Genomic DNA, 72,089 nt, shown 5'->3' on the forward strand with positions numbered 1-72,089 from the left:
ACCTCTTCGAGCAGCAACATTAGCTTTCCCAGGAGGTCTCCCTTTCAGGTACTGGCCAGGCTCACACATGCTTAGTTTCAGTGGGTTGCCAATTATGAGTTGTAGGGTGATATAGCTGTTGGCTAAACAGACTCTCATCTGCAGTGTTTCTTATGTTCTCAGCAACACGGAATCTTCTATTGTCATGATTCAGAGAATAAGTAAGCTACGTGGCTCAATCACTTTTCTGTATCAATTAAGGTTCCTTTGCTGTTCGTTCAAGTTATAGACTAGACTAAAATTTTCCTTTTACTACAGATATTTTAGAGAATATTTGTGAATTTTGACTTCTTTTGAGTTCTTGAAATGGGTTACATATTGCACTTACAGTTGTACTACCAAGCTGCATCCATCAGCCTCAGTGAGTGTATGAACAATACTGTATATACAGTACAGTATGTGTATACATAATCTATGTTAAAATAAATCTTCAACTCTGGTTCTTAAGGGCTACAGTCTCTGAGATCATTGCCACTAGTTACTTAATTGGATATGTTTTTACTTTTTTCAGAGGTACAAACAGGTGAATATTTGCAGAGATACAAAATATTCCTGTATTTATTTAGAAGCTCAAAAATATTTATTTGAACACCACAAACATAACTATGACATTGACACTTGTTAAATGTATTGGTACATTAAACATTTATGGAGCATTTACTATATATAAAAAGAATGGTATTTTACTCAGTATATTTTATGATTGTCATGCACCACATAAAATCTTGGATTTGCCTGAGTGCATTCCACATGCATAACAAGATGATAAAAACTATGGTCTCTGTGTTGAAAATGCAGTCATAATTTCCTATAGGAAGCAATGGTAACCACAGTAGTTTCAATATACTGTGCCTTATGTTTTTTTTTAGTTTTTATGTTCACTATTGTCTGTGTTTTGGTCATCTTTAAAGTTTATATAAAATAAATCAGATCAGTTGACCTTATACCAGGAAAGACCCAATGTTCCTAGTTGTGTGTTATTTTGTAATTTCACTTCCGTTCCTACAACACTAATCTTCCCTATATTTAAATGGCATTCATCATCTCTACCCTCACAATGGACAATAAAAACTGATCTATTAAATCTTTTGTCGTATAGCTTTATTTTCTGTTAGTTTTCACAATCTCTTACTCACTTTTTTTTTAATCTGGAAAACAAATCTACATCCCAGCACCCACACCCAGAGGGCGCAACAACACTTCCATTTTTTTTTCTTTTTTACCAAAACCTGGAAGACAAAAAAAGGTCCAGTTATCAATATAACTGCAGTATATGGTAGCAGATGGGTAGCCCTTCAATAGGAATGCCTTAATGACTGTGAGAGATGAGCTTTATTTTCTTGGAGTGCAGAGTATTAAAATACAAAATTAGCAAACTTCCTAAATTCCTTTTTATTGTATTTGTATTTCATTACCATTTTGTACCTCCCCTTCTTTCCAAGTTTAACCCCATCCGGACTCACCCCTGGAGTCACCATGTAAGCTGTCTGCTCTTCAGATTTAAATGTCATGGGAATGGGATTTTCACAAATTAACTTTTGTCCTCCCCCTCCCCTCCCAGCTTCAGATAGGCTCTTGAATATCTTCCTCTAGGTTCATCCCAGAGTGTTATACAAGAGGGATCCATGTGAACTTTCCCTGCAGGAGGTAGGCAGCTGTGGACTGGCCAATACATGGTTACAAGTTCTTCCATCTCTAAAATATTAAAAATGACTAAAATAATTCACCTCCTGCAACAACAAGGCTTATTACTTTGTCAAAACTGGCATTCTGGCTCACTGTTTTCCCAGGCTGGGGCTTGGTGCTGTGAGCAGTACAGTTCCTTTGCCTGTTAAGGGGCTTATGCTGCTGGTGGCACCTGTCTCCTCTTCAACGCCAGCTAGGAGACTGACCCGCTATCCCTGATCCCCAAGCTAATTAGTTTCAAAGACGCAAGGATTTATATAGGTTCACAACAGGCGCCAGTGTAGCCTGTCTCACATAATTCTTTTTTTCTGAAGTGAAGAGTTTCTGGACTGCATCTAAACAGGCTTCATACATCCATCTCATTATAACTGTATCTTTGCTTTCTTTCATGGTTTTGTTTGTCACTCACACAGCTAAGGCTCTGCCCTTTGAAGTATTCATACTGTATGAGGGATTGTTTCACTCTCTGTGAATGCATAGGATCCTCTGCTTCAGTCATCTTTTCCAGTAACATAGTACTGGAAAATAATACACTGAAATCTTAATATATACAACAGAAATGTTCCTCCTATTATTGTAGAACATCAGTTTCAGCTAACTTTGCATACAGACTGAATTAACATTAGTTGTAAATGCAAAGGTACACTAGATGCTATGAGTAAACAACCTTCCATGGCCTCCCAGATATGTTATCATTGATTACATTGTACACAAAGGCAAAATCACTAATGTACATGTATTTATTTATTCTAAGTAAACTACAATACAATTCACAATGTTTCCTCTTTCATTTTTACAAAGTTACCATCACCCCACATTAATAAAAGTCAATAGTTATTATCTAATAAAGCATTGAAAGACTACGTCTAAACCACAGAGAATAGATCTTATAGTGGATCAGAATGTTCACATTACAATTATAATGGGCTTTTTCTCTGAATGTCTTCTAAACACTCTTGAATGAACCTGACCACATTGATGTTGTATAAATGATGCTGTACAATGAATGGGCCGTCGGAATGGTTGCAGCCAAGGTCCTCCTCTCTCCTCTCATCTGTCGCAACTCGTAATCACCTTTGACATAATTTCCTAAATTAAAAAAAATATATATAATTTCTATACATAAAACTTTGTTTCCACAACTTTCATGTTTTCCATCTCTTCACCCCATCTTCAACTTTGCAGCTGCTTCTTGGTCACTCCTCACTGCGCTTGGGGGTCCTAGTCTCCTCGTCCTATAGCTAGGAGGTTGGCCTTTAGCCAAGCAGGTTGAGCCAAGTCTTACTATCTTACTTTAACTAAGTACTCAATAAACACCTTTCAATACATTTATTTCTTAGGTGTTATTATTGTACATTCAGTTAAATGCTGAAAGACTATCTTCCTTCTAGAAATAAGCATTAACTCCTGAGTAATGGCACTGATGGTGATGCCACAGATATCTGAACAGGATCTAATTATTTAAGTTACTGCATCAGAGGACCTATGACTGGTCCTCTGCTCCTTGATCACATTACAGGTTAAGTCAGGAGGCAGAAAAAGATTTTTCCAAAAAAAAAATTGAATAGGATGTTAGGTCATTGATTTAGTATTATCCAGACAAAGGATCACTTACCATGCAGAATGGTTAAGCATTTAATCCATCTAATGAAGTCTGAAAAAGACTCAGAGGTTGATAAAGCAGTAGTTGTGTACTGCTGTCTCAATAAAGAAACTTTAGTAAATTGGAGGATGTGTAGTAAAGACTTTTGGAATGCATTACATCCATCATCATTTCAGAAATAAATTGACTTTTTTCAGTGTTGTGAATTTTTATTTACTTCATGTATGTGGTATTTTATCTGTATCATGGCACCAATGTATAAAATGAAAGACCATATATAACAGCTCCTAAATCCTTGTCATCCTGTACCTAAAGGCAATCCAGCCCAAAATTCTGCTGTAGGGTCTTGGTCAGTGTTCTCCTTGAAACATGTATTCTAATATATTGCAGTACATAGCGATGCTCAAGTGATAAAAAAGTGACAGCATTTATGAGTTTCACTTTTTTCAGATTATAATCACGACAAATAACATGTTGGTTAAATCTCTTAGGCCAATGTTGCATTTGATGGATTAATCATAACAGGCACTTAAAAATCAAACACATTGTGTTGTAATAAAATCATTGCTTGTTAAAATTACGCTCCATTGCAGCCAAATGGTGGAACACACTATCTTGGCCAGCTTACTTTATGCATGATTTTAGCCAAATTTAATTGTTATTATTATTCTAAAATAAGGAAAGCCAGGGATAATACTACTTGATTTATGAACCAACTGAGATACGAAATCCTAGGAGAACTGAAAACTCCAACTGAGCTGCAGCTTTTCCAAATATAATTGGAGCTATTAACAGTTCACTTGGAATACTGATACCCAGAGACCACCTGCAGACTGGAACGGGTTCTAGACAAGCTGTAAATTGCTTCATTCAAAGCATATGCAAGTTGTTTGTGAAACTAAATATAGACTCATTACACTATTAAAGCCATACACATTTCTGCAATACATTTTATTGGTACTGACAGTTATTTAAAAGTTGTAAAGTGATTTTTTGTGACCATCTTGGAATGGAAAAAAACCTATACTGATTTTATTAAAGTCATATCCTATGAAAAAATTATTTAATTAGTGTGCACTGTATCACATAATGTTTGAAAGAACATGCATTTTACAATATCTGATTTCTTTAATTATTCTGCTTCTTTTAAGGTTACAGTTGTTTTATTTTATTTCAAGTCTTGAATATCCGGTGATTAATATTCACTGTCAGTTCCATGCTATTTCTGAATTTATTTACGTATACAGTACAATGGTCTATATTGATTCAATTAGTCTGGTTCAAATTCAGTGTCTAACAATTCATTTCATTCCTTAAAATTCCTGGAAAAATAATCCTGTTTGTTTTTCCTAAGAAAACAGAGGCAGTGCAATGTTGAGCTCCCTTTCTTACTACCACTTAAAGTAGTCCATTTTAAAAAAATGTAGTTTCATAAATTAGCTACTATATAAAGTATTAAATCTGGATTTTTTTTTATTTGTAATGAAACCAAAAACTATAAAACTAGTCTGAACACTTATACTGTAAAATTGTACTTATACTTCTGTACCTAACTTTAGATATCAGAAATTATCTATAAAGACAAGGCTGACAAAATTGTTTTTTTTTCTAAACCAACATTCAGTGTTGAGACACATGCACCCCTAAAATGATGTCATTACATTATGGCAGGTTAGATAGTTCTGTAGGTCAGCATTTCAGGACCCTGCCTACTTTCTTACTACCACACCCACATGATATAATGGAGCCATTGTTGCACTTTCAGACTGGAGGAATGAGAAGAATTCTGTGCTTTCTTTGTTTAACCCTTTAACTGTCACTCATGAAAGCAGACATGTTTTGCAAAAATAAATATTGATTTCAGTTGCTCAGAAGCCAAGCAAGGTTGGGGTTGGTTAGTAATCGGACGGGAAATCTCTAAGAAAAAAATTGGTTGTTGTTGTAGCTAATATTAGTAACCTGGTAAACTACTAATACCTGATAACCTGGCATTCTTTTATCTCAATGACATGTATGGGATGTATGTTACAGTATGGTAATAGGGGACATTGTTCAGTAGGATAAGACATAAAACCAAGGTCCTGACTACTTGATTAATAAAGATTCTATGGAACTTTTCAATAAATCATAGTGCTATGAACTATGGTTTCCTTGCTAAATCTCACTTGGACTTGGACTTGTATAAGCTAATCTCCAAAAACTTTCCACTATTAGTTCAATTGGTAAAGTAAGTTTTCACCATTCTCTCTGTAGTGAAGCTGCCACTTCCTAGTGAATGTGGCAGATGTAGATGAAGTAGGCTCACCTCTTGTATGTAAAGCACTTTGAGATACTTTAGCTGAAAAGCACTATGCAAATGCAAGGAATTTATAATTATTGTTTTAATTGCTTAATACTGTATGGTTTGTCCTTAAACCCTATTTCTGACCTAAAATGGAGACAAAGCACAAGGCCAAATCTAGTAAAAAAATGTCTTTGAGTGGCCCAGTCAAAGTCTTCAACTGAATCCTATTGAGAATATGTGAAAAGATTTGAAAACTGACGTCTATAAGGGGTCTGCAAACAAGTTGAGAGAGCTTGAACAAATCTGTCAAGGTAATTGAGTTAAGATTGCAGTTAAAGTTCATAAAGACCTGTCCCAAAAGCAATGCAACTAATTGTTGTCAAAGGTGTTTCCTCCAAATAATGAGTTCACAAGCCTCAAACAAACATGTCTAAATGAAACCTAACCATGAGTGATGGCAGCTAAATTCAGTATTCATACAGTATATAACGACAAAATTAGTAGACATAAGGTTAAAAATAAACTATAATGGATAGTTATATATCTGTGTTGTATAAATGATTTCATTGTTTCTTTATAGTTTTGTATTTGTTTGTATGACATTGTTTTTATTGCTTTACTGATATATACAGTACATACCGTATATGTTGTAAAAATGTAACTTCACATTTTATATATCTATATACATTATAATCCTTATCCACATTTTTTAAATGGTGAAAAGCTTTAATCTTAATGCAAATATATTAAAAGGCTTTTAGTACATTTCTAACTGTATAATTGTCATAGTTTGCTTCTACTTATTATCACTGTCAAGGATACAATCAGACCACAAGTTTTTTAAATAGACTTTTCACGGGTTCTCTTGGAAATTAAAACATTGTGTTTGAACTTTCATTCAGCTTTCTTACTCCAGTAGACTCCCATTATAACCAGTAGTAATTTCTATAGGTTTGATAAATGTGTGTTGTTACAAAAGAATTTCAGTGAGAAAATGTTTCTCTCAACACATCATGACATGTTCAATCAGGCCAAGCAAATACTGTATTCATCCGTAAAAGAGATAGACACGAATCGCTCATTACAATAAATCTGTTTTTATTGATCAAGTACAGAAGGGAACAAGAAATTACAGTGTCAAATACATATACAGTACTTAACATTAACCAGAAAGGAAACAAAATACACCAGCATTCCAAAACATAGAAGTACACACACAGCAATTAAAATTCAGTTTGGTCTTTGGGAGCATATTGGGTTCAGTACATTAAGATATATACAACAAACAGTAAAGATTAAATTACATCAGTACAATTATTGGCTACTCCTAGCATTTCTATTTCATGGTTAGTCATTGTTTCAAGACGCAGATTGGATAGCACAGTTTTGGCCTTGGTACTGATGCCTAATTTTCAAAATTTTCATTTTGTGAGACATTAAGCACAGAGGTCAATTAAATGCTTCTACTAGCCCAGTCACTACTTTTCATTTTCTAAATTAAATATAATTATAAATTTATTTTACTTTTCCCCTTCATTTCCATAATTTAACAATTCCTTTATTCTCTTTTCTGTCAAAATATTTTTCATTCTTTGTTCTATCTAAATCAAGTTTTCTAAGCCTGATTGTACTTTGTTTTGATATTTATCTGACAATACAATTCAATTTACCATATGCGCAAGTGGACACAGGTAACAGAATTCAACCTGAAATACAGTATCACATCTCACTGTCTGGAAAGTGGGGTCAGTATGTTGAAAAACTAGGCATTAAAACCATTTTTCAAGGAAATACTTATACTTATAAGTTATACTTATACTTATAAATTTACTTATACTCATTAGTATTTACTTATTATTACTTCTTTTTTAATTGTGGTGATGTCATCTCCATTGACATGATGAAAGTTTCTAAAGGTTCACATTCAGAATTTAGTACATTGTAATTTGCACAAAAATATATGTTCTAGCCTCTTGACTTTGTGTACCAAACCCACTCCTGTAGGACTACTGGACCAAGCACTACTGGTAGAGTGTTTACTCATGCTGCCAACCAGCCAGTTGTTGTGAAGACATGATGCAGGGAGAGATCAGTTCTACCAGATTGCTGTTAAATAATAACTTGCCTCATTTAGCAGGATATTTAAAACCAGTGTTCATGTCACATCCCTGATCAGTCTTACAGTTCTGTCTCTAGTCTAGGTGTTTAGTTCCTCTCGTACTATGCCTGCTTCTCCCGGCTATATTCAATGCTTGAGCATTTGACTGTGTCTCTGGATCACCCCTGTGTTTTGCCAGTGTTCTCCAGAGTTTTGACTCAGCTTGTCTCGAGCTTTGGATTCTCCTCTGTACTTCTTCCTGGCTATGAACTTGGCTTGTTTACTTTGACTGCACTTGTGCATTTCCCGTTTGTGCTTTTGCCATAGTTTCGCTCTTGACTACAGCTTTGGACAGTGTCTCTGTCTGCAGGCTAGGCCTGCTCTCATCAGCCCAATCACCTGTCTTCACCCGGATTCACCCCACTGCCTTAGACCTCTGCTCTCAGTCAGATAAAAGCAGCGGCATTATACAGTGATTACATAGTGACAAACTAAATCTCTCTCTTGTGAGAAATTGTTCTGAAATTAGATTATAGTGGATAAAAATATTGTTTAATAGTATCCATTTAATAGCATTAATATGGATAATTAACCTTATGTGTTACATTCATATAGTATAACACATACAGGACATTATCATACATTAATACCATGACACAACAAGTATAGTATAAATAAAAGTTAAATACTTGTTGAAGTACCGTTTTTATTGCATTTTTGTGTCACATATTGTATATAAGTGTAATTCAACTGGTATTATTGTATTATCTGTAATGATTTCATTACTACAAAATTAAGGATATTGCATTGTCAAAAAATCTGTTTACATTCATGGTTAGCATTAATATCAAATTCAGAGTTTAATTCCTTATTTTTTGCATTGAGATTATGATAAAGTCAAGCTTTATTCAAGAGGAAATCATTCTTAATTGCCCAAACAATTGAATAAATACCTAAACAAAATTGTTGCCAGAGCTTATGGTATATTCAAAGGCTTTTCGAAATGACACACATTCATGCTGGACTTTAAAAATGTTTCAATCTAGATTAATAAGTCATAATTTCCACAATAATTAAGTGACGTAAAGCCAACCAACAGGTTAATTTTCTCTATTGATGACTCCAGGTGGTAGAAAATGTGTAAACAGTTTGGTCAAAGGAGTGTGTCTGTGTGCCTCCGTTAAATTTTGTAGCTGTTATTTCCCTGCATTAGCTTAGGCAAAGTTGATGTTTGGTGAGCATGAGGTGAGCAAGAGTGTGGAGTGGTTTTTCTTCAGGTATGTACTTCCAGTCGGGAATGCGTGACTGGCACATCTGCTCCACAAGCTTGCATTTCGGAATGCTAAGAAATGGTACTGCCAGGGAAATAGCCCATTACGTCTGATTTGTAAATATTTAGGATTAGCCACTCTAAGCTGATTTAGGTACTTTACTCTGCTGCTCTGCCATGAACACTTAAGGCTAAATCTCCTTTAATTTGTACTGTGCCACTCGGCGAGAGCCTAGCATTCTCGGGGACAATATAAATTCCTGATTTGGCACAGTTACATCATCATCGGGATTGCTATATATTTAATAAAGGATTTATGGGTCTTTTATTAGGTTCTTACTCTTCTACCAGTAATGGAATCAGTATACAGCGATTTCTCGACTTGGGACAGCTTTCCTCCTTATTTTTGTTTGGATGCAACACATAAAGAGTGCTTTGATCCCATTATGTGAAAAATTACTGTAATTATTAATTTTTAAGACTAATGGGACAAGGAAGTCAGCCAAGAGGCGAAAGTGGAACAAAGGGAGCATATTGTACCAATTCTGGTGAGGGAGCAGATACCGTATAGTAAAAAGTCAAGCTGAGCTTCTAAGGTCAGTTCAGGTCAGGCAGCTTCACAGGCAGAGTCTCAGGTTTAGTTATGCGGTTAATTATCTTCCTCTTAAAAATATATTTTTTTATCATTGTTTTCTTTTGAACAATCGATCTATTTTCACTCTCTATTATTAAGATCAATTTAGTTTGAAATGCCAAAACAAAAATGTGAAATTATATATCTTTTACCAAAAAAATCGATTTTATATGACTCAGTACATGAAAATATCCATCTACAGTATAAGGGAATGCAAACTTTAAAAAGTTTAGAATCTAACCTCAATCATCAGCTCATCACCAACCCTGAAACCTTGTTTCTAAAATGAACAAGAAAGACTCAGGATCTCTGGGTAATCTTTGATCTCAACTTCTATTTTCTATTTTACAATGACAGCAAGTTTATCTAAATCTCATGTATCTTAATCGAGCACATCCTGTGCAAATCTCATTCTAACCCTTTGGAGCAACAAAGCTGATATGGCAGGTGTAACAATTTCACATTCTTAGACATAATTATCTTATTTATGTTATTATTTTCTATGTTCAAGAAATCACATGTTCCTCTTTAGTTACCACTTACTTCTTAAGTCATTGATTATTTATTATCTTTATTTCATACATAAACTAAATTCCAAATTCTGTCAGTGCCCACATTTGAGTAAATACCAAATGATTTCTTTTTCATTTCATGTTTGCATTTTTAGCCACATACATAAAATAATAAAGGGGAAATATGGCAGGTCAGTGATCATATTTGTAATAGAGCCTGGGTGTTTTTTTAAAGATATGCACAAATGTAATCTGGAAAATACATGAAGAAAACAACTATATATGTTAAGGATGCATATTACACTGTAGTTTATGTGTACATGTATAGTCTATGTGCCTTCTGTGTTAGAAAAGGCTACTAAAAATATTCATATGATGTTGCCCATTGTAAACTTTTAACCTTTTTGATATTTTCAATTTTAATTTTTGTAATACATTTCACCGGTTATTAAGTTATTATTAATGTGCTGTAATTACTGTAATTACTATATAATTAGAATTACACTATCATATTCTGTTCCAGGACTACATTTCAAAACACAAAACTGCCAGAGGCAGTATCTCTACACATTACATAATTTTAAGGTTTGCTGTTTACTTCACCGACAAATATCAGGATGTAGCGTGGCCTGATTGTTTTAGATGGCTTTTTTCTGAAAATAGAGCATTAAGGTCTATAACTAATAGTATACTGTATCTCTGGGTTGGTACAGTATATTCTGTTGTATTTACACTCTGAATCTAAGAAAGATTAGATTTTGTGCTCCATACATTTAGATCAATCTTAAAAAAATACCTTAAATCACTTTAAAAAAACTTTGCTAAAGTTAAATAAAGCAAGCTACACCCCCACCTAATTTTTCTTGCTATGTAACAGTTAGGCCATACATTATAATTGGGATGTTGACGTGATTTTAAAAGATTAAGTAACATGCATTGACTGACATAAAGCAAGGTACTAGTTGATGGTGGTTAAATCAAATCACAAAGAGTTGTGAAATATGGCTTGTTTTGTGTTTGCCTGCAGCCTCTTCACTTGGGAACACTATAAAATGTTTTCACTTTTCAAAAGTCAGTTTTGTAATTAATTTTAGTTTACTGTAAATGAAGTATGACCTAGATTTACACATAATACATGTCAGTATTGAGAAAAACACCATGCATACAGCATGCAGGCCAATATCGACTGCTAATTAACATACAGAAGAGAGCAATAAAATACAGGCTACACCTAAAAAGCAGTGATCAGAACTTCTACCACCAAAAGGCCCTGCTGACGCAAGCATTTCGACAAGAGCCCCCTCAGCCAGCTGGTCTTGACGTTTACTGCCTTGAGGCACACAGACACAAACCAGCCTCAGCACAGTGTTGCTAAAGCTCCACAAATTAGATTTAACAAAGTTAAAACACACCAAGCAACACTAACTCATCCATTGGGACACACGAACACAGTGCAAACTGGAGTGCTAATGGGTCCTAAAAAACAATACATACAAAATTAGTATGTCACCAGGGTCAGAGACAACAAAGAGGAACAGGCCCTGATAGAATACAGGCTCATCTCAGTGACCATGGCCTGTCTGGATAGCTAGGTCTCACTATGTCACCATAGAAATGAGGCATACCTGGGTATCCAGCAAGGACAGGCACCCACTGCCAGCTGAGAGAAGTGGAGACAGAGTTGTACTTTCTGCTACACTGCAAGAAATACTCAGGGAATAGACAAACATTCTTCCCAAAATAAGAAACCAAATCCCAGAATTCCTACACCTGCCAAAAACAGAAAAAATGATCAATCCTACTGTGGATTTGGGAGAGCGACTCAATACAGCTGGCAAAAACAGTATGTACAGTAATCTCCCATAACAGCCTGAGGAACCGAGAACAAGCCTCTCAAATCATCCGGTATTATGCTATAGTTCCAAATTATTTTTATATTATTTTATATTTATATTAATTTTTATTGCTTTGCCAACCCTGTAATTCGTCGCTCATGTCAATGAAGCTCTTTGAATTTGAAATTATAACTGCAAAAGTATCTTATTACAACACAGACATTTATTTTTCAGTGTTTATAAAAACATATAAAGTATAAAAACACAAAACCTTATTACACATGCTTACATACTAATCTAGGACTGATTTGTAAAGGTACTGTATGAGACTTTCAACATTCAAGTCCTAAAAAAACATTTAGAAGATACACATCAAATGACATGACTGGAAGAAGTTTCCCTTCAGGGTGACGGAACCTTTTGAAACAGATTTTATTGCAAACTTCTGGAACACTGTTCTTTAGTGATTTGTGTTCAGCTTGTAGTTTTAACACAATACTTAAGTTGCTGCTTTCTCTGGAATCACTTCTAGTTTCCTTACAACATACTGTAAGTTTCAAGATTTTGACAATTCTTCTATAAAGACATGCAGTACATTTACAAAAATGTCTGACGTACCCATATTTGAAAACAAATTACTAAATTTTGTAATTGTCCATTGATTCAAATCTGACTGGATGTCTATAGCTCAAAGATTGCTGTAGAAAAGGTTACAATATGAAAACTACATGGACATCACTGACATTCACAGGAATAGCATACAGTAAATTGAAGCAATGTACTTTCCTAGTGTGGAATAAAATGTCCCTACTAAATGAATGTAATTGCTGTAGGGCAAAACCATCAGCATTCAATTTTCCTGACTCTACCAGCTATAATCTCATAAGGAGAACTTATGTTTTGAAAGATGGCAATGAAAACAAAAATGAACTGAGATCAGTAGAGCATTAATGGCATTTAAATACCTTATCGCTAAAGCCAGTTGAGCTAGGTCTGGTGCAACAGACTAACACATTTATAGTATGAATGATTTGTCTTCCACCAAAACATGGAAGAATCCTATTTAAAAAATAACTAAGTCATTCTTTCTCAAGATACTTTAGAAACTTGATGTTTCTAATTTCTTATTACGTTACAGTATGTGGTTGTATTATTAAAACATCCATTTTAGGCATAGAGTAATAGGATATGATATGCTCTAGTACTGGTGTTATGTACACACTGAATAGACTCTAGTTATTAATGTATTTGGATACATTTATACTTTTAATTAGGAGTGAAGCTTCCAAATGGTCTTTGTTCCCAAGGCCCCAATAAATCTTAATCCACCTCAGCTCAAGTGCAGAACTACCACAGGGGAAAGCATATAACCAAGTTTTAAAAGAGCCTAGTCAGAAACAAAGTCCCTAACACAGGTGTTCTTCTTCTGCTAACAGCTTGCCAAGATTTTTTTTGTTATTTTGTAGCAAATGAATGTAGGTTACAGGAAAACACTTCAGGTTATTCAAACATAATGCTAAAGATTTTTATTACCTCAGATTGTTGGTTTTTTTTTTTTACTAATTTCATTTACAAATCCTCTACATTGTAAATAGTAAAAAGATAATTAATTCCTGTGATTTTTCCTATTTTCTTAATCTGCAACTGATCTGCATTTTTATTTTTCCCCACAGTTTAGCTAGTGACCCCTTTACAGATTTTATAAACTTAAATTTGGTTGTTGTTGTATAACAGGATGATGGGGAGAGCAAAATTTCAGCCCCCCTAGTATATACTGTACCATAGAAGTGTGAGTTTGACTTTTTTTTTTGCTCCCAGTTAGCAGCTTATGTTCCATGCATATAAAGAGGAACAGAGTACAATAAGTTGGGAGCTATATTTTGTTTTGTTTTATTTTTTTGTCTGCCTTAAATAAAAGGCTAAACACACATCCAGTGTGATGTGGGCATCCAGCATGGAGACTTTATCTACAATAACCAATTTACCTGGGAGAACAGTAGATTTCTGCATGCTATGGTCAAGGCAGCCAATGTGCAACCCACTTCCTGGACAGAGTGGCACACGAGCTGTAGCCAGTGTGTGAACATAGTCTGCATCCTGTTACAGTGGGTCCCTGTACCTAGGATTCTACTGAGTCTCCCAGAACCTGAAAAACACTGAGACTCTGAGCTCCCACATCATGAGATGCTGACAGTATTCAGTAGCTAAGAAAGGAGATGTCTGGAGTAGAGTCCATGTTTCACGCATAGAAAGTACCATGTTTCTGATTGTGTGGTGTGGTGGAGGTTAATGTCTCTGTTTGGAGTCCACATGTTTAGTAGAGTTAGGAGTCTTGCCAAAAGCAATCCTTTCTCAGAACAGAGATTTATTGTGGTTGAGGAGCTGTCCTTGGAGTCAAGGATGGTGTTCTCTTCAGGATGTTTTGATACAATAATGGTCAAGGTAATGCCATCAAAATCATATTGGAATCAGATCAAAGCAATGTCTGTGCTGAAGAGAAAATAGCAAGAGAAAATATTGAGGAAAAAATCTGATCAACCAAAGAGAATGGAAGAAATGCACTTCTTGGAAGACCAAGGTAAGATTGTGGCAGTATTCACATGCAGGTACAAAAAAGGATTCAAGGTGAAGCAGTCTAATCAACACGAAGGTAAAAATGACTCAGAGCAGCCCCTGCCTGCTGCTCCTCATTTTCAGGAGCAGGAGTGGACCCTTGGGGTAATATGGTTGAGCCCTCGTGGGAGTAATCTGGTACAAGCTCTCAATACAACACGCACTTCTTCACTGGAGATTATTGTTTTCTATGTTGAAAGGGAACAACTGTTCTGCACCTCATTGCTGCCTTTGTGTGTCTGATTTCTTAAACCCCATCTATTAAAAAAAAACCTTAACACTGTGCCTCTCCAAATGGTGTCATAGTTGTGGATCTTGTTCTTTTCTTTCCTTTCACTACAAGATTATAATAAATTAATTTGTTAGCAAGACATGATGAAATGATAGAATACATCTTGAGCATCAAAAGTAAATTCAGCAAGATAGTACAAAATACTGAACGTTACCATATAGCACTCCATATACTTTCCCCTCACTCCTTGTTTCTCTACAGCACGCTAAGTCACCTATCTAAAATATTACAGCCTGTGATCCAACCACCTGTCTGAGTCAATGCATCCCTCCACTTCTGGCTTAACACGCAAAATCTTCATCCCATTGGTGCTGCCTCAGTAGAATCTGGTATGTATACATTCAAGATACATTTTTAAAAATTCAATTGCGAGAAATCAATTGATATCAAGGGAGGTGCCGAATTACAGCATTCTTAAGTTTAGAGAACAGCAGGATACACTGCCAGTGGGAAAACACTAGATTGTGTCTTAATGGAGATTTTTGCATGTTTAATAGTTAGATGTATAATTTCTAAGCATATATTGACACACTTTACTTATGTTACCAGAAGGAATTACATCACAGACAATATACATGTAGCCTGAGTTACCTGAACACTGGAGTTCAATGATAGTGCATGAAAAACATTGCTATACTGTATCTACAGGTACGTATAGCTCACATGAGGTACATTTTACAAGTAAACTACTGTATGTAAAAGAGGAAAATGCATTTACCAAAGAGAAATTAAAGCTTTTCCTTTTCTCTGTTTCACATTTAAATGTTCCTCCCCAATCTCTGCTCTGTGTAGCACAGCATTTTAATTAATTAGTGTCTGCGATCCGATCTGGATACGGAAGGCTGTCACCCCTTAATCTCCCACCGATTCTTCTTTCATGAGCAATTTATACACACAGCCCCAAAAGAGCCAATGACAAGCTGGTCACACAAGTATTATGTTTTATTTTTTCCCATTACTGTCTACTGTTTCACATGAGTTTAGAACCATAGAGCAAACTGCAGCCAACAAAGAATGGGCCCATTGATTCCCCAAGGAATAATTTTAGTGGAGAGAAAATTTACCACAGCAAGGCTTGGAAAAGCTATTAGCTTCTTCTTTAGGTTTCTGATCCATGACTTGGAAGCTTCAGTGTGAGGGTAGAAAGTGGAACTTGCCTGGCACTAATATAACAATCCCAGTGCTCTAAGGCTCCTCCATTCAAAAGTGTGGAAAATGGCAATGTCTTACTACTCACCATGCCACTTGTAGACAACTAAAAAACAGAATAAAATCAGAGAAAACAAATTTCTCATGTGGAGATTTTTCAGTCTGGGAAAATTCTGAGCAAAATGACAATAAGCTAAGTGTATTTTCTTTATAAATTGTGGGTTTATGTTAAAGATTTATGCACATACATACACGAAAAATTGCTAGTGTCAGCCAAACCTTATAGAAACATTACATCATTTGTTCTGTTGCATTCTTTGTGAAAATGTCCAGTAACCATGAATTTTAATTTTAATCAGTATAATAAAAGTCATTCATTACATTATATTTAAAGGATAGAAGGTTATAAAACTACAGTAAATTGATGGGAATGCAATTTGGGGCAGCAAAAGAATTAGAATAAAAGCAAGAAATCAAGCAAGAAAATCCCAGAAAGACAATAGTTTAACAGTAACAAACCTGTCTTGGAAAAGGTTGTTATAAGGAGAAACATTATTTTAAAAACTATTACAATTGTTTAATGTAAATGAGGCTCATTTCCTGCTTTTTATTGACCACTGATCACTACTTTAGGACTCATGGAGCCATTATCAGCATTAAAATGTACCCACAAGCATTTAAGTATATTTGAATATTGTAAACCATTCCTAATTTTAAAATTTACCATACACTTATTCCTACATATACCTGGCTATGTAAAAATGGTTCATGTTATATGTATTACAGAGGGCTTCTACATAAATTATAGGTGGTCAACAGTGTTAAGGAATGATTTAAGTCCTGAAATGTCCAGTTTAAAAAAAATGAAAACATATATAATTATTTACATGATTGTATTAATCCGTCAAGAATATAAAACATAATATAGCATCAGGTAGACCTATCTAGTATCATGTAAAATGTGATAATAATTATATAAAAATAAATATCAGGACAACAAAGTTAACATTAATGCTAACTTTAACATGTTTCATTTCAATTAAGTTTGTGGTTTATTATCACACTTCAGTCATAAAAATTGACATTATTTCCTTTATTTGATATGTTTAAAAACCTAAATTGAAAATTATCTAAATGACAACATTGCACATTATCTATATATTTTTACTGTTATAGTAAATAAAATGTTTAGCATTATTATTATTTGCCTCAGTTACAATATTGTTTTGTTATGTCTCTTGGCAATTCTAGTATCTGGTTTTTAACTGCTCCTGTAGCTAATTATACTCCTTTTTAAGCCCTTTTTGTGCAGTCTAGAGGATTCTCTTTCATGTGTACTCCTAATTTCCTAATTTCCATTCATAAACCATTTTCCCAATCCCATACTTTTCTAGACCTAAAAAATTAGTGTTTGGAATGGTCTTGTTTTAAGCCTTTAACTGTATGTTTTTTGAAGACTTGCTGTCCTTCTATAGACTCTGGATCTATTTCTTTCCAGTTCATTCCTTCTCTGCTTTATCTCAATGTTCTTGGTTTATAAAATTAATAAACCCTAAATTTAGACTCAAGCTTTAGTTATCTAAAATATACACCAAATGTTCCTTAATGTGTTCACAAATACTGAATGTTTCCAGCTCATCTACAGTATTCCCTTAAATACTGTATATCCTGAAAAGACAAGCTCAATAAGATCATCTTTGCTAGTAGATACTTTAACAAACTAGATTAAGATGCCATTTATTTCATTTCAGCCATATTAACTCTATCTTCCATATTCCCCACCACAATACCTCAGTTTAATTTCTTAGTAACAATATATCACCTAGTAAATAATTTAGGCCAATGTCGCAGAGGTTTTCAATTGGGTGGCACTCCAGGAAATCCCCCTTAGAGTGTGGCTGCCAAATGTAACCAGATAATGCTTAAAACAACTGTTGAAAAATAAAGATTAATAGATTATGTGAGGAAAATTAAAGAAAACCCACTTCTGTGTTTTTTACATAACTAATGTGCACGAAGGAATGAAATTGCATAATGTTTCTGAGTTACATAATAGATAAAAGCAATGATGGAATCACCCTTAACAAACCAAAAATGCTTGAATGTTTAATTCACACATCAGTTTCAGAGCTGCAGAGCCTCTCAATGTGATGATCCAGAACTTCCATCATCGAGTTCCACTTTAACAAGCTCAGAAGATAACAGTGATGGGAGTGTGAGTGGTAATCCACAAAAGTAAGTCAGTTCCATCATATTCATAGTGAGCACTAGCAATTTTTGCAGGGCGGTGTTTGCTGGATGGAGACCAGCTAAGACTTGTAGTACTACATGAAGTTCCACAAACAGCTCCAGCTGGTCTGTTGTAAAATGTAGCGTCACAGAGGTGTCCTCCAGTGCCCGGTGTGTCTCTTCCTGTTAGAAGGCTACCTGGTCACAGCCAGGACTACCACTATGTGGATTAACACTCACACTCCCATCACTTTTATCTTCTGAGGTTCTTACAGTAGAACTTGACGATGGAAATTGATAAGCATTGATAAGTGTCAGGGCAGTGATTGACTCAGGTCACCTTAACCCTAGCTTTGCCACTGTCCTACTATGATGTCCCTCTCTATAATCCCAGCAGTGTGGGCCCATACCACCATTTGGATTTGCTGAACAACTTGATTTCCCCTTACTGCTCTCTTCCTGTACTACATCTAAAATTTTAGTCTCCGATCACATGGTATTGAACAGTAAGGTTTTATCTTGTTCAGATTTTGGTGCTACTTCATTTAGGCCAGTAGGATCATTAAGGAGTATGTGCTGGAGTAAAGCCGTATGAGTCAGCCACAGCAGAAAGGCTTGCAACTACAAGGAGGGTGGGGTGGCTCTGATTAATTAGGAACCAGATGTGTTCTACATTTCTACCCACCCTTTTGGAGATTAGGTATTTCCTTTGAATTCAGCCTTTTGATGGTATTTGGGCAGGAGTTGGGGGGTGCTGATAAATTCTGTCCTCTGGCCTTTCTCCTCTCATGTGTTCTTCTATTTCCATTCCTAAATTCTGTAGGTTATGACACCATTCCACTTCTAACATTAGTGTAGCATTAACATTTATCGGAGATTGATGAATTTTTCGGTTTCTGGGGTACAGAACGTTATACAGTAAACAAATTAAACATGGGCCTAGCTTCCAGGAGGTGTTAACTAAACTGTCTTACCTAATACAGGTAGATATACGGTATAAGTGAAATGACAAAATTGGATAAAGCTTTGATAGGCGGGAGATCATTTTATACCAAGCATAAAGAAACATAATTCTTAAAAGAAAAGCTTGCATTGGTAGAAAAAGTATGGATGTTTTTGACTGTCTTCCACTCCTGAAAAAAACTTTCTCTTTCAAAACACATATAGCAGCACATTTTTCTAGTCTCTCTACCATGTTTAACACGTGCTTTACAAAACAAAACAGACAGCTAAGGTTGATACAAAAAATACTTGTGTAATTTAGTGAGAGGATGAAAGGTGCACACCTAATGTTAAATGAATCTTAGAATTCTTATTTTCCAATTTAACCTTCACTATATACATTCTCACTGGTTTAAACTCTCTTACTCCAGCTATCTAATTTGCAGCATTTTTTTCCTTTGGTACAATTAAGACCTTCTATCATTTCTGTCTTTTCTGAAAAGTGTTGCCATTAATTTTATATCCATTCTTTTCATCCTTACATAGTCACTTGTTAACATAGTGAACCTTGAGGTTCTTGCATTTTATTTAATTTATGTTCCTAACATTGATGTATAAGCATTTAAGAATAAATGTGTAATTTGTTTAAAGTTTATTATTAGTTTTGTATGTCTCATATATATTTGAAATACTTCTTACTGTAAGTATTCTATAGATACAACTTCCCCAATACAACAGTGCTCCATTAGTGCTCCATTAACTGCAACATGTTATACCTGCTCCAGAAGGATCTCCAATGTGTCAGTGATGCAATAACCAATCTGACGTTTACTGTAACTATCATAGATTAAGTGCAGTTCTTGTAAAACTTTAATAATCTATCTCCCTGGGAGTAGATACAGTAAGCTTTATCTTGTTCGGTTCTGTTTTATAGAGAGAAATCAGAAAACTCACAAGTGTCACTGATTTCTCTAACAGGCATTTGAGAAATGAACATTTATTTATTTCCCAGTCCCTGAAGTGTTAATACACAGCTCCCAGCTGTCTGAGCTCAACACCCCCTTTTTTCTCTTACATCAGAAATCTGTCCACTCACTCAGACAGGACTGAAACTTTGGCACCAGGCAGGCAACACAACATCATTCATACACACTATACTATTTTTACTTCTAATAATTAAGTCACTCTGCTATAATTATGTCACTTTTACCACTGAATTGAGCACTTGGATTATTCTGAGGCTTGTCAGTCACCCATTTTGCTCCAGAATGTTAGTGCGCACATCTGTCTCCATTAATACTTTGAATCAGTTTGATACAACAATTACAGGGAATGCTCTTCCTGCATATGGTACGTGCCTTTCCTTGTGGATGTAGTCCATGGTCAGCCAGTTCTCTTTCAGCAAACTGCACACAGTTTTTTGTACTGTATACATTAAATATCCTTTTTTAATCCAGCCCAAGTTGTAAATGATACATTGACCACTAGTCATCTGCCTATCTAGGTGATTACATTTTTGCATCTTTACTCTGCACAAGAAAAACTGTTCTTCAAACATTGTTCTGGTTTCACAGTTTTGATGCAATGAGTGTACTGAATCTGAGAATGGATTCAAACAATAAAAATCAAAGGATGGTTTAGCAATTTGAACTACCACAGGTTTTACATTAGCATGAAGGCATCCAATATTTTTGTCTGTAGCTTGAAAAAGTGTACAGTTCTGACATTTGTTTTTTCCTGGAAATATTTATTTTTCAGACAACCATCTGTGAAGCAGCAGATGAACATATGTTGGTACCTTGTTGGTCCTGTCAAGGTAAGAAAGAATGGAAGACATAACATGAAGACATAACATGATCTCATGCACACGGACGTGTAAAAATCAGGTTTACCCTGAAAAAAAGGAAAATTCCTCTCCCTAACAAGAAATGTGACTGGTCCATCATTACCCCTTTTCCATTTCACCATTGTGCTGAGATATCAGTTAACACATTATCCTCTTAGTTTGAATACTGATACATAAGAAGGTATTAAAGCCAGGAGGCCAGTATTCACTGAAATCATTATGGTAAGCCAAAACTACAAATAAACAAAGATCCCTGGACAATTCTGTTAATGTTATGCATTTTTATTCTCATTTAGTTATGTGACATAATTTAACAGTGTTTTTTTATTAAAGACAGTCCTTCAGTACATTATTATTTGGCTTCCCTTTAATTTTAACTTAACAGATATTGAAATTTGCATGAAATTTTCATGAGATGGTGATCGTATTTATGTTACTCAAAACAGTACTTACTGATAGCCATCTTTCTATTTGCTAGTGTAATGTAAGTACAGTATAATTTTGATAGAATTTATATTAACAATTACTGTGATTGTTTTAATGTTTTTTCCAATGGATACTTCTAGTCTAATGTTACTTTAAAGAGAGTCTAAATTTTCCTCCCTCTATGCATTCTAAACTGTTAAATATCTCTCTATTTATGACTAAACTAACCAGCAAATATAAGGTTAGCGTACTTAATACTTTGGCTTAAACTCACTAGGCTGAGGAAATTAAAGAGATAGCACTTTCACATCCCCCTCAAAAATTCTTAAAACACCGGTGCAAATTTCAAACACTGAGCTAAGAGCAAACCAGTTTAGTTGCAGTTTCATCAGAATCAAACAGAATGTGTATGTAGCATTAAATGAAATAAAAGAGCATATGATGTAGACTTGAGCTTTTCTGAATGAGTAGTTTTGGATATGCAGTGCATGAAAAGCATTACGCTGTGTGTGACAAAACACAAGTCAACAAACAGGTGACAGCACTAGCAGCTAGCAGCAGTAACCGGACCAGCTAGCTTGATATTGAAATTCAGTGTTTGAGAACCGGAAGATGAAAGCAGTTTGCAGGAAGAGAGATACCAGTTACCAGGTAGTAGCACTGGCTAGATTGGAACTTTAAGGGGCAGTGGAAAATGCTGTTCCAAAAGAGTAGCCTGATGTTGAAATTGGAAGAGAGCTTCTGTTTGCTGAAATTTGCCACATCAAATGGAATGGAAAAGGATGTATTCTGAATTGAATTTATGAAAAGAGAAGGGAAAAATATGTATACTACATTTAAAACTAGGAGCTCTGTGAGAAGGTAGAGTCAGGGGCTGACACCTACCAGTTGGATGACAACCAAAAAGGGGGGAGGGGGGACCCATTGCTGTAGTTGCCTAGACTCGAGCAATAGGGATAGCGTGGAAATTAACAAGATAATCCATTTCTGGTGCAGACTGATGCTCGTGTGCTCATAATCATTGGCAGAGTGGAAGGGAAAAAAGAGAATGGGGCAGGCACGGTTAGCAAGTCAGAGAAGGAGGGGGAAAGGGTACAAAACTGCCATCATTTTTCAGAGATTCTGGAAGGCTTGCTGATATAGGAGACCATATTTGGGGTCCCATATATAGGAGACCCTATGGAGCAGAGTGGTTGCTCTGTGGTTAAGGATCTGCACTTGTGGCTGGAAGGTTCCCAGTTCGTATCCCATGGCTGGCAGAGGAATCCTACTCCATTGGGCCCCTGAGAAAGGCCCGTAACCCCAACTGCTCCAGGGGCGCGTATAAGTGGCTGACCCTGCGCTCTGACCCCAAGCTTCTCTCCCTGTCTCTGTGTCTCATGGAGAGCAAGTTGGGGTATGCTTAAAAAGACAAATTCCTAATACAAGAAATTGTATATGGCCAATAAAGGGTCCTTACAACACTAAATGCGAAACAAGTCTGTATGCAGATGAAACAAAACTCAAGAGTGCTAGAAAAGTTGTGCACAGTGCCATCTACAGACAGGCAGGGAGGGAAGTGCATCTATTAATAGGAAAGTGGAAGTTCATTGATTCTACCCAAACTCATGTTCAATACCTCAATTAACTGAAATATGCAATTCTTTATATTCCATTTCACTTTCCATCTGTGCCTTGATTTTAGTAACATTTGCTTACGTTAACGTCTCCCAATTGTAATAACAAATAGCTTGAGACCATATCAACCTATACAGCTAAAAAGCTGAAGTTATCTGATGTAAACGAATGAGAATGAGGGTAGAGGTAGTATTAAGGGTTAAGTAGTTCAAGTAAGTAGCTGCGTCAGCATGTGTAGGCTGCAAAGGAACAAGTAGAGGTTAATTCTATGTTGAAAAGAGAAGAAAAGAAGCACAACATTTCAGCTGTGGAGCCTTCTAAGGGTGTATTAAGGGTTAATACATGGTGTTAGTGTAGTACTTAGTTTACAAAGTATGTTTTCTGCCAAATTTTGGTCAGCAATGTTTCCCTTTAAACACATCAGTGAAAACTAAAGAGCACCTTCAATCAAGTGCCAAATTGCATTTTAATACGGGACTCTAAACTTGCCCAATCTCTGTGGTTTTGCATTAAGCCATGACATGTACTGCCCAGCACAAAAATCTAAGAAACGCACAAATATGAAAGGCAGAGCAAACCCATACTGAGAACGATGACATGATTTATAATTTGGTCATGCAGAATGTTGCAGGTACTGTATCTATTTTTAGATGGAAACAAAAAATTAAAATATTGGATTTCCTGTTAACATCCAAAAAACAAATAGAACATATTTTCAAACTGATATTATTTTCCAATAAGAGTGGGTGTCAGGTAATTACTTTGAAACCATACCGTACGGTATGGATTTTGCTGGTCAGAAAAGTGACCTGCTATAGACTCGTGTCCCATCGAGAGTGTAATCTTGCATTGTGCCCAGTACATCTACTGTAGGTCAGGCTCTGGGTCTATCTAATGATAATGCACTTACTGAAAAATTGATGGAAGAATAGCTGATAAGTTTGAGAAGCAATATACAGCAACATTTGTTAAGTCATTAGTCATTCCGTCTGAAGGTCTGTATTTATGTTAATATACTGTGTTCTTTGTTTGCTCCATTGCATTCAGGACCTCAGGTTTTGTCAGGTTTGACATTAAAATGTCAAAAGCCCAGAGAAAGCATATTTACAATAGTTTAGGGAATTATTCTTGAATTTTGCAGATGACAGATATTTAACTAGTTCTAAAATGTAATTTTCAGAATACATTTAAATATATTTTATTTTGTAAAAATGCTCATTAGATTAAAATTGTAAGTAAATGGAGAATAAAAGTGTTAAAATACATCCTGTATTAAGAATAAATATTGTGCATCAATGTAAATACGATACTCTTTATCACTTATAAATGCAGAAAATTCACAAAATGATCAGGAATATGACAAGCTTCAGAAGCGCAAACATTTTATTGAACAGACATTGTACCAGTAAATTAATTCTGTTGATTAACTTTTGTCATTAACAGAGCTGATGAACTGGGATGAAGTTCTTAGACTAGTAGCATGTGTGACCACCACTGGACACAATGCAAGCTGTACATCTGCAAACCATGCTTTGTGCCAGTTTGCAGATTCTGTTTCTTATTGTTAGACCAGGATAAACAAATGCTTTCTCACTGGTCTTTGAGCCCTACATGCCATAAATCATTCCAGCTCATTCCATCAATATTCAATGCAGTTCATGTCTAGTGAACAGTTTTTATATAATATATTATAAGAAAGCTGTTTTTATATACGTAGCACAAGGATTTGAGCAGCTCTGCTAGAAAGTTTTCATGTCAGAATAAGTTAACTGGAAAGTCAGCAGGTTACAATAGGTAATGGGACCTGATCAATGTGGCACCATGCAGTCACGTTGTCATGAATCACTACAAGTAGAGTAGTAGAGTTCTGTAGCAGCAAAGCACTCATTTCTGCCTAAACCATCACAAACTGATCTTGACAAGGTGTTGTGACTTGTGATCTCATGGTTACTACTACTACTACTACTACTACTACTAATAATAATAATAATAATAAATTGTCAGCATTATGATAATCATCAAAAAGGCATTATTTATTTTATTCCTCTATTACTCTCACAACTTTTGCTTTCAGTAATTTGATACCAAAATGAAGAAACAGACTTCTGTGATCTGTTTTTACAGTATATAGTTGACTTTGACTGATTCAAAATGAAATCAAATTTAGTGGTTCTTGAGATGGTGTATTATGTCCCATGGCACATTGTGATCTCTTGAAGAAATTTAATGGAAAAATGTGGGTAGACAATATTAGCTCAACATGTAAAATATTTTGAAAAAAAAAGTTTGACATAATGCTCAGTAAACATTTAACAATGCTAAGGTTGTTCCAGACCACATAGTGTCTATGAACAAGTCTGAACCTTAATAGGCTATTTAACAAAAAACAATAGAAGTAAATGAGGGTGCTACCTTTCTGAACTAGATGTGATCTAGTGTAGTAAGATCTTGATCCCTCATAAAACATTTAATGTTAAGTAATATTGTATTCCATATGAGAATGAACACTAAAAACAGCTATTACTGAATGTATTGTGCACCAGGGTTCCAAACCTGGCTAATAAATAATATAGGGTCTGCACTGATAGGATGAAGTATGGAAGGTGTCTTTGAGTCCTGGAGCAACTTCAGTTACTGTGATGGCCTGATAGGATGCCTCCATCCTTCACACTCAGCCAGGGGTTCTGATAACCAAGCACTCAACAGCAGAACAGGTGAAAGACAGTCTGTACATGATATAAATATCACAAGGGCTATTCTGGTGGAAAAAGACTGCAGCAAAATGAGACTGCCAATTTTCTTGGACCCTGTGCCCTTGGATCAAGTTCTCATTTTGCCAAGGTACGTATGTCTGGAAGCTGATGTGCAAGAATTTATCCACAATAAAAGATGTCATGCACAGCTGTCTACTGTCTCCAGCACATTCTCCAAATCCTTTGGCAACTAGCCAGTTGTGATGGGAAAAGGACAATAATGTCTGTAAGCTCCTAGTCATGATCTGGCATGTAGGTGGGTTTTAAAAATGGGTCATCAAGCACCAATGCATTTCAGCAGCTGTAACTGTGACTGAATAACATTTTTTTTAAAGATCTACCCTGCTTACATCTTTTTGGAAGGATACAAGAAAGTGTGTCCTAAACAAAGTTACCTAAAACATGACCTAAGATCGTAGTCTCATTTCTAGATTGAAATAAAACACAAAAGAAGATATTCATTTTTGGGACCATGAACATCAGAACCCTTATGTACTCCACTTGTACTCTTCAATGCAAGAGCATAAGGATATAATTGCATACTGTATGTCAACTCAAACAGTATTCTTCAAACAGTAACATGCTCAGAGCATGGAGTCGTGATCACCAACACCAGTTTTTGACTGCAAAGAGACACTTGGATTTTATACCAATAAACACCTGGATAGTTCTGAAACAAATGGCTAGGTAATCAATGCACTTATTAATCCCAAGTGAATAGCTTGCTAAGCATGGCATAAGAACTCTATCTCCAAGCAGAGCTAGACACAAAAACAAGCAGAGTCTGGGGTTCAATGATATGACAGACAGGTGGCTGAAAGACAAAGCAAAGGCATTTCAAGATTTTGCAGTCATAAACAATATTTATGGTTTCTGAAGAAACTGAAAAATGTAAAAGTCTGAGCCTCCCAGAATCCAACACCAAACTCTCTACACAGCATTCTTTGACTTGTTGACTTGACGGTGGTGTTTCACTCTGAATCCTGAGGCACTTTGGAAAATCCTCCTGAATTATAGATGTCTTCCAGACTCTGTCAACATTCTTTGCCTGCTTAATGGTGATATGCGTGCAGTAATCCTCACTAATGGTCCGATGCACAGCCCTTTGAAGTCTAAACAGAAGTCAAACAAGGGTTTGCAATGTCCTGAAGTGAAACCTTTTCATCATTTTGAAAATAACACCCTGCGGCAGGTCCCATTTAATCTGGTAGCATGGCATGGAGGATCTATGTCATAAACCTCTTTTAAAGCAGGGTCTCTACACTTGTTTTCCTCAACTGATTTCCCCCTAACCTAAAACTTAAAGTACTGTGTATTAGGTTCCATAAACTAAATCTTAATTTTAGCTTATCTACTTTTCCCCTTATAACATACAGTACAGGATAGCAAACCCACTTCTCCTTTTTAACCAACAGGAAATATATAACATTTTCACTGGTCTAGCCATAAAGCTTTAGTAGTCTATCTTACAAGTAAAACATTACACATTATGATCTGTGTGCTAAACTATTTCTAGAGCGAAATATTGAATAGAAATGCAGTAGGTCTTCCTATCACTGTCAAATGAATGCCTACAATTTTTTTTCTCTCTGACTGGTCTCTAAGCTACACACCCACAGAGCAACATCACAATGACTAAAATACACAGTTGCTCCATAACACACACAATATATAATTTTTGTTATTATATTATTATTATCCACTTTGAAAACTTCATGGCTATAGGATGCACAGATGCTCAATGCATCCTGTTTTTAAAAAGTGCTTTTAAAAAGCATTTCAAGGTGTCCAGCAAACCTTCAAGTTGAAGAAGTGTTCATCTAATTGAATGTAAAGCTTCTCAAGTTGCCACAGAATTCAATATCCCACACTGGACTCGAGATATGTCAATGAATTACTTGGACTTCCTACGTAGTGTGTTAAGATGTTATTCAATGCATTTATTCGGAGTCAAGTGATACTGTAGGTTCATTGTTTTAGTTTCTTTTCAATTCATATGCAGAATATATCCTGCTGATACAAAACCTTGCAGAACTGGGAGAAACAGATTTCAATCCCATTGCCAAGGAGAATACGTTTTGCATTTACTCAAATTAATACAATAGGTTAAAAATGATTACGTTTTAAGATCACTTTTCCAGACCCCCCAGAGAACCACCTAAGCTGTGGTTTCTGTGAACATCGACTCCATGCCAGGTTGAAAGCTGAGCATGATGTGGCTATGCTGCATGCTAAAAATGTTTTGACTTCTGTCTTTAGTTTAATGTAGTGCCTTAGTATTTGTTACCCAATAACATCGCATGCACGGTTCTTTTCATGCCAAGGCTGGCAACTCTGCACAACTGGGACTCAACCCAGGAGCCTCCCATTCCATGACTCACACTATACACCACAGGATTTGCCCTTCCTATTGGGGTGATCTGTCGAGGACTCGTATTTATGGATTTGACTGTGTTCTTTGGCTCTGGCAGATCCATGTCAATAAAGAGCAATCCAAATGAACCAATGTCTTATTATAAAACGGACAACTTTGGAGAGACTCCTATGAAAAAGATATGTCAACCTATTATATATTGCTTGGAGTGGCTGCGAAAAAGGTTATATGTGAAAAACTAGTATAATGATCACTAAAGAGAAAGAGGGGAAAGCAAACAAAAGTTTCTAATGACCGAGATATATTTTTACAAGCAGGGTTTGTGTGCCTCGCTTTGCTTTTAAACAAGTGCTGTGAGGCACTTTATGTAATAACTGGAAACCTTAAGTAGGATGTCAAGAAGTTAAAAACATTACAGCAGTGAGGGCTGGCAGCTTACCAAGATGCACCTGCACATTCAATTACACTGCACGCATTGCACTTTGCAATCGTCTAGACGACCTACACCTGCTCTTCATTAATCTCCACACTAGCCCTGCCGGATCTTGGTGTTTTACATGACAGCTTGAACTTCAAATTCACAGCACCTTCTTCTCACTAAAAGTACACTTAGCATGGCCATGTTATTTACTATATATGTCCTTTGCAAAGTTCATTTAATAGCAGAGGTTTGAGATGACACTGGCTATACTCATACATTATAATATTTCTAGAATTTGTTGATCAGATGTTGTTTGATTTTCACTAATTCCGTCAACACAGCTTTCACAGTTATATAAAACAGAGAGGTTGCATGGTATGATAAATTCACATCATCTGTATCTGTATAATATTATACAATATTGCAAATCCAAAATGGACAGGAAGATCCTGAATAGTTGCACTGAACTTTTCTAAAGTATACTTGAATACAGCACAGCAGATTTTGGCAATTAAATTTGTCTGATCTAACATTCCTGATAAAAAAAATCCACTTTCTTTGGATTAGCAAAGATAGAGAAACCCTGAAAGGATTTCTTTTCAAGTGTGAAATGTTTTGGTCTAATCACCTTTGTTATACATAGAGAATATTAATCAGGAACCTCATGAACTGTTGATTTTAAGAAAAATCTAGAAAAGGTCGTTAGATTTATCACTTAATAGTCACTGAATGGGGTACAGTGTATGGGTCAAAAGGATTATTTTCTTTGAACATTTCTCATATTATAATATTCTCTTATGATCTAATACACCTGCAAAATGAAACTCAGATTGGTATATGTTAAACAATATTAGAATACATAGAAATGAAAATAAATTTATAATTTCAGGTTGTTCTTCAGAACTCTGAACCCAGAGCATTAAATAATGAATCAGCTGATTCTGTAAATGGTATGATCTGCAATGGATTATTTCAGCTTGTGTATGTTTAACTGCTCCTTAGAAAGTAAGGAGAAAAAAAAATCAGGATTTTAAAAATCTATGCTGTACAATCAGTGATGATTTCTTTGGTACAAAGTAAACCATGAAGAAAAAAGAAATCTTGTCAATTTTTCAAAAGCTGGATCAGCTTCAAAGAGATGTACCTTTTTTTCTGTACTGGACAAAGCCTTGCAAATGTTCTCACCATGAGAGCTGATCAGAGCTTCGAGGTAATTGTGGTCTATTATTGCCCATGTAACTAGAGAACCTGCTTGGACCTCAGCAGTCTCTTTGAACGTCACCTGCACTTCAGCAGTGGAAATGCTTTGCTTTATTTCATTCTTTGAGGGCTTTTCAGTTCCTTTTTATGTTTATAAAACATCTGCAGCTCATTGGCTCTCACTTAAAGAGCTGATTCCATGTTGGTAAGTTTGTACCAAAAACTGAAAACTCAAATAAAAGGCTCTGGTATTGCCTCAATTATCATTCCACATGTAAAACACCAGAAGGTGCATGCACCCCTTATTTTCTGGCTATGTGATAATGAGTTTCACGATGTGATAAATCTGATCATAAATAATGTTTCTCCCCAATTAATGTGTCTTTCTTTCACTGTACTTGTTTATATTTGTATCAAAATGAATAGTTTGGAATTTTCTACTTATTCGCCAGCTTCTTCCCATCCAGTCTATTTTATATCAATTAGTAAAACTGATCTGAGAGTCATGACCAGCCATTTTGGAAAGAAGCAAAAGTTATGGCATTTGACAGTATAATTAGGTACAGTAGTTTGTTAAAGACTTCCACAACTCTTTGTAGAAACAAATGCCCTATGTTCCCTGATAAAATATTAAAATAATGTTAATTCCTAAATCATCATTATTTTATTGTGGTATTGTCTGTAAACATGACTGATTTCTTGAGCATAGCAGATTCTGTATCATTTATATGAATTAGAAAGAGCAGTGGGTCTAAGAAATGGCACCAAATTCCTGTGCTGGTTTCTATCTCTACAAGTCTTTTGATATGTTAAGCATCCCTAACTGCTGAAGTGAGTGTTACAGTAATAGACATTTATTATGAAGGATTTTAACACTTCTCCTGGTGTTTTGGCATAACTTGAATACTAATCTGTTAAAGCCATTATAATTTTACACCTAGTCTTTCATTACTCTGCAACCTCTAAAGGTCAAGAGCAACATTTTTGATTTCCATCCAAATACAGACTTGAAAAGTTCGAAGCAGTCTTTTGTGCTAGGGACAGCAGGGGTAAGGCAGTGATGAAAAGGATAACGTGCTTTTACGCGAGTTCTTGTACGTTTCTGGAGACTCACACAAGTGTGGAATATGGGAGACTCCTCACAAAAAAAAAACGTTGGTGCTTGCAATTAAAATGATGTTGGCCGTGTTTGAAAGGGAAAAAATGTGAAAGGGAAAAAAAGAGTGATGTAAACAAACCTTGTTTATGATTCTTGAACCTTGCATAGTATTCCAAACAATAGTGGACATTTAAAAAAATAAATAAACAATATTGCTATGGACAAAGAATCCCTACAGTACAGTAGAATCCCTACATCTACAGTAGAATGTTTGCTCTTTACAGGGATGTGTAGTTTCCATTGTGATCCTTTTTGCTTTCTTTCTGGAGAAAAACAACACATAAAGGAATAAGTTTCCATTAATGCTTAAATTTTTACCAACAGCTAACAATTGCACAAAAACTTAATTTAACTTTTTCACATCCTTCATCATGCACAATGGGAAGTCCTAGATTGGTTGAGACTGTTAGTGAACAGACAAGTTACCAATCTATTTTTACATTTACATTTTAGATTCTTCCTGTATAGTTCTTTGTTTTGCACGCAAAATCCTTTGCACCCATTGAACCTGTTCATATGTAGAGAACTTAAAAAAACTAAGAGTTTTTAGTGGAAAGAAATTATAAACATAATAAATAAAAAGCAAGTACCTAAAACTCTAACTGTCAGAGAATTGTTTTTCAAAAGAGCAAAATAAACTGGCTAATTGATAGTTATGTTTTTAGGAAAATCATTCTAGGCAGATTTAAATATGTAATAATCAATTCCCTTTTCATTTTGAATTACTACATGTAAAGTTTGAAGTTTAATTTTGAACTTAAGTGTTAAACATAAGATGGGAACAGAAAGAGACAATGAGAGTAGAAAACACTGTAACGGACTGTTAAAATCAATGCATATACAGTATATATATTGCAAACATGCAGAATGAAGAGTGACAGACTGATAAAGACACCAGTGTTTGGTATCAAAAAGAGAGCCATGAAGAGAGTGGCTGTATGATGTAGAAAGCGGGTGTCAGAAGGATCTACATAGTCTAGCCTTATCAAAATGGCACTGGACAGAACAACACCGAAAAGGCAAGGTATTGGCACCTACAGCATGACCCTGGAAACCAATGATGATGATACTGATAATCCGTGGGTTAGCATTGAACATGATAATCTCAATCTGGAGGATACGCATAATGTATATTTTCATTTTTGTCATAATAGTCAAGGGGTGTGCAAAACAGAGGAAGTAGTAAATGTGGGTGTTTTTAATTTTCCTCACATAGTTTGGGAAAGATCATCATGGATGGCAGTATCTGAAACTGATGGTGGACATGGTTCATGACAGCTTTGTTACTTGGTTTGTCACCTACTAGAGGGAATAGTTATATGAATTAATTAATATGAATATTAATCTAGTCTATTCAAACAATCAGGAGAGATCAAGGAAAGCAAAAGTAAGAGAACTGTTATGGAACTGTGATCAGTATAACTTTGGCCCATTGATCTGTGGTCAGACCAAGACAAAACAATTTCAGTTTATAATAAATCTCTATGAATTGATAGTATAATACCAATTACACTTAAGGAAACAAACAATAATGATAGTTTACTTGAAATTGCTCTACAGTATACTTGCTAATTCCATGCCATTCTTATAACGGGAACCGGTCCAGGCTCCCGCAAAGCCTAGTTCAGGACCCGATGCAGATGGCATAATCCGGAAGTGGAAAAGGAAAACAGGGAGGAAACGACGAGGATCAGGACGGGTTGACAGACAGGGGAATGTGAGGATGGTGATCTGGTGCTTGGGGTGCGTGGCAAACGCAAACAAGTCCAAGGAGGAAATCCAGGGTGCAGTCCAAAGTCCAAAACTGAGTGATCCATCCAAGATGAGACAAAACATGGTTAAAATCCTGGGATCCAGAACAGGGACAGGGAATAAAAACAGGGTAACGCTCCAAGCCCTGGACTCAGATGGTCAGGACGCCGTGATGAAGCCTATGCAGCTGGGTCGCTCCTGGACCCGCTGGTAGGTGGGCTTCCCAATGTCCATCTCCCAATGCTGAGCCAGGAACAGTGAGAGCGACAGGTTTAAATAGTGGGGCAAAACAAGAGGCAGGTGCACATAATCACTAAAATCCGAAAGGGTCGGAGTGCCCTCAAGAGGAGGGATCCCGATCGTGACAGTTGTAAGATACTTTGTAGGTTACAGAATCATTCTGAAATGTGGTCCTTCTGAACAATAAATACCCAAAGGAAAGAATTCTTGGATTAATTGTTAATCATTAATAACTAACTGTTGACCATATTGAGAGACCGATAAAATCTTGAGGACTGGGTATGATGTCTTTGATCTATGGTGAAGATTTAGCCACAACAAAATTTTCTTCTTACCCTGTCAGAGACCACACCTATGGGAATAATGGGTATTTTCTCATGTTTAACTTGGCTGTTCTTTTTTTCTTTTGCCAGTGATAGGTGCAAAGGTTAACATTTCCAGACTCATTTTACTTCGAACTCCTAATGACCAGGAAAGCTTACTAATATTGTGCAACACCTTTAATTTGATTAAAGTGCCTACCTATGAGAACAAATAGGTATTTAGCTTTTTTTTAATCTATATTTAAACATTAAAATATCATAAAGAAGAAGTTAAATGACAGCTGGACAAATTAAATAATGAAGGCAATCAAAATGTTAGGCTTTATAAAAAAATTGTACAAGTTAAATCAGGGGCCGTTATGTTAAAATGAACAATGCACTATAGGGATTAAGGGTCCTTGTTTATTTTCCTCCAATGTCAGGCTGAAGGTATGGAACTTTTTAGACTTAAATTACAAGTCTACAAGGGGGATCTGATAAAAGAATTCACACTGACCATGTCATCCCAATGGACTTCCTTTGAATCAACAGAACCACAGAACACAAATGGAAACTAACAAGAAGTTAAAACCAGAAAGAAAGACACTCCTTAGGTGCCTTAGTCAATATTTGTTGGAAACACCTTCTGTAGCAACTGCAGTTGCTAATCTTCTAGGATAAGGTTCTACCTACTTTATAGACAGGGCTGGTGCAATTTTGATCTATTCTTCTTTGCATATGGTACTGTACTTGCTCAAGCTTTGTCAGGTTGGTTGGTGAATGTTTCATGACAGTGACCTCATGAAAGGAGATTTTATGTTTCAGTTTTAAGTCATAAGCAGATGGAAGATCGACCACTCTTTTCTCCATCCTATGTACAGTATATCTCCTTTAATCTTGACAAGCATCATAAGACCTGCTGATGAGAAACAACTACCACCATCATCCAGGTGGGGCTGCACATTGGTGATGGATGGGAGTCCTGATTACCTGTAATGCATTTTCAGTGGACTGTCCAGAAAAGCGCTATACTGTATAAGTGTGACCAATTATCACTATTATGTAGTGTTATGTGCTGATCTCATTTTCGCCTAAAATCTCTCGAACTAAACACTTAGCTGCTTCCTACACGTTGTTTTCAAAAGATCAAAAGATTTGTTGCCAACTACTGTACATGTGGGACTACATGGGTTTGCCATTCCAGGCTTTCAGGCCAGGTTTATGGAGTGACTGGGATATTGCTCCCACATGAATACTGTATATTTTCCCTTCTTAACCATCGAACTCTCCAGGTACTTCAGTCACAGTTGGCTTTTTCCCTAACTAATTTTCTTTTTGCATGGAGACATAGCCTAATCAGCCTGGGTGGTATGATACACCTTACAATTCCTAATCAACTTAAAATGCTCAAAGGTACTGTATATTCAGAGTGATTCATGAGCTGTGCCTTTCTACAACATCATACATGAGCTAACCACTTTTTAGTCTGAAATCATGTGAACCACTATTATAGCAGTCAGACATGCCTATCAACAAATTGTGTCACTTGTCAAAGTAATTTTGTGCACCTGAACTAATTAAAGTTTGCCATTACAAAGGTAGTACAATGAGCATTTTAGCTTGTGATTTCTGCTTTCAGTTTTTGTTGACATTATTTTCTTTCACCCATAAAAGTATTCAGTTTGAGATTTCATGTTTTGATTAAAAACATTCTCTTCACTAAAAACTGGGTACATAATGAGATATTATTGGGGGTAAACATTGAAAAATAACTGTACACGGTTATATTTTAAAATGTGAGCACATTGGCCGGGATTATCAACTGTTTAAACAGTGCCCTCTTATTATACAATAAAAGCAAAATAATTTAGAACATTTACATATGGTAAATAAAAATACTAAATGTTTACATTTGTATGGTGATGACGAATGATGCAACAATGAATCTGTGGAACTAATTATTTGAGGCCATTTGAAATTTTTCTACTAATGCCATAACCTTACGAGCTGCCTTCTCTACCACTTACAGGTGCCTTGCATTTTGAGGAAATATTGTTTGGAAGTGTAATAACAATACAAAAGTACCAAACCATTCAAAAATAGTGATCACAATTTCATTAAACTTTTTGTGGTAACAGTGTCCACGAGACTGAGAGACAGAATAGGGTATGGGGGTGTGGGAGTGTTGGAGAGATTACTCAAAGTATCTAGAGGTTGTTACCATAGATTTTGGTGGACCATACATACTGTTTGTACATACATTGTGATTGTACAATAAAACCTTATATTATTCACACTGATTTTTTTTGTGTATAATCAAATCTGTGTTGGATAAGCCCATACTGGAGAAAAGTTTATTTTATTTATTGTTGTTTTATTGATGGCATTTCAAATCTCCTCTGGTTTCCGGTTTAAATTGCAATTTTTCATTGGCTATGTCTGGATAAGAGAATGGAGCATTGTGCTTAATTTTGAGGCTATGTCCTGTGTTAAGGTAAGTAGTTGGGAGACTGTAATGAGAGAGAATGAGAAATAATTTGTCAGAGATGGTGTGTTTCTTAAGCCTACTCCTTGATTTTTAAAGTAACAGATTAAGCAAAATTACTGTCTTTGTGTTATTCCACAGTCCAGTCCCTTCTGTAAAACTCTATTTTATATTGTTTGTTTAGAGAGTTTTTGTTTATTCTTGCTATTTTATTATACCTGAAAATAAATTGCCCTTATTATTCCACCATGTTTTATCCAGGACTTATGTGATGTTTTGCAGTCCTTTAGCTCACAGTATAATTTGGATTGTTTGATTGGCCGCTGTTTTAGGACTGTTATATACTAGTGCAATTTCATAAAATGATTACAAATGAAATAAATATATCAAAACATAATTCTCACTGTTTTTGCAATGGGCAGCTGTACTGAAAACAGAGGAGCAAATCTCTTATTTAGGTTCATTTTATCTACAATTAACATATTACTCAGTATTGATATTTCCATTTTCCATTGTATCAGCAGCTCATTTTAGGATCTTTCTGAAAGTGTCACTACCGATTCTCAAGAAGCAAGCTGCATCAACCTTGCACTGAAAGCCTCTGATGACCCCAACCACTTGCTGCACGATGCCATCTGCAACCGGAACACCACGATCCTCCGACTAGAAAACCGGCCCTCACCTTCTAACACAATGAGGCCCCTTATAAAAGAGACAAACAACGACAATGGCACCAATTGGGCTAACAAAAAGTGACAAGACGCGTGGAATAATAACAACCACAGACTGAAACAATTTATGGACAAAGTATCTAACAAACCCTCTGGAAATTACCTACCCAGACAAGCCTGGGTCAAGTGGAACCGACTACGAACCGGACATGGCCGTTTCCAGGCCACCCTACACAAGTGGGGTCTCACTGATGACCCAATTTGCGAATCCGGCGATGGCAAGGAGCAGACAGCCGACCACATCCTATACTCCTGTCCTCGCTTCAGGTGCCCCGCCAACTTTACCGATTTGATTGATGCCAGCCGCGACTGGCTAAGGCACCTGACTGTGACAATATAACTATGTAACCTCTGCATGTTAAGCTCATACCAATAAAGTATCACTGAAACATTTCCAGGTTCAGAAAAGACAGAGACCCTGGAACAGCTGACTAGGGAAGAGATAAGATTTGGAGAGGTAGTGTTTACTGACCTCAGCTGTCACATTACATTTTCCTGTATGACATGTGTATTCAACAATGTATTAATTCTGGCAAAAACCTGCAAGTCCCAAGAAGGAAAAAGTTCACCAACTTAACTAGACAAAAATGAAGACAAAACACACTGTAGCTGCATATTGTTTTCAAAACCACCCAGCTGACCATGCTAAAGACAGCAAACATTCTTATTATTTACATGAATAAATGTTCATTCTCCCATTTTGTCTTATGGTAACATTTAAAGATAAGGAACATGAACTCCAGATGCAATGTGACAAAATCTTATGACATTCAAATCACTGCATTGGAAAAATAATCCTTTTTAACTCTGTATTACATTTTAGTTGTAGCTTTGTTTAATGTTCTGCATTAAGATTAAATGTCAAATATAAAACATGAGAGATATAAATAAAATATAAAAAAACATATACAATACTCTGAGTAGTGTATTGAAAAGTATTGTCTCTTAGTAGTTTTACAATTTCGCTTTAAATTATTAGGAAGTGATGCTTTGTGTTGGTGTATGCTTTGAAAAAAACATTAATCAATCCATTTTTTAACCACTTTATCAAGTATAGAGTCACAGGGAACTCTGAAGCCTAACCTGGTAAATAACAGGTACAAGGCGGGGTACAACGTGGACAGGACACCAGTCCATCATAGGGCACACACAGACATAACCACAAATACTCACATACTCACATTCACACCAGGGCCAATTTTCCCAGAAATCAATTTACTTACCAGAATGTCTTTGGACTGTGGAAAGGTACCGGAGCACCCAGAGGAAACCCACATGAACAGGGGAAGAACATACAAACTCCACAAAAATAGCAGCCCAGGAACTGAACTCAGGGCTCCAGTGCTGTAAGGCAGCAGTGCTAACCAATGTATCACTATGCCATCTTATTGAAAACAACAACGATATTAATAATACTGTGTATTCCAGTGCACCGAGATCTTGTCATAGGCTGTACAGTTATTGAAAATGGATGTATGAAAAATACCTTTCCTGATATTGGAATGTCTGGCTTAATGGATGTGGAAAATCTGTGCAATCAGATTTTGAAAATCTAGTTTTGAAAATATCCATGTGCCATTTAGCACTATTTTAACTGGACACATTTGTAGATTTGTGAGATGTACATTACTTTCAAAGAAAAGTAAATCATGTTTTCTGTGCATTCTATGAAAGTAATCTAAAGGTGAGCTGTACAGGGAATGTCACAGTGTACTGAATATTCTTATACACTATGTCTGTCACTGTACGTTTCATGAGCTGCTTACGTTTACCAAGTTGTATGCAAAAAATAAGTGTAAAACATGTATACATGTCTAAAATGTCTAAAACATATCTATGCTGAATGAGATTTGACTCAGCACAGGTAAAGGCCTTTGTTGCACTGCCAATCACAGTGATTAGGAGTGTTGACAGAAGTGAGAATAAATTTGCTGCTGAGATGTTGCACAAACTAATCATCCTTCAGGCAGACATGAATAAGATTTCAGCGTGAAGGCTTTTGCAATACAGTTCTTGTTCTGTATGTTTTTCTTAGGTTAAAAAAAATCTTCCCCAAAGGCATATTGCATTTGACAGAGTTAGAAACAGGGTCTTGCCATGTTACAGTTGCATGGAACTTCACTTAAAAAGCTAGTAAATATTTTCTGAATTGATTATAAATATAATCTTTACAGAGAAACAATAATACCTGTAAGATTTGTAGTTCCCAGGACAAGAGTGAGTTAACATGAGTTACATATATTTAAAATTTAAAAATCAATTCCATTATATAAAGGACAATTATTGTATAATTATCAATAAATTGTATTTTGATGTCTCAATTTGAGTAAAACTTAACAACAGTTTTATCATGTAAAGTCTGCTTTCAAGCAGCACGTAAACTGTACATGTTGACAGAGACTCCATAATTCAGTAACTCAATAAAAGACATCTCATTTGCATTGTTTTGTGACTTTCCCACTCTGTAAATAGCTTAAGGGCTACTCTTCTGCAATAATCTTGTCTCTTTCTTTCACCAGCCCTCCAAACATAACCAAAATAATTTGAAAGAAAAATAACAGAATTGACAAGAGGAATTCATCACCGTCCAGCTCTATGGCACATTCAAAATCCTGCCTGAACAAGTTTCAGAACTTTCACTGAACCTAAGTGATTGCAAGTCTGAGAATGTTTCCCTTATTTTTTCAAGCTTAACCAACTTACTACACTGAAAGTATGCCGAATTCAAAGTTTCTCTACTGTATATGCTAGAAGTTTTTGTTGTGATTCAAAAAGATTTGCAGAGCTTTAATTAGGGTTATGTTTAGTTTGAAGAATAACCCTGACATATCTAGAGATTATGTTCTGTTGTTTTGTGTGCATAATATTAGGTCACTGTCATGCAGGAAAACATTATGACAAACTATTTCTCAGTTCACCATTGCACAAGTGCTGAAATAAATAATGGATATACTGTGACTAGTCCCTTTCCACAAGATATTGGAAATATGATTATGGCACTTATCAGTGTAACTATTATTTATGTATGATGTCAGTCTGTCAGATAATGAATCTTCATCATTTTTATTCAAAAAGTGATATGCAAAATATATTTTTCATGCTAGTTGGTCTTTATCTGAATTCAGGTAACAAAATATATGAAGAGCCTTCTAAGAATAAAGCATGTTAAGTTATTTTTTCACTCATGTCATTTGCAAACACTTACTTTTATTTTTATCTCATTTAGTGCTACCCATTCAAGCATGGAAGAGGTAAATTAAAATATTTTTTTTAAACCATCATAGGACCAACTCTCTAGTGGAGAATGTTTTGGAGCTGAAAAAAGTTTTAACAAACTCGTGTTCTCACCCTCATAAGTAGAAATGAAAGGGCTGACATTGTTTTCTTGCAATAATGACAGTACTTTTGACAAGAAAGTAATTTTTTACAAGGGAAGGTTTTCCACTGCCCATGGTATAAGAGGCCTAGTACAGTACATGGGACTTGCTTGCTGTGCAGCTACAGTATGGCTGTGGCACTGTGCCATTCTTCACTCTGACTGAGCCACCTGTTCCAAAGTCTTACTGTCTACTGTGTTGTGGGGGGGGAGGGTTGGAGGGCGACTTCCAGAAACCTACCGCAGGCCCAGTTTCAATTTCCTCACTATGCTGATTTGCAAAGCCCTTCTTATTGTCACTTTTTAAAGGAGCATTTCAACTTTCCCACCCTCTCTTCTCAATATCCACCCCAGTCTCTAGCTGTGGCTTAAGCCTGACTTGTATCGAAGCCAGGCTGTTGACTGCTGCAAAGTCAACGGATTAACTCTTCCGTAATCTTAAGAGACTGAATTCAACCTGCAATTAAGCAAATTCTCACAAGATGTAGTTCTTTGTGTCTTTCTTTCTCCCTCGCTCTCTTTTTCCTTTTTGCTTGGGGGGCCAATAAAATCTCTGACAGAGGCTTCCATTCAGACCTCAAGCCCCACTTGAGGGGTTCTCTGTGACAGATTTGTAAGCACTTTCTGTTAAACACGGAACTTCTTTTCTCGCCTCATTTTAATTAGGTGGACAAACAATGATCGCAGACACAGTCAGGGTGGGAATCTCTGAGCAGTGCACCATCTTGCATTTACAGACAGGATTACAGCTGAAATTGCTGGGCACTCTTTCCAGCAGTAAGCGGAACGCTCGTTTCATGTTGTGAACTCATTAATAAATGCGAACTTCCTAATCCTTCCCTAGTCTGTTTCTTCAACAGGGTTACCTGCATGCTTTGGAGAAAGAAAAACAAGACCAGAGTTAGATGTTAAATACTTAACATTGATTGCTGTCTTCATGGGACATAGCCCTTTTACAGTGATAGAGGATTAAGTGTATACTTGGATATTTTTATAAAAGGCTCATGACACAGGGCAAGAGGTTATGCACTGTGAGGGCTGCAGCTAAGGATAATTAAGTCAATGTGAGAATAAAAGTTTCAGCCACTATGAAAGAACATGTCTGCGGTGTGACTTCTGTATTTCCTGGATAAGCTTTATTTAAATGTCTATTTTTCTGCCCTTACATAAATTATTGGAAATGGTAATAAAGTAAGAAACTTTTTTTCCTTCAAACAATACTCAGAATGGCATATTTTATGCCCTCTGCCTTTTTGTGTTCTGCCATTGTGAAGACTTGTCATTAAAATCTTTAAATTCCACAATGAACTGAATGGTAGCTTCAGTGGGGCTGTCTAGCATGTTAAACATTGTTTAATTATATTAGATGCAAAGAATTTAAATTCTTAAATAATACTCTTTTTTCATTGTGATCCGCTCTCCAGTTATAATAACATTACTTAATTGTGTCAACACTTTCCTGCAAAATGGAGAGCATTCTCAAAAGCTAAACATATCACTTTTTAAAATATTTTATAATATTGTTTCTGAATTAAGCCAACAGAAATCCAGATGTGAACTTTGAAATTCAAAAACAGGTATGTAAAAATACATTTCATCTTGTGTTTCTGATGGTTAGTCCAGTTCTGTCACCCACACTTCTCAAAGTTGGAATTCCTTTACTGATGTCATTAATCTGCTTGACAGTCATAGTCCTTTAAGGCTTTACTATTATGAAAGCCCTTTTGGAGTTGGCTGTTTACAAATGGATTATCTCTTGCTTCTTCTTTCTTAATTTCCTTGAAAGAGCCTCTTAGATACCCTATCAGGCATCAATTATCAGAAAGCAGTTTGCAAGGATCGCAGCAAATAGGATCCCCACCCTGGACGTACAGTGTACAAAACTACACCTTACACAGAAGGCTAATCCATTGCTCGATTACACATGCAAAAAAGATTCTGTCATTATTTCATAATCTACATCATAGAAAGAATTGTTAAAAGAATTGTGTAAAAGTATTGTCAGATGCTAATTAAGCATTATGGATGCTATGTTGCAAATATACAAGTCCAGAAATGCAGTGCAATTGAATGAACACACTGCTATTGGAAAATATTTTTTTCTGGTAATACTTCTATGGTTTAAGTGTTCATGTGCATACATCCATCTTCTAAATACTTTATCCAATTCAGGGTTATGGGGGAGACAGAGCCTCTCCTGGCAAGCAACAGGTGAAAGGGGGTACACCTGGACTGGATGCCACAGGAACTCATCGCAGCGCACACACAGGCACAAACACACACACACTCAAATTAGTTGGAATTTTCCAAAAAGCTGATTAACCTACCAATGTGTCTTCTGACTATGGGAGAAAACCTGAGCATCTGGAGAAAACCCATGCAAACACAGGGAGGACGTACAAAAATAGGACCCCCAGATCTGGAATTGAACCCAGGGCCCCTGTACTGCAAAGCATCAATGCTAATCACTGTGTCACCATGTCATGTGCACACATTAGACAACATGATCTACCCCTTGGAAACAATGTGAATGTAGCCATTTGGTTTAAGGGGTTCTATAAACTAAAAATTGATTTTATTTTGTGACAGTAGCTCTTTTAGAAGAATACATTGAAAATAATTTAGCACATATAATATAATACATGGTATAAAGATGATATTATGTTGGGCTTTCCTTGACATTCATTTAATGGATTTGAAGGAAGCAGGTTTTCAAAGAAATGGGATATTATCTTAATCCCACATGCATTGGTAATAAGGAACAGGTTTGAGAGACATTGTTACTGCCTTAAAAGGCCAGGTTTGGACTTGAAACCTGAGAATGAATGTATACCAATTGAAGCTTAATTGTTCAGGAGACATAACAATGTGAATTGACTCAATGGCTCATTTTAAATGAAAACAGTTTCCTTTTTTAGAACAAGAGTTGTTTTAAAGCTTCAGGTGTGATAATCCAATCTGCTCCTTCAAAGGTGACAACATAACAACAAAACAGAGACAAAGCAATATACTGTAGCTATTTATTTAAACCAGACAGAAACAGGCTACACATGCTGTGGCTGTAGAATACAACTTGAGTTTACAAATTTGTATACATTGTATGTATATAGTATATATATACAGTATGTGTGTTCCTTGAAGACATATTCTAAACTTTTCTTACTGCAGTGAAAAAAAATAATAACTCTGGAGACTTTCAAAGAGCCCTTGGTAATAGTTTATTGAAATGCTGTCTTACACAACTGTGTAACACTCCAGTAACACTTAGTATCCTGCAGTTCTCTCGACTGGCTTTATGTAGTGGGTGGAGTACATTTTTAAATGTGCTGAGAAACTTCACTAGTATTATCCAAGCTTTTAAGTGGTGATGTAAGTTCATAGGCAACTGCACACGTGTGTAATAAACTATTAACCAGCTCAATGACTGCTTGGCATCTCCCTGTCTAGAGCACATGTTCCTTGTTACAGAACTCATGAGCTTAATAATGACAAGAGAACCCTTAAATCACAGACATGCCTAACAGGACAGCTGTGATGAAAGAGGTGATGGGAGCGTTCCTTTTATAATTTTAAAAGAATGTTCTCCTAACAAGGCACTGCGATGTGGCAGCTTGGCCACCATTAAAAATGGAAAAGGTAACAGAGGGCCAAAACTGAGTGTCTGTTGCACTCAACACCATGCATCAACAGGAGAACACACACTCTCATGCTGCCATTGTCTGCCCTTGGGGAGCATGAGTTCATCGGTTGGTTCACAGTTTTGTTATCATTCTTCTGTCCTTAAGTTATGGGTTATGAGGTCACCCCTACCACTGTCACTGTGCCTCCTGTCTGGATCAGCTGTTGCTTGCTCAAATACAGTGATTCCAGCTGCATGAGCCTAAGAAGGACACAGAATACCATTGCTATTCCTGCTGAAGGGGCTGTTATGCCTCCTGTGATAAGCAGTTTAATCAAATCACTTGCTTCAATTTAATGCCATTTAAAGTATTCTCCAATAAATATAATAAGAAAAAATGTTTGAATTTTTTTTTATTTAACATTACTTCTATTTTTTAAAATAGCATAATGCACGTTTTAAATGTTAGTTGATCTGTGTGACTGACCATGAATAGATGTTTATGAACTTAAGATACACCATTTTTCTATAAATATTAGAAAAATGCATTTAGTCTAAGATTTTATAAAACCACCCTTAAATAATCCTTGATTATTGAATAATGTGCACAATGTTACAGTCTGAAATTGAATTTCTGTGCTTTGGTATGTAAGAAGTGTAAAGAGATGAGTAAACCCAGAGAGTTTGCAATATATCATGTTCAATTTCTTCAGTAAGTCTTCGCCAGCTGTCCAGTGGATTATAACATGATTATGTGATTAAGACACATGGCACTGTGGTTAGTTGAGGCGCCTCTGGATCAGGAAATGTGTGGTGTAAAGACAAGTCTGAATAAAGTTCTCAGAAGCTGGTAGGCTGTGAAGCCATCCCATGGGATCAGTAGGGAAGAACAGAGACAGAATCAGCCTGCTGTCAAAGTTAAACGAAGTTTTGGTTTTGGGGGGATCCTGATCTATAAGGAACTGAAAAACCATATGGACCACATAACAATGCTGGTAACAATATGATGAATGCTTAGTAAGGAAGAAATCCTGTGCCCACAAGTTAAAAACATAGATTGATCTGATATTCAAAGAGGCTCTGCTGCATCATTCAAATTTAAATTATAGAAAAAGTATCAATGAGCTAATATATTCAAATGCAAATGCTTTCTGGAGTCGAAAAATGTAACTAATATAATATATAGTGCTCATGAAAAGGAAGACTGCCTTAGCAGAAGGTTTAATTTGTCTTCTAATTATTGATTTACATTTGCTAGTAGAATAGTAGACAGGTGTGTGGTAGAAGTTAGGACTTGTAAGGAGACAAATAGGTTTAATTGTCCTGGGTGGGGCACTACTGCTTTACCCTAGAGCAAGGTACTTCACTGAAATTACTTCAACAGTATGTTCAGCCATATACAGTAAATGAAAATAAATGAATGTAAGCTGCTTTAGATAAAAATGCCAGGCAAGTAATATTCTTTTTAGGAATGGAAATTCTCTTTAACATCTCATTAAAATCCCTAAAGGCAAGACAACAATGATGCCCTCAAGTACCTAATTTGTGCCAAAAATGAATTCTTTCTTTTTCCTAACATGTTTGAACTAGCTGAGGGATTTACATGGCTGTAATTGTAACGCAAACTCCACAATTACTATATATTTTTCAGTCAATAGTGATTATATTCTTTGGAGTATAATGGGCTTTGGATTTACATTTCTCAGTAATGCTGATACAAGTAGTTGCTAGTTTTTAGAATTCCACTATATAATTTTAAACTATTTTAATAGAATTTTAAACTGGGCCTTAAGTAATGAATAAACAGTCAAAACCTAAACACCACAGAATGAAGACAGGAAATGTCATCATAATTTTGAGAGAATGGCCTGGAACACATAAATAAACTGTGGAAAGTACAATATTGACAGGCAGGGGCATAGAGAGAATCTAATGAAGGATAATACTTCTTTTGAAACAAAAAAAAAGCTTTGCTTATTTGTGCAAAACTGATAAAATAATGTTAAAATATTATAAAAGTACTGGGAAAATTAATGGAAAAGCAATAGTAATTCATTCAAAATCATAGCACTACAGTAAAACAAGTCTTAGTGGAAGAATATGTTTTCCAGGAAGGAAAGCTTTGGATATCTAAAACTATTCATTTTATCATACAAATGTTGGCCAACTTTTTTTCCCATATTGCTCACACACTCTGATAGAAATCAAAGATACACATATTGCATTGAAAAAAATAGGCTGTCATAAATATTTTTTATAGAAAGCAAACAGGCTTTGTAACTGTAACACAAACTACAGTACAGTAATAGCATCAGTCTCCATAGGCAAACTAGGGAAGTGAGAAGAGCTGTACTATCTCTTCTCCACAAGTTCTTTAATTTAATTTATATCTGTAGTCCAATCCACATCCCGCCAAGTACTACAAACTCTTCCATTAATATTTATTTTAATTTATAGCTCTAATTAGAAAGCATTGCATTTGAATTTAACCATTCAGTGATAATGACACATGAAACAAATAGAAAATGTTGCACATAGTTCTCTACATCCATCCATTCTGTAACAGCTTTATACGATACAGGGTCATACATTCTTGACATCTTTCTGTTAAGTGAAACATAGACAATATCTAGTCTTTTCAATGTCTTAAGGATATCAAGTACAGTAAATACTGAATGACTCATATGGATGTGGATACATCCACTTTAAAACACACGATTATGCATCTAGATTTAAACAGTGTGGTACTGTATGTGTGCCAGTTTCAGCTGATTCAGATTAAAACAAATAAGGATTTACAACATCTGGAGACTTGAGGATTGAACTTTAGTCAACTGTTCTTTTGAAATTTCCTGTGAGCTTCACTAGGCCTTTTGACTGGTCTGCAATTATTCCTTAAAGATTTCTTTCACTGCACGTGACTATTATAATAGGCATTTTATCACATCTTTTGATTATAGTGTTCCTAAAAGTATAGCTAATTCCAAAGTGTGATTAGAATGTTTGCCACATTAGACTTTGTACTTAATTTAATGATTTCCAAAAAGCAAGCATATACCCTTTTTCCTAACAAGTTGAGGTTGGTGTAAAAAATGAAATTCAGTCCATATTGCAGAGAGATGAACAAACTATTTTGTTGAATAGGACAAGCTGTGAAGCTGTATAACACTTTCCATGTGTAGAGTTGGGTGTGGTGATTGGAAGGAAGGTAACTTAAATGTACTGTAGGCTCCACTACTGTGATATTTACTTACTATGGTATTAATATTTTGGAACTATAACACAAACATTTTTAATTCAGATAATGTTTTATATATTTAGCATTCTTATATTGGTGTTTATAATTGTCTCCTTGAGGAATCAGCATCCGCCTTATAGCTGTCTTTGTCCTCTTGACCTAAGGCCTTGTATGTACAGTATATGTGTACAGTCTTGTAGAGGTTATGTGTATGTCTGTCACCCATAGCGACGTACAGTACAGTATTTTTGTAGTCCATGCTTTTTCCTGACATAGATTGATTTTGCACACTATATGTTGTATCAGTTCCATCTGGGGCTCCAAGACAAACAATGACATGCCAAGTACTATCAGACCCAAAAACACATCCACCACTTGCCAAGCAAATACTGTTTAGCAGGAGAAAATATAAGGAAACTCTAAATCTATTGCTAATAATAGTTATCTGCCTTGTGAAGCCCAGATTATATTTATAACTGCCTCAACATTAATACCAATAAAGAAGGTGAATTCACCAGTAGCACCTAAATAAGTTATTAAAAGCAACTGAGATGTGAATCTCAGTGTTAGGAATGAAGCATGAATTTCTGAACTATTAAGTTTTTATTGGAGAATGTCTATTCTAACCTTAGCTATTTGTACAACATTTCCTCTCCAGGTGTTCAGATAATCAGATCGCTAGTGTATTGGCAACACCCAGTGTCCACTGAAAACTGAGTACATGAAAGCATATGGACAACTTCATTATTCCCAAAGTGACCATTTCTAAAACACATTAAAGGAGATCCAGATGGCCTGCCAGACGTATTTACTGCCATTTAATGAATGCTGATCATGCTAAAATTTTGCTGACTCTAAAAAACTTGCCTACAGTGGAACATCCAAGCCTTCAGATTGTGAGAGCTGTCACTAATTTCATGGCACAAAAAACATGCTGTCTACTGTACATAATGGAAAAGTAGCACAATGTATTTAATTAGTCAGGATATGTTGGTGAGTTCTCTCTATAAACTGTACACATATATATACTGTACACATATTCTAAAAGATATTAAAAACAGTTGATTCTTGGAATTCTTTACTTATGTTTACTTACTTTACTTATGAATTCTTTACTTTAAATGTTTCTTCCCCTTAAAGAATAACATTAGGAATCATATGAAGCCATTCCTTTTCCAGGTGAGTAATTTGTACCTTTAGATTAAATATTCCTTTATTTCTTCCATTGTCTCTGTTAATTGTTTTGTTCTATTGCATATTAAAATTGCTTAACTTTAATATTTAACCAGAGGGTTATACAGTATAAATATTTTATCTGCACTTTAAAACGTCAGTTTTTCCAGACACTTAACTTATTAAGTTTTTCTTTGTTTATCATGTATGTCAGATATGGATATTGCACACCAGTACTGAAAGTTAAAAGATCATAATACAATAAAAGCAAAATTGAAACTTACATGTAGAGTTGTGCTCACTGAATTTCTGTATATTTCTCTAAATATTATATTTTATATTCCTGTAACACAGCAGAATAGAGATTCTGACCTGTCCTTAGTATGGAGTTGGCTGTAACATGCACATGCACCAGAGAGACTGGAGCTGAGACCTACAGTAGCTCTGTGACAGGGTGCTTCACTGGAAGGGGGTAGTGTCAGGCACTAGGGAGAGATGTTGGTGCTCCCAAGGGCTCTCCGTAAAATGGTATTGAAGGCAGTTCACTGAGCAGGGCACGTTGCAGTAGCCACAGTGTGGAGGCTGAGGGCTGGTTTCTACTAATATGACACGTGAAAATCATCCACTTTTGCAACTCTCATGATGTCTACTTAGCATAAAAAGGCCCAGCACTGCTGGTGAATGAGTTAGAAGAGATACTACAATCTGAGAGCCTTGGTCCCTAGTGTGGTCTGGGCAATAAGGAATGGGTTCTTTACCTTAGACAAGAGAAGAGACTGTGCTCCATCTTCTTCCTGGGAGCATCCATGTAAGGTTTTAGACAGATTATTGGATGTGGTTTATCTGATCTGCCTAAACAAACAGAAACAGACACTGGTGCTGTTAATTCCCCAGTTGCCGTGACAACAAGATTTGAACAAAGATCAATTCCACCTGAACACAATTAACCCAGTACTTATATTTTTCTTGTGAGTATCTATGTCCAGTAACAACAGTACTTCTACGCTCAGTCATAGAGTCAATTCTTGTGTCTCAGCGGTCCCTGGCTTTGCTTATATGACAGTTTTCATCGGTTTTTATCTCACTTCAGCCATTCTTCTGGATCTCCTTCTGTGTCTCCCTATGCTTCGACTCAGCCTGTTTTCTTGATTTCCGATATATATATATTCCCCTTCATGCTTTGATTTGTAAATTCTCAGCTTTGACCCCTGCTTGTATGGCTATGACTTTAGATTGTGATTCGCATTTTTACTTTCGCTTTTCTTTTTCTGCTACAGCTTACTCAGCTAAACAACCTGCATTTTGATTCAACCTCCAGTCTCAAAACCACTGTATTTACCATGTGAGCAAATTAGTGTTAAGGCTACTTTGTCCTTATCTATCTCAAAAGGTCAAAGACACTGTGGTCATACTTTTATAAGATAGAAGAGAACAACGTTGAACAGCGTGCCATATAACAGGACAAAAAGGGAGGATAAAACTATTGCAGATTCAACAAGAACTTTTGAGAAAAGGGAACAAAAGGTATTGGAGTTACTGACAATGTAGTTCAGTGTTGTAGAAAATATTTCCTGCAAAATGGAAAAGAGAATAAAAATATTTCTAAAGCCAGTGTCTATTGTTTGTTATAAATGCTGTTTGTGGTACTGTATATGTCAAGAAGTTAATAAGTTAGGAGCTGGGAAACTGATGGTATTGAAGCTGTAAAAAGTGTGGAGTGCAGACTTTATGTATCATGACAGCATCCTTCAGCTAGCAGTTGCCCTGGGAAACCTGCACATTCTCACGAGGCCTCACGGTTTTCCAGGGTTTGTTGCTGTGACCACCTATTTTTGCTCCATGTTAATTAGCTTATTATTTGATTCCCACTTTTCTATATAAAGCCAAGGCTCCATCATTTCCATAGCCAGCACTCATATCACCCTACAACTGGCAGCCCACTGAAGCTAAGCAGGTGTGAGCCTGGTCAGTACCTGGATAATAATAATATCACGTTATTAACCCCTTACAATTTCTTGCAACAGAGGAGGATTCCTCTGCCAGCTGTAGGATTTGAACCAGCAACCTTCCAGCCACAGGCACAGATCCTTAGCCACAGAGCCACCGCTCCACCCTGGGAGACTGATGGGAAGACCTCCGATGGGAGATGGGAGACCATCGATGGGAGACCTCCTGGGAAAAACTAAGGTTGCTGCTGGAAGAGGTGCTCACTCTGTAGTCTGTGTGGGTCCTAATGCCCCAGTATAGTGACAGGGACACTATACTGTAAAAAAGAGCCGTTCTTCGGATGAGACATAAAACCAAGGTCCTGACTTAAAATCCCATTAAAATTGCCAGGGCGTTTCTCGAAAAGAGTAGGGGTGTTCCCCAGTGTCCTGGCCAAATTCCCCATTGGCCCTTACCAATCATGGCCTCCTGACAATCCCCATCTATGAATTGGCTACATTACTCTGTTCTCCTCCTCACTAATAGCTGATGTGTGGTGAGCATTCTGGCGCACTACTGTATGGCTGCTGTAGCATCATCCAGAAATACACCTATATTGTATTTGGATGCAGTCAATATACAGTACTGTAGATGCTTCAGTGAATATCTTTGCCAACTTTGTTAAGCTTAATGATAGGGAAGACATTAGAGCCACAGACTAATTTAAAATCTTGCAAGACAAGTACTGTTCTCTTGATCAGGTGGGTAGTCACACACGAAGAATCTCCACAACTGAAACATTGTGTTTTCTTTCTTCTCTTTTCAGCATGGAATAAACCTATTACTTGTTCCTATTCTCTAGATGCTGTAGTACTTTTGGAAAAAGACAAGAGCTGAAACAGGACTTCTTCAGAAGTGCATGACATTCAGTTTCAATACAAGATAGGTTGCACTGAGTTTCAGAATGGTGGAGACTGTTGGAAATGCTTTTACAGCACTGAATAATCACAACCTCCATTTGTTGTCAACTTAAACTGCCTGTTTTGCAAACTTCTGCAAAAATTGAACTGAAACTTGGTTTATTTCAATAAAATTGACTTAGTTAACTCCTTAACATAAATGAGTAAAGGAAGTTAATTTGGCCAATAAATGCAAAGCTTGATATTTTTAATGCCAATATGATGAGAATGTCAAAAAGGGCTCCAACATATTAAAGACAACTGCCTGACCACAATTGTGTTTCGTATAGTGTCATTACATGTACTGTACAACTAACTGTACTACTAACGTCTATTCAAAATCTGTTTGGCAAATTTGAACCTAATTCAGTGTTAATTGTATAGTCACTAGAATAACGTGCTACACTGGCATGAACCAATATGGCTGCCTGGTTGTCATTTTGCTCTAAGAATACAAGTTGCTTCTGTACTGGGAAACTACAACACCATAAATTACCACCTGGGTCGTTTCATCAACAGCAAGTAAATTGATCACAGGAATTTTATATTCTTATAATTTGGCTGTCGTATTGGATTTGTTGAATACACTCAACTTACTTTTCTGAAATTACTGAAATTACTGAGAACATAATCTGGCAAAAATGAAGTAGTGTACAATAGCTGCTCACTTAAAGTTAATGACAATTGTCTCAAAGTAACAAGATGATTGATTAAAGATTATGTGCATTATGATGTTCAAATTTTAGTCTGCTTAGTATGCATATTTTTGTAGTACATCAACATTAGAATACAGGTGGCTCATAAATATTCACAGAAAAATATTAGCTCATAGGAAGTATATGACAACTGAACAAAACTGATTGGACATTATAATTGCCAACCATATACAATTAAGTTTCCTTATCTTAAAATTTGTGTTATTAAGCTATGTACTGTAGTAAACATTTCATCAACAACCAAAGTTTGTTTTGATTTGCATGACACAATTTGTCACAATAATTCTCCTTTTTACACAATATCATTTGATATTTTGTTGTTGCTTGTTCATGTTTAATACATTTTTTTCTTTGCTACTAACATATATTTCATAGCTTTAAAGCCACCATATTTTTTGGTATTCATGACAATGGAGTTTGTTGGAAGCTTTAAAGCTTTTATCAAGTTTCTTTATTAACTAAGAACTACTTTCTATATAATAAGGACTGCTGTAGGAGAAATGTTGACATCTGAGAAGAGTGTTAACATATTATATTTAATATTTACAAAGTTTTACTTTCTTATATCATTCAAACAACAATTCCATTATATTGTAATTCCTCTTCCCATTTTTATATTCCTGGGAATGCTGGTGTTACATTATTGTTCGGTGTCCCAGACACAGAGGTGATGATTTTAAGATTCTGCCCTGATATATAAGACAATGGACTGTAATGTCAAAAATAAAAAGGAAATCCAAAAGCATTTTACTTGGCAACAAACTAATTGACATGGAAGACCAGGTCATTCATGACACAGTATTTGAATAAGCTGAAAGAGGCAAATGCATAAGAAGGCAGCTAAAATACAATAGAATTAGAAAAATAAAGATTAGTCTCTTTTATCTGTTGCTTTCACATTTCAGAGAAAATGGTATAGTATTGGAGCTCAGTCAAGTAAGTGCTAAGTAAAATTATATCTGTAATTTTCACCAATAAGCATAATCATAAATTACAAATTCACATCTTCAACTGTATGTATGTTATTATTTTCTAAAATGTAATTCAACATTAAAACGCAAATGTTTGCAACTCCTGGAACTGTTTTAAGAAAAGAACAGACATTGCCTTCATCAGTGCTTTGGCATAAGGACTTATTTTAATGATTTCCTTTAAGTGGACCACACATAAACTGGGTGTTATGGTACTTTTCTAAAAACATTTAATTTAAGGGATTTGGGTTAGCTTGACTGTGCTGTCATGTTCTTATTTTTTTTCTGTTCAAAAGTTATTTAGCAGTTGGTTTCCTTGTTTGTTTATTTAAATAAAACTGCTGAATAGGATCTATGAATCTTTTTCTTGACAGATTGCTATTAGCTAATGGTAAACTGTGCAACTGTGCAATGAGGAAAAGTAGCATAAGACTGCTTTTGGCCAGTTGTTTTTCTCCTTTCAAGCCAGTATTGTTACTCCATATGACAGGAGTAAGATATATTGGTCTGGTAGTGTGTGTAATTCCTGGAAGTTATTTGTGCCAAATTTAGGCTGATGATAGACAGAGCACCAGTCTTTTTTTATAGGCAAACAACATATCAGTAAAATGTACAACAACATGTTAATGTCTGCCCTGTTGCATAGACCAGGTTTATAAAGAGTGCATTTTTTTAAAGCATTTAAACAATAAATGTCTTCATATAACACAAAGTGCATGTACAGCATAGGCCACCTGAGTACATATACTAGATATTTTCTTAATCCCATGGACTGCCTTAATAGGCAGGCTTAACTCCAAAATCACAAATCACAAACTTTAGGCTATGTATTCATCCATAGTTATTATAAAATAACTAAAACACAAGCATTTAGTGCTTTTGCTGCCTTAAAACTTTTCACTACACTAGTGAACTAGTAAAGTTAGGCAAAGCTTTCATTTGTGTAATCCTCTCTAGGTATATTAAAGGATATTATAATGTTTTTCAACACATAAACTATGATTCACTGTATCTGTAATACTGGTGTAATATTGAGTGTACTGTTCTTTGCTATGTCTGTACCTTTTTCAAATAGGATTTTTTTGAATGATAGTATCTAACAACAACTATTTTAAGTGGCTACTGGTGGCAACATAAGCTGGGTTTACGTGTATATCTATTATTATTTGATTATTAGCATAGGAACAGTGATTAACTGCACAATTAGAAACTATATACTGTATGATCAGATTATTGGTACAAAGAAAAAAATGATGTAATTAAAGAAAAAATGGGTATACAAAAATTACATCAAAAAGCATTTCCTTGGGTGTAACAGAATCCACCTAGCTTGCTGTACACCAATGCAAGTATTGTATTTTATTTTACAGAACTAATTAGTTAAAGTACCCGAAAATATGACAACAGATGGACATTTTAAAACTGGTAAGTCCAGTGCTAAAGAAATCACAATGAAAGATGAATATGCCAACATCTGAAGAAAACAAGAAAGATTATAAACTAGATCTAGATCAGCCCATTTAGTCCATTTGGTAGCTTCTTCCAATCTCCTACAAGCCTTTGGGTAAAGGTGTGGCTCGTGTTTTTGGCTTTGTACTCCTTTTTATATTTTACTGTTCAAAGAAATCTCCTGGGTTTTTGATGTAATATGTCAGTTTGAGGCAATAATCAGTGCTAATATTACCATGGAAAAACGCTTCTCAACAAACAAAACAAGTGGCAATGCAATTCTTATAGCTAATCAATAGACAGGAGTACTTCATTGATTTTCACAACAACAAAATTAAAGAGTTGGTCAAAATATTTGACAAACTACAGTTACATATGAACCTACAGATGTGAAAGACCAATATGTTTTGCACAGGGATAGTGAAATACTGAGAAACTGACTTATTCTAGCTGACAAAGTTTGCTTTCCACTCTGGCATGGGGAATCAGGAAATGTCTGACAGATCTTTGAAAAGTGAACAGATTTCACTTTTAAAATCAAACAGTATAATGTGTGAATCAATTGATAAGATAAAATTTAACAGCAAAATATAACACACCAGATACTTTTTTCACCGAACTGTGAATGGCATTTATGTGTTCCTTGTGAAATGCTGTGAAAATCATTTTACACGTAGGGTACAGCACCTTGTTACTGCTCTTATTTTCTGATTTTATATGTGTCATCTCTTAAGACAAAACAAAACTATTTTGTTGACACATTATGAAGAATACCTGCTCTTGATGATCATTTTAGTCTGTCATACTATTAAACAAATCAGTAGCTACTATATATACCTTGCTTGTGATTTACATTCTGATACACATACTGTACATTGTAGGAATAAAATGATTATAATAATATTACTTTATTAACCCTTTACAATTTACAATCACCCTACAACTGGCAGCCCACTGAAGCTAAGCAGGTGTGAGCCTGGTCAGTACCTGGATAATAATAACATCACTTTATTAACCCTTTTACAATTTCTTGCATTAGGAATTATCTTTTTGCATACCCCAGCTTGTTCTCCATAAGACACACAGCTAGGGAGAGAGCCTGGGGTCAGAGCACAGTGTCTGCCATTGTACGGCACCCCTGGAGCAGTTGGGATTAAGGGCCTTACTCAGGAGCCTAAGGGAGGAGGATTCCTCTGCCGGCTGTGGGATTTGAGCCAGCAACCTTCCAGCCACAGGTGCAGCTCCCTAGCCACAGAGCCACCCCAATGCCCTATTAGTTGAGATGATTAAAGTTACCCTTGATTGTTAAATAATGGTTTTAGTAGTAGAGGGAGATGGAGGACTAAAATTCGGTATAGAAAACTAGCCAACCATTTTCCGGGTGCTTCTTTGAATTCAGGGTCAAGGAGAAGCAGGAGTCTATTCTTGCAAGTAACAGGCACAAGGCAGTGTACACCCTGGATGGGATGCCAGTCTATCACAAGGCAGACAGACAAACACAAAGACACACACACCCCCACACAAGGGCCAGTTTCCCCAGAAGCCAATTAACCTACCAGTATGTTTCTGGACCATGGGAGGAAACCAGAGCACCCAGAGAAAGCCCACAAGAACACAGGGAGGGAACATGCAAGCTTCACACAGTGCAGAATTGAACTCTGAGCCCAAGCATTACAAGGCAGCAATGTTAACCACTGTGCTACCACCTGGCATTAATCATAACATCTAATGGTTGAGCTTGTAGCTTACAACCATGACTGATTAGCAGTGAGGCCACACAGAGACTGCTGAGGATTAACTGCTTTATCAATACTGTTTAGTACAGAGTGGTCCAACTCTGGAGGTTCCTGGGGGGCAAGTCTACCTGCAGGATTTCTTTCCAAGGTAGCTCTTAATGATGAACTCATTATTGGCTTAATCAATTTTCTAAAATTGTCACAGCTTTTAAAATGCTGCTACAGCTTTAAACACTCTTAAAAACCTGCAGACGCACAAGCCCTCCAAGAGCAAAGTTGGACTGCCCTAGTTTAGTAGTTCTCAGATGTCACCTCATTAGGTTTTCCTTGTGAGAAAAAAAATCTGGAGAGTTAAAGACAAGAAATGATGTTTTTTGTTTTCAATAAACATGTTTACAGACATTGAAACATTGTTGTATTGGAACTGTAATAAAAAAAGAATGTTACTTTGAGAGTAAGCTAACAGTATATCACCATTTGCTTATCTTGAAATAATAAACAATTTGGCATAAAGATTTTTTTTTTCCTTTTTCATGAGAATATGCATTAACATATTTCTGTGTTCACCTGCATGACTGGTAGCCCAGCAAATGTCCAAGGAAGATCAGTTTTATTAACCTGTATCTGTTATAGTCTTTAGTGCATTCCATTCCTCTGAGATCCTAATGAATAATGGAGTAACTGAAGGTATTTCCTTTTTAAAATAGTATGCTGTGAAAACTTTGCCTCTTCTGGCAAGTGCACCTGATCCCGGTGCATGCACAGACACACATGACCAGCCAGAGACCTTGATTCAATACAGAGAAATGTTTATGTGATCTTTCTAAGAATTATGCTATAAGATCTCCATCTCCTAAACCTTAAATAAGTCAGCTTTTAAATGAAAATGTCAATGTGGGCCTTCACAAATGATCTCATTACTATCTTTGGAGAAATAAAGACATAGAGAGACTGAATATTGATTGCTATTAGCATTAGTCACTGAGCAGAGCATAAAGAATAACATGTATTTGCATAGTTCTATGGATGAGTTTTTTGGACTGAGATATTATTAACACTAGTTTTTGTAAGCATAATTGCAAACATTACATAAGGAGCCTTAGGTACTCACACACGTTCTTGAGGGTGAAATATGCTGTTACTGTACTTAATCAGGGGTTCCCAATGATGACCCTGCAAGAACACTGTCTTCTGGTTTTTATTGCAGCCATGTCTTTAATCACAGTGTAATAGATTTTATCTTCCTATGTGTGGCATATTTTTAACTTTACTTTCAGCTCTTAAAACATTGAATGGGATGTGCACAGTATATGTGGTGAAACCAATTTGTGAACCACAGAACACAGCTCAGTCAGATCATCACATTTTTCATGCATTTGAGTGGCCTGTCAGAGTTTGGCAGATGGAACCCTTCCAGGTTCCAAGATTTTCCAGTGATGACCTTTCTGAGAAACCTGTACAGACCACCATTCAGGCATTCTTCCCCCACAGATAGAGTAGCTCTTTTATTCCTTTTCCACTCTTCAAGTCAGTCTTAAGAAGTTCGAAACAGGAGAATTCATCTCAATAACTTCATATCTCTCAATAACAATTGTCACAAACATGTACCTTTTTTACAGAGAGACTCTGTCATTCCTACACTAATCATACTTCTACTTCAGAAATTGTACCCCTGTCCACTGATGTTAAAAAAAACAGGAGCTCTTCCCCTGTGTGATCTAGATTCTCTTCATTCACTTTTGAACCCCCCCTCACTTTCTTGCAGGAGCAAACCTTTTTGCCGCCTGGCTGATAATATACCACGCACTAATCAAATGGAGAGGCCAATTACACATAGAGCTGATCCTATTTATTGTTTTCCTCATGTGAGATTTCACTCCCATTGGATGCCAATTATCTAATTAAGCCAAGTGGTTCTCATTTACACTCATTACACTCAAACAGATGTCTTCTAAGCAAAGTCACTACTTTTAACCTCACAATCCATGTACCAAATAATGGATTTCAGAGCTGCCCTCATACAGGAGTATTGCCTTACATATCACTTCCCTCTGGAAATGGGGGAACACTCATTGTGGGAATATACATTGCTATTCACAGCCATGTCTCTTTGTCAGAAATGGATTACCTCTGGAAACCCTTTAGAAATCAGATAATTTTGAAACACAAGACTGTGTATCAAAACGTTTAGATCAGTAGTTTAAATAGAAGATGACAGAATGACTGAGAAATGACTGAAATTTTTGCAAAAATATTTCAGAGCAGCATATACTGTAAGTTTTCTGAGGGGTATTGTTCCAGAAATGATAAATGCCTGCCCTAAATTCAGCTTTTTACTTGTCTGAAATTCCACAATTTCAATCTCAAGTTTAGGATGGCCAAGAAAAATGTCCATGATAACTGGTGATAGAGATGACAATGACACATACTGTACAAGGGTATTCTCAATTAAACACAAATAATCCTTGTACTCTATTACATGTTTGAATCTAGGCTCAGATTCCACCCTCAAATCTTCCAACACCTGCACAAATGAATTGGAATTGGAATATTTCAAAAGCTCAGTATTTTCTGAAGTGACTGCTTTGAGTTTAGGAAAGTGAACATTATTCAAGAATGAATAATGTTGTAATGTTTTGAAAAGTGGTAACAGCACACTGCATGTTTTTGGGAAGTTTGTGGTTGCCTTGCAACTAGAGATTTAGTACTTTCAAATGGCCAGTTATTCACGTCAGTCAAAAATGCCATATTTAATAATAATAATTATTCACCCTGGATTTTCCAGTCCTTTTCTCCTTCTTCCTATTGCTTTCAAGGAAATCACAAATCTGAGCAAGGGGATTCAAAACCCTTTTTACAGAGCTCTGCCACAGGATAACCATGTCACTTCATTGTCTGTCATGAGGTTTCCAAACTCTGGTTCATACTCTTCAAAACTGTTGGGTATTCACAGTAAATAAAATGATTTATCAACCAATTAATTATCAACTAACTTCATGATACTTTGCATTTCACTTTTTTTTACTTTACCTACAACTGCTTCTTGCATTATAATACAATTAAACATGACAAATTTGGATATTTCCCCTTGTTTCCACATCAGATCAATGTTAGCTTTTTAGAAGTTATTCTCAGCAAGAAAACTGAGTTGAGTAGTTGAATGGTTTTTCCCTTTTGTTTCACCTTTCAGTGATCAACCAAAATACAGCAGTTCTTCTCAAAATAATTATTTTTTGTGTCTTTAGTTGTTGCACTTACTTTATAGAATGAGAACCTCAGATATTTGTGAGAATGTCGGAGTCCAGAGTCGTTACAGCTCTCGATTGAGAGGAGCCTTTTCAAGAGGTTCAAACAACCTAATAAGGATGAGTCCTGAGAGGATCCATTGGAGATATACAGTACAAGGACCCTCCCACTGGCAGAGACTTTGAGGTCAATCCAGGACACTTGTGGGACTATAGCTTTCAACTATAGCTTTCCAAGAGAAGCTCTAATCTGTTGGGGAGGAAAAAGATGTCTAGTCCTCTTTCCTTGACATGATGCCACAACAATCCTCATCTGGTCAAGAGCACTGAAAATTGATTATTATAGGCATGTATGAGTAGACCATCCAGTTCAACTTAAAACCTTCAAATTAAACAATGTTTAAATTAATTAAACCGATCAAACATAAAATTAAATGAAAACTCTCTATCTTTAATTACCACAGTCAAATTTCAACTGTCTACAGTGCAAAAATATAAAAGGACTGGAACAGAAAAGACCATTAAAACACATTGGCGAGAGGGTACTTTGAAGGAGCCAGGGATTAATAGCCTCTTCCTTTGCTCTATTTTCTTAGCTGTTTCAGCCATCCATGTCTGCCCAAGCTTTCAAGCCCACAGCTTAGAGCACTCTGAATTATTTAAGTCACTTTCATGTAGAGCATGTAGCTTCAAATGCCATGCTAATCTTTGTTTTACCATTCCCTTTCCTTTTCATTATGTCTGCAATCAGTCTAAGATTTCTGGATTCTTGCTGTTCTAATAAACTGTACTTGGGATTTAGTCTTTTCCCACACTTGGTATACTTTTAAGAGCATTTGAAAGGTGCTGGAAAGGCCGAACTAGAAACCCAAGCCTGGAGTGATTACTGTACTGGCAACAATGTGTCTTTCCTCAGACATCCAATTTAACACATTTCAGCTATCCTTTCCCAAAGGAATCAACCACTTAGGACATGACAAAATAGTTCACAACCAATGCCTATCAATTCTTGGCTCCTTACATTGAAACATCCTTCAAAGACATCCAACTGCATGTAATTATATAATCAAAAACAATGATGAAAGAATACTTGCAAGTCCAGTATTGTACATCTTAAGGCTCATCTGCTGTCAAGCAAAAAGTCACCAGAGCATTCTTCAAACAATGACAAATACAATAAAAAAGCCTTTCTGTACATGCTATAACCAATACCATAATGGCTTCACTTATTCATTCACCATTGTTTTTGATTATGTTTATAGATACACTTGGTTCCGGAAAGCTCCTTTGAAGATTATTACAATATGATTAGAGACATTTCTGTAACCTGAAGCAAAGAACACTCTTGTTTGTTCCTTCCTCTTGCACATAATTGTGCTTAAAAGTTATGATGTGTGGGCATTATTCAAGGTGGGCTATATTTAAGGTCACCAAAACGTTTTTACAAGGGCCTAAATTGACAAAAGTTTGAGCAGATTAATTCATGTGTTCTCAGGTCTTATTTTATTAGAGAATGTTAACTATTTTACAAGAACAGTTTCAATAAATAACAAATTTTTAGCACAGATTCTGTATGGCTTCTAGATTTGCTAAGTGTACCAGGTGTCCTCTGTCATTTCTTACAATTAATTCCAAAATATTCCTCCTTAACAGCTTGTATTTACATTTTTCATTTAGAGAAATAATATATCATAAAATATTTTAATACCATATTTTACCAGCACAGTCAAATATAGACTCATTTGGTAGCAAGAATGGTTAGAGGTCTGGGAATGTAACTGAAAGGTTGGGTGTCAAATTCTGGGTGAAGAACTGCTATTAAACCACTTAGCAAGGAACTTCACTCTGATTGCTTCAGTAAAGTGCCCAGATGGAAAAAAAACAGTCACAAATGGTCAATAGGTCACTTTGGATAAATTATCACCCAGATAAATTATTGATTCATCGAGGTGAGTTGTGCTCATTCTACAAATACAGATACTTATGTTTAATATCCATACAGTATATACCTGTATTTGACTTTTGAATTTAGACACAAGATTGGCACTTCTTCTATATGTACCATATCACATAAAGAGACACACAAACACAAATACAGAATGATCCCTGTTAGAATTGCAGATGCTGTATAAATACCTACAGATGTTTTCCACCTGGCCAGTTTTACTTTGCTGTTGCATTGAAAGATTCTGACCTCACATGTTTTTTCTGGGAATGATGAACAACTTAGCGCCTTGACAGGTACCTAACAACAATCAAAAACAGTGGTAAACAGGGCGAAACCTGGGAGGGTGGGGAAGGCACTCAAGCTCCACAAGGAATCCAGACTCTATCACACTTTCCAAAAGGTCGCCGCTGAAATAAGTGAACAATTTTTGTCTCAACGATGAAAGTTTAAAAAAGCCACCATGAGAGAGCACAGTGACTTCACATGTTTGCATAGCGCTGGGCTTGTGTATGTTTCATTAGCTTTCCTGTCTCTTGCCCTGCAAACATTTCCTCAAGGAATCTGCAAAAAAAGGATGTATGGAAATTATAAACTGTCTGGTGCCACCATTACACTGGAACGCTGGCTTAAGTTCAGAAAACAGAAAGGAAAGTTATAGGTTATCTCTATTAATGTAAGAGCTGAGCTACTAAAATGCATTCAAAATAGGTATGTAAACTACCCTTCCAGCCAGATGTGTTATGCATTGCTATGACCTACTGTATGTCAGTTACAGCATTCTGGGTGTTCATGCATTTTACTCCATTTGAACAACCACTGTTAGTTGCAATTATTTATTTTCTATAGTAGTGACAGGATTACCCCCAATTACTTAGAGAGCTGTTAAGATTAGAGAAATCAAATCATGATCGTGTCCTACTAGTCAAACAACAATTCAAAGATTCTCTCAGAAAAGGACAGTAGCCATGCCTGCTGACACATTTTGAAGGCAAACTTGTTTACAGATGTTTTAGAATACAGAAGAAAAACAAATACAAAGCTTACCACTTTGTTTTTGAATACACAGGTCCCAATAAAATGTGAATCTGTAGGCTTGGAAACATTTCTGTAGTTTTCGCCAAAAATACTTTGTTGACATCGGCTAAGTATGAATACTTCACAGGGATAGTAGGAACAGATGTGGTAATTGACACTAAGGACCTATGCAATGAAGCAGATGTAGCTCAATATTAAATAAAGCAAATTATTTACTGATAATGAACATTATGTAAAGAATCTGTTATGAAAGGTATTTAGGACAACAGGTTAGCTTGCACCTGGGGAATGGAAATCCCCACAATCACTGTGTAAGGCATAATGTCTACAGTGCACAGCCTCTTTTGTGATTTTCCATATTTTCTAAACAAATTAACTAGATTATTATTACTTCTATATTATAATACAGGTTTTATTTGATGGTGTTTTCTATCAATAATGTAGATGATCATATAGATCAAGAATAGTCCAGATACTCAGGACAACATCTGCTGAGCACTATTTTCCAGCAGCAGTTGTTTCCAAGCACATAACCTGTTTTCTTACATGTTATAGGCTGAGAGACCCAAAAAGAGGTTCTCTCCCCTCTTTATTTTTCCAGTGAATGATAACACATGACCTCAGATGATGTTTTGGACAAAATGAATGCATATTAATTAGTAGGATCATTTCCAAGTTTGGCTCTGTCCCTTTACTTAGGGAAGGAATTACTAACTGTTATTAAACCCCTGTCAATTAATGTAGAAATAAATTGCTTGTTCACTTATTTAATCCTGTATGTTGGTATAGCTAAATGTTTCTTTTGCCCTACACAAGTAATAAAATAAGAAATTACATAATATTAGTTTTTTTTTATTCCAAGAGGGAAGACGAAGGTTTAAAATCCTTCCAAAATATTTACAAGGATCACACCAGATGTGTTGAGTCATGAGTAAAATCTTATTTACTGTATGTGTGATATCCACTGCTGTCCAACGGTCTTAGACATCTTAGATATATCAGTCTCTAGAGCACTGCATCTTAACCTTCACTGCAGACTGCTCCCCATTTGTTCTCAAAATATGTTCTCGCACTCCTTATTAAAAAAGTTGTTTTCGATTATTTCGCTTCTAAAAAAATCTGGCGTGTCTTGTATCCCCAGAAAGAGCATCTCAGAAGCTCAGGGGGTTCATGCACCCCAGGTTAAGAACCACAAGTTCTAGAATATAAGTTAATTGCAATTATTGCAGTTATGAGTCTCAAAAATGTAATCAAATCCACTACTATTATTTTTTTCAATTGTTCAATTGAGAATCAAGTTAAATTGTTATTTCTACATTTTGGCTGAGAATAATTTAAACCTTTTATATACTGTAGCAATCTTCAATACAGATATGTTTCTTGAACCACTCAAGGCAGGATCTAATCAACATCATTTATCAAATCTACTTGACTCATTGCCATCTATTTCACTGTTGTGCACTATTAGCATTAGTTGCAAAGGAACAAGTAATAGGTTTATTCCATGCTGAAAAAAAGAAGAAAGAAAACACAATGTTTCAGCCATGGAGCCTTCTTGTTCCTCTCTACACACAAAACACAAATCTATCAAGGTTAACTATTCATGTATATTTTATCAAAGTACTATAGCTAGTTTCAGCACAAAACAATCGTAGAATCGTGGTGTGGAAGTCTCTAGATCAGCTCTCTGGTCCAGGGCTTGATTCTTCTCTGTGGAGTATGTGTGATTTTTCCTTGTTTGTGTGGGATTTTCACCAGGTGCTCCAGTTTCCTTCCACATTCCAAAGATATGCTGGCTAGGATGATTGGTGCCGCTAAATTGCTTCTTTTTGTGTATGCTGTCCAGGGTGAAGTCCTACCTTGTTGCACTTATACTTTGAAACCCTAACCAGAAATGAGCAGATTTCTGATGATGGAAGAATGGGTGAATGCAGAAGGAACATTGAGTGAAAACAGAAGAAAGATGCAAAAAAGTCTAAGACATTAGACAATGGTGTAAGTGCTTCAGATTTTGTATGGTTTAAAATGACCTCTAGTTCTGGCTGAAAAAAGTCTTGTCACTTGTCTTCAGTGCTTTACCTGTTTCCAATTTAGCTTCTTGAATCAGTAATCTACCCTCTTTTCTCTGTCTTCTTCAGTATACTTTCTGCCTAGAATCTGCTCCTCTTCTGTATACTATTCAATCTAGAATATCTCTGCTCGTGTCTGATTTTAGGTCCTTTGTTCTTTACAGCTGTTCTCTTTTTCATGCTGGCTATCCCTCCCATTTCTTAACCCCACATCTGTTCTTATTCCCTCTTTTGTCCATTCATCTTCTCCTGACCGCTTAAACTCTACCCTCCTCACTCTATTTGTTTTTACCATCTCTTAACATTGGTTGGTGTTTTCGTACTGTACGTTTCAAAGTCCAGCCCTTGTACTTCCCATAGAATCTGTAATCTATAAGTATTGTAAGGTCAAACTTTACAGGATGATGTATTTCATTTACCACCTGCTAGTTTGTAGTCAGCAAATGGGGCTCATCAATCAAGTCCTAAAAAGCAGAAACAGTGAAAGAACATATCTATCCATACATTGTCTAACGTCTTTATCCAATACAGGTTTGGTAAGATGTACCACCAGTAATATTACAAAGGCTATTCAGGATGAAGGCTACAGTGTAATGAGACCTGAAATTATATTGGTCTCTAAACCATTGGATCAAGGTTGCATTTTGTTAAGAATTATGTGGAAGATGGTATGCGGCAATTTCTCCACATCCAAAGTACATTCTTCTAATCCTTTTTTGATAAACTAATGGCAATAGCAGCATAATAGTGATACTGTACATGGAAGCATCTAGTTGTGATTTGTAATGGAAGTGACTGTTTCAAGAGCATCGGTTGAGACAGAAATACATTCCAAGTATGGTAAAAGCAAACATGAAACATTGTTTTCAATCAGTACAAAATCCATCAATACAAACAATACAAATATCTATAAAGGAGATGAGCACACTGAGAACCAAAGGTTTTAGAAAGAAAACTTAAGAAAGAAAAAAAGACATAAAAAGAAAGACAGCTTAACTTGGCATATGCAACACATGTACTGTACGTGAAGAGATATTCTCTGAGACAACACCTGCTCAGCCTTAGATATTTCCTGAGACATCACCAGCTCAACCTGTCTGATGGTGTACAGGCTTCATATTAGTCTAATCAGACCTTCATATTCCCAACTGCAAGGGATAGCCAGTGAATCACACAATATTTGTGTGTCATGTATGATTTAACTAATTCTAAAGGATTAGAAATGAATTGCTTTCAATTTGCACATTGATACGAAGAACAAAACATTAGTGTTCTGTATTGAAACCACTCAAATGCACAGTTTACTACATATTATCACTGCCCTAAAGAATCAAGGATTTTTTTTTAAATAAAGGAAAGACCAATACCCATAAAACACAGAAAATATTATGTTTGAATTTATTTTATGCATTGTTAGCCTTAACACAGCTTAAACTTGTATAGTTATATGTCAGATCAATTTAATATCTTTTACAGGACAATGTGTGGAAAACATATGCGGCATAATCAAGAATGCCAAAGGTGCAGAATGTAAATTTCATATACAGTAGTGTGTGCATACATTATACTGCATTTGATAATCGTCTGTTTCAAACAAGGAAAAGCATGACTGTTTATAGGGTGTGGGGAGATTTTTATTCTTTAGTTTAAAGTGCTTCACAAAAATACTGGCTAAATAAAATGGCATGTTTTCTAGTTACAGTTGCATTCAGCAAACTGTTAATGCAGTACACACAAGGGCCTTTCCACTGTTCCACACTTCTTCCAATAAGATCAATTGATCATCTAAATTAGTTTGTAAGGTCAAACAGACCAAGCATTAAGGCCAAGCATTAATTAAAATAATATTACCCATAACCTTATTGTCACGAAGCGTCTTTCAGGACCCTATACAGACAGCGCAATCCAGAAGGGAGTGAACAGACATGGGAAGGAGACGAGGAACTGGGGTGGTAGATGAACAGGGGGGCGTGACGAAGGTGTTCGGGGGGGCGTGGTCCAGGCAAACAAGTCCGAAGGGTGTTCGTAGGGAAATCCGTGGGGAGGCAAATGTCCACAGCCAGGTGGTCCATCCTTGACAAAGACAAACGGAGTTAAAAGCCGGATGGGATTCAGCTAAGGGTAGGGGGAATAAAAGGGGGTAATGGGGCCAGGAGCTCCCAGCCCCGGACCCAAATGGTCAGGACACCGTTGTGATAATGCCATTGAGGTGGGCTTCTAGGCGTCCATCTTCCAAAGCTGAGTCCAGATTGGCAGGAACATCTGGCTCTTATAGGATGGGGTCAGGAACCGGAGGCAGGTGCAGGAGATCAGGTCAACAAGGAAGGGCTGGAGCATCCTTAAGAGGAGGGGTTTACGATTGTGACACTTATAATACTTCATAATGTGCATTTTTCTTCTTTGTTTTGCTATAATTAATTAACTCCCAGTGTAGTAGGTGGTACCATCTTCTGGTCATAGATATTGCATTTTTTTTTACTGGGTAATATTGTTTTTTTCTTCTGAAATCTGAGGAAAATGTACATGAGGCATTTAAGAAGGACACTGCCAAACCATCTGCCTTTTTCACAGTTCAAGCTTTTTCACAGTTCAAGCTTTGCAAAACCTTTGTGCCCATGAACCTGCAAGGTTTCTGTTGTTGGGGAACTTAAGAATGGACTCTGGTTGACTAAAACACATTCACCACCCCTATATTGCTCAACAATTTTGACCTATTAACTCAGGGAAATTGAATTGACCCAACATACCAGCATACGGTATGTCTGGGCTATTGTGTTCAGCTTATACTACAGAAGAGTTCTCTGGTTAAGCCACCATGGAGCCCCTCCCCCTATCCATTTTCTGGTGCTTGGGAAAGACTCACAGAGTATGAGTCACTTGAGTCCAGGATACAGTTACCTGCAAAGATCTCTGAGTTGGTTGACAATTGACAGGCTTTGTTTTTTTTTTTTATTAAGTACATATAAAAATGTATTTATTGGTTTCACAGTCCAGAACTTGATGTCACTATGTTGATGCTGAATCATCTTCATTGGCCAGTTCCATCCAATGCAGGAAGAAGTTTGTTCAGTTATTCAGGCTTCTGTCTTTGTCCTCTTGAAAGATATATAATGTGTGAGTGGTACAGTAAAAGTGGAGAAACAAGGTGGTGCAGTGGTTAACAGTACAGCCTTGCAGTGCTGGGGCCCTGTATTCAATTTGTGGGATGCTATCTTCATGCAGCTTATATGGATTTCCTCCAGTTTCCTTCCACCATCTAAAGACCTACTGGTAGGTTAACTGGCTTCTGAGAAATGTGTCCCTGGTGTGTGTGTGTCTGTGTGTGCTCTGTGATGGACTGCCTTCCCATCTAGGGAGTATACTGCCATGCACCCATTGCATGCTGGGATAGGCTCTGGCTCCTCTACCACCCTACAGTATATTGAATAAAACAATTAGAAAAATGAATGGATGGTGAAAGAGTACATAAAGCTTTATTCTTGCACTGGAAGAAGAGTTTTATCTGTAATAAACTGTGAGGAAGAGTCAGTTGAATTCTGAATTTTATCAGAGCATTAGTGTCTGTAGAATTATTCACGAGCTCCATTGTTGCATTCTCTTTCTCAAGAACTTCCAAATTTGCAGTCGACAGGTTTTTAAAATAACACCCTGGCAAAAAAAATAAGCAATCGCATCCTTTTTTAGGTGGTTCACATCGCAGAATTCTTATGCTGTTTTTGTGCTGTTTTCAGCATTTCTAAATCTCGGTGTACAAATTATCTCATGCTTTCGGTTTGTTCATCTGCCTTACTCTATTGCACAGTATAAAGGGGAAAAAAATACAAGATTTTATACAGTCCGTGCTCCAGTTGCACCCACTTCCTCTGTGGGAACAGCTGTCAAAACGTTGCAGGATTACAGTGCACCGCAAAGTTACGGCTCACATTAGAACCTGGCACAAGGCAGGAAATAGGGAGGGGTTAGGCGTGCTGGGAATATTCAAGTGACTTGATTCCTCAGGGCATGGGGAGTAAGACCCAAGAGAGGCACAGCTAACACTAAGGGCTTCTGCTTTAATTCCAGTAATTCTGCTACACGTGTAGAGGATATAATGGGCTTATGCCACAATGTTTCAGGCATTGAAACAGATGTGCCATAAATCACATTTTATTTTTACTGTCCGATTTAGGGTTCCTCTTATGTGTTTAGTAAAATACATTGTCATGTCTACAGCATTCTAAGAACACAGAAGACCTTGCATCACTAGAAGCAAAGTTTTTACTTTAAGGGAAACAATTAGCACTGCAATTTTTGTAAGGCAAGATTTAAATTAACTCTTGTTATTGAGTAAATCTACCATGAATGTTTATCTAGATCCAGTGTTGTTAATTAGAAGATCCTCAGTTACACTGCAGTTTATTTTTTAACAACCACCTCATTGATTTTGAAACTAAATCAGCTATCAATTAGATATCTCTAAGGTATTTTAAGAGCTTATTATGTCAAAATCCTGTTTAGGAATATGTTCCTGTAAATTGGAACCCACTCTGTAAATGTTGTAGACATAGAATACATTATTTTAAAGTGCGTAATACAATTAATGCTGCAAACTTTGCTTTCTGTAGAGATCCAATGATTGAACTCCTTGTTTGTTTTCCTACAAAAATATTGTTCAGAATGAAAAATGGTTTACATTTTAGAGAAAAGCAACAAGAGAAAGTAGATAATGCATGCTCCAGACACACCTCACAGCTGACTAGTCTGTTCTTTCAAGAATAATAACAGGTTATTTGGACCTAAAGGAAAATCTTCTGATGAATGGGAAATAACCTTTTCACAGGCTTATTTTTTTTGACGGCAGGAAGGGCTAGTCACTATCTATTTAACAAGTGTTGTATGAACTAGGAATGGTGCCTCTTTCCTACCCAACATCCACACTGTGTTTCCTCTGTCTAACTGATTGAGGGTCACATTCAGTAACACTAATTCAGGACTTTTAAGAGATTTAATTTATTTGCTCACCATGTAGGCTGAAATGTGATTAACTGCATTAGTCTGACCGTGGGTTTTTAGAATAACATCCTTTTTAGCTCCAGGATTTAACTCACCAGTTAATGGTTACTGATTAATGATTGAAAAACTTAAAGCTAAAAAATTAATAATGACACTTAAAAATAATTTAAAAATTCATTTATTATTTCCAGATTTTCTTGCCTTTGTTATACAAAGATGTTAAATAACTTAAATACATTCTTACCAGTCATTCAGAATCAGTTTATATACCTACAAGCTATACACATGAGGTAGAGGAAAATAATTTAGGTTCCCATAAGACACTGAAAAAAGAGGAAAAGGACAAACCTTTGTTAGTATTTTATCCCCAAAAAGGACAATAATATTTTTTAAAGGCAGCACAAAACAAATCCCAAGATTAAATATTTTGATTGACAGGCAAACAGTTTCAACTTTTACAATCAAGAGTACATGTACATAGATCTGTAACTAATTATTGGTTACTTAAAGATTGTAAAATAAAATTAAACATGACAGTGCTCTGTGGTATTTTATGGTGCCTACAAAAATGAATTAATTACATTCTAATATTAGTTTTACTGGATTGTATATATGAATATATGTATATATCCAGTATTACTGGTATGAACATATTTTCTTACATAAACAAAAAACAAATCTCACAACACATAATAAATGGGAAGAAGTGTGTTGCATTTCACATTTTTTTTTCTTTTGAGTAACAGACAATATTTTATAGTCCAGAACACAATTTTATATGACACAATATGAATTAATGTGTAACAATAAAGTTTTAATGTTGCCATAAATAATAAATGAAATATTTTAGGTGAAAGGATTTGTTTTGTGCTGAAAACTATATTCTTCTGGAAAACAAGTTTTAAAAGAGAGGTGCAACAGTTATTTTATATCAAAAGCCTATACTGTCTCAAAGTCTCAACCTCAGAGGAACTGTACCTCTTAAGCCCACAGAAGGCCTTCGTAAAAAAATATGGACACAACAAAAGTTTTGACTTTACAGTATATACATTAAACTCATGCTCATTATTTTCAAAAATAATTTAACTTTCTCATTTTATTTTTTTTGTACAAAAAAGCACATTTCAGATATTTTCAAACAAGTAGTTACAAAATCTTCAGCCTATACAAGCTTGACTTTCAACCAAATTCCGTCTTCCAAATTATGATAAAAAAGTTGTGACAGATGCACTCAGAGATGATTGAATAAAAATACAATGCTTTGGATTAAAATAATAACAATCGGACTGAATTTCTAAAACGCCAAAATCGTGGGATGTATGGTCATCAAATTTTCAGAACAAGAGACTTTCTTGTCTAACTGTTGAAATTACCATATTTTCAGATGAATGCCCTGCAATAGAATTACAGAAAATGGATACAACAAACATAATAAGGAAGACATCGTTTGTTGCCCAAACTCTTCACATCAGTTCAATGAAAATGGTTGTGCTTAGTTTGGTGTTTGTTTAGCTTGTTTAATTCACTTGAAACGTCACCAAACTGTTTATTGGAGGAGTTAAGTTGTTGAAGTAGTTTTTCTAACACTCTAAAAAGTACTGCTGGAAGGACTCTGTAAAAACCACAGCTTGAGGCTCAGCAAAACCTGTAAACTGTGCCGAGCAACAATGTACATGCTTTGTGGATCTGTGAGTTGTGGTGCAGGCATTTCTGTTGAAGGTCTGCACCCAGCCATTATGGTTTTAAAACAGCATTCAATGCTCTGTTCATTCTGAAAGTGAGTGATTGAGTTATATATTAATTGGCTGGGTTTTGTATCCAAACACTACCTTTTTGACAATTCTCTTATTCGAATTACAGGCATAGCAAATCAAAATCCCTTTCACCTAGAACATTGTTCCCTGTAATGCAACTTTAGTGCACTTGTTGTGCAGTAATTTTCTTTAAGGCTGGTACAGGCACTACCAGTGCCTAATGTAGTTTATTAGTATTACAGTTCATTCCCTGCCATGCTAATTAAGTATTATACATTATACACTGGTACTCCCAGTCCAGGATATGATCACACAAAAGTGAAGTTTTTTTATATATATGTTCTTTTCATTTGACAAATATGAAAGAAAGTTTTCACACCCTTTACAGAACACAGTTTTTCAAATTTCATTCTTTTTCACAAACATGATGTGACAATTCAATATGACATTGTTGCTACATATAAACAGTGATCAAAAAACATTCTAATTTTCTAGTGTTTTGCAAAAATGTGTCCAAACATTTGCCCATGAATGTGCTGGTATTCCACCACATCTCCCTCACATTTCACTAGACCACTTTTTGGAAATGGTATTAAAATATTGTTTGCGTATGTTTTCCATTGCACTTAACCAGTCATGATAATTAGATAAACTCTGTGGGCTATCTGTTTCTTTTGTCTTATGTTTTGATATATACCTTTTTAGATATGATGTTGCTGTTATTTGTGACTGGAAGCAGACAGGAGCTTAAAAAATAAATGTTGCACCAAAATACCCCTCACCCACCCTGTTCTCCACCATCTTCCCAACATCCTCCTAAATTTGCCTGTGAGTTTAAAGCATGTGCCTCACTCTTGTCTGTATACCACAGGAGAATAAACCTTAACTATTTACAATACACACAAAAAGCAATATGTCCACATTATATATAAATACAGTTCTTTAAATACTTAAAGAGAAAGCTTTCAGGCTTCAGTGCGTGAATGGGGCTATATTACAATATAGGGTCTCTCACTCAGTAGTTCACTCACTCTCGCCTAAAACAACAAAAAAGTTAATATATAATATATCTATATATTTTGTCAGTTGTTTTCATATGCTAATAATATATACTGTTTTTTTTAACATAGTCATATACTCGGTTTTACGTACAAAAAAGCTTGGATGTGCAGGTAAATCTTCTTGCTCACTTAGAGTGTGTGTCAATTTTCCGGTACGGACATTTGACAGTGGATGACAGTACATCAACAGAGCAAGACTTGAGGGGAGGCCTCTGTTTGAAATGTTACTTAGCATTGCTGATCATCCACTCTCTCATGTATTTATTTAGGAAGTATATTGAAACTTCTGAAAGTGCCTAGTATGTAGGATCAAATGCAATGAAAATGTTT

This window comes from Atractosteus spatula, chromosome 6 (genome assembly GCF_055471065.1).
Source record: "Atractosteus spatula isolate fAtrSpa1 chromosome 6, fAtrSpa1.hap1, whole genome shotgun sequence".
In the NCBI taxonomy this organism is placed as follows: domain Eukaryota; kingdom Metazoa; phylum Chordata; class Actinopteri; order Semionotiformes; family Lepisosteidae; genus Atractosteus; species Atractosteus spatula.